This window comes from Cryptomeria japonica, chromosome 5 (assembly GCF_030272615.1).
Source record: "Cryptomeria japonica chromosome 5, Sugi_1.0, whole genome shotgun sequence".
Taxonomy (NCBI): Eukaryota; Viridiplantae; Streptophyta; class Pinopsida; order Cupressales; family Cupressaceae; genus Cryptomeria; species Cryptomeria japonica.
Window position 1 is genome coordinate 697,898,251 of NC_081409.1, and position 72,089 is coordinate 697,970,339.

The window sequence follows — 72,089 nt, forward strand, 5'->3', positions numbered from 1 at the left end:
TCCTTATGCATAAAAATAACATGCATAATTTATTTCATTTAGGTAAGAGCAAGTTGTAAAGCTAGAAGTTAGATGCAATCTAAAGGCTCTATGGCTAGGGGAACTTTTGAGAAAGCAACAATCTAAGCCTACTTTGATTGAAAATAAAATTAATTAAAATGTCAAAAATATTGATTTTTTAAACATATAATTGCTAAGTAGTTCTTTGCAAGAAATAAACAAATAATTTCTTAAACTTTGTTTAATCTACTTGTAACCTTCTCAACTTTTTGAAAAGTATAAAAAAAAACACTAATGATTGAATGACATGAATATAACTTGGCTGTAAGCATTTAGTACAAAGTATATAAATAAATTCAACAGAATGTTCCTTACAAAACTTACAAGAGGTAGTTTGTGTTCTTCTCTGACACCCTGTGCTCCAGCCTCCGACCCTCTTCGCCGGCCCCGGGACCCGCCGGCACCGACTCCCCGACCCTGCGTTCTCTAGCGGTCCCCAGCTCCCCGACCACCGCTCGGCCTCTCGCCGCTGCCTGCAGCCCCCAGCCTCCACCTCCTTGCGGCCCCAACCACTGCCTGCAACCCCCAGCCTCCGCCTTCCTGCGGCCCCCAGCTCCTTGGCCGCTGCCCGACACGGCCTCCCTGCCGCCGGCTTCCACCACCTGGCCTGACCCTCTTCGCTGCCCGACCACCTAGCTCCGCTCTGCCTAGCCCCCAGGGAGGCTCTGCCCTGCTACCGGGGCACCACTAGGCTACCACCAGAGCGCCACCGGAGTGCCGCTCCCTGGCCTCCTCTGCCCAAACAAGCCACCAGACCTCTCTTTTGGCATTTTTCAGGGGGGGTTTGGTTTTTTGGCTCTATCTTGGGCATACAGAGTCATTTTTTCAAAAATGAATAGGCGTCGAAAAGATGGTTCCAAGGCCGACCTCATGGTGTTGGTAATTTTTTCCAATTTTGCTATTTGACTGTGTTTTTTTCCAGTCAAAGTGAGGTCTAATTTTTGCACTCCGGGAGCCATAGAATGAGCATCCGACCTCCGTTTTTCAAAAATTTTATATTTTTGGAAAGCGTGTGCTATGTAATTTCTAGCCATCTAAGTTTTATTTCTAGATTCTTCTCCATACATATTTTATTCAGTTTTTTGCTTTTCAGCACTCTGGTGGATATCATGGTTGTTTCAGGACCTGGGATCTCTTCTCTGAGTAGGGTGTCTCTATTTTGGTTCACATTTCTTTTTCTAGTCTTCTTATCATTGTAGCTTGTATTTATGCAAACACACTAAGATAAAGTGCCATCATGCATTGTTTACTTGGAATCTTGCATATCTTGTGTCTTGTTGTACATGCACTATTGATCAAGTGCCATGAGGGGGTTGATGTTTGCCTGTTGTTTGCCATCTTACTTTGTCCAGTGAGTGTTCCTTTGATGACATTCACCTCATGATGATGTGTCTCAGCACCTTTGATGTTCTTGGTTCTTCGTCATGTAGTTTTTTTGGCCATCTTTTTCAGTGTTCCTGTCCCTCTCCCACTTCTGCATTATGGGGAGGTTTATCCTATTGGTTCTACTGCTTCCGTGGTTCGATTGATCAGCTCTTCAAGCTTTGGTTTCTCATGCCATCTATATCTTTGATTTTAGTTGTTTTTTGCCTTGTTTGCCTCCTGATTCAAGTAGTGTCATTTGAGGGCACTCATGCAGATTACAGTCTTCTCTACCTGGTCATGTTCTATTTCAGTGGAGGTTCTTCATGCTTCAGTGGTGTTCTTTTTATCTCTTTTTGGAGTAGAGTTTTGTTCCCACGTGATTTTCTCTATTTCTCCAGTTCATAGAGATTTCATTGTATTTAGGTACTTGATCAGGCCTTGTTGCCGGAACCCATCTTTATTGCTTTTAGTAGTTGTTCTAGGTTTTACCTTCTCCCTAAGTCTATCTTAAGGGGGGTGTTAGAGTATTCGGGTATTTACTTGATTAATTAAATAATATTTGTTTAATTATTTAAGTTCCCTTTATCTCTTTTACACTTAAGCTAACTTTAGGTGCATATAATTAATTATTTTAATTAATTATTATGTGCAAACCTAGGTTTTCCCTTTTAGGGTTTCTTGACCTATTAAAGGTTGAGTTCTTTCTTTTCATTGTATGAAGAAGGATTATTATTGACAATATGTTTTGGAGATTATTGAGCTCTCATCTTTTGGAGCATATTTTTCCTATGTATTCTTTCCTTTTGTGATTTGCTTCATTGCTTCTCCTTGTAACAGGTTTTTCAGCTTGCAGAGATTATTTGGGCTCCTGTGGTGTTGTATTTTCTCAACTCCTATAGTTTGGAATGATAGTGCAAGTTAGTTGTTGCTTAAAACAACACCCAAATCATTTTTGTTTAACAAATAATGAAATACAATGCTATTTAGTGATTTTGATGCTTGATAGGGAGTGTGAGGGAAAAAGGCCATGAAAGAGTTTCCTTTGAACCTCCAATCAATGTTTTCAAACTTACAAATAAATGAAACTAGAAAGTAATAGCATTGTCATTTTTTAATTTAAAAGAGTGAGGTATGTGAGATTGAATGATCCCTACCTAGACCTTTGATATCCACGATTAACAAGAAAGAAAGAGAAGTTACTATAAATAAGGTGAGAAGTGTTCAATACCAACGAAAAGGAAATCAAATCTATAATCTAACTAAAACTAATCAAAATAATCTATTTAGGCATTAATATAATAAATTAAATTAAAATTTTGAAAAACAATAAAAATCTTATCTTGAAACTAATTATTGAATCTTAGAAAAGATGTGAAGTTGTCATTAGCTATAATTGCCATTTTCCCTAATTTATGCATGCACAACTATTTAGAGCATTGAAGTGAATAGAAGGTAAAGGAACATTAACAAGTGTTAGTGATATCATCTTCTTGCATGAAAATATCTTCATAAGTAGGAAAAAAATTAGGAGAGGTACAAACATGATTTATAGATGCTTAATCTCTATAAGGGAGAACATTGAGAAAAGTGTTAATGATATTAGTATCTTGCACCAAAATGTCCTCATGGGTAGGATGAATTTTAGGAGATGGATAAAGTGATATAACAATAACTAAGCCACCATCACATGCATAAAGTGTCTTCATTGTAGAACTAATTAAACATGCAATGGGATATTCAGTAAAACAATTTTTCTTTCTAAATTATACCATATGCCACATATGCAATATAAATGCTTAATCAATGAATCAATACAACTATCTAATGAACAAATCAGATTGGATCTAAGAAAAAACAAACTTAAATGTAATGCAAATGACTCATAATAATTGCAAGCGTGAGATATGTCATGTTCACCAAAATATGGTATTGGAAAAGTGATCCTAGACTAACATGTGCATTAACCTAGGATTGATTCTTTTTTTCCATACAAAATTGTGTGTGTGTGTGCTTGGCTTGATGTCCACAAGGAAGAGGCACACTATCCGAGATTAACACTTCTACTAATTGCATGTGACTTGAATTGGTTGAGTTAAAATGACTAAATCTAACATAATACAACAATTACAACATGAAAAAAAAATAGTAAGATAGATTTGGAAAGAGGACATGGAGATAACTGTGCTTGATAGAAGCATTGGGCACCCTAGTTTGAAGGAGACAAAGGTTTTAGGAGACTACTAGAAATGGAATTAGGAAGCTTTGCACATTTGGACTAAAATATGGGTTAAAATAGTAGGACAAGGACATTGGGCACCCTCGTCTGAGGTTTTTTGTCTTTTCAAAATTTGGCATTGTTTGTCATTGTTTGCTCTACTAATCTGTAATTTTCTTGTTGTTAGATCTAGACCTACATACATAGAAAATAGAGATTTTTTTTTTGTTGTATAGGGGTTCGCCTAAGTTAAATCCCATGTTAGTGTTCCCATCTCCAAAACAATAATGATGATTGATAGAGTGCGTGCCTTAACAAGGACAAAGGATAAATCAACGATGAATTTTGAAATTATGACAAGATTACCTAAGGTATGAAACCTTCTCAAGGAGCTCCACATAAAGATGGCGATGCAATACTTTGTTGGAAGTCCTACAAGTGTTAGTGCAATAGCATAATGACAATAAATGATAAACATAAATACATACTTGAGTTTAGAATGCTTGTAGTCTGTTGCTCCTTGTATGATTGATTTATATTCAATTGTCTTGTAGTGCTTATTTGATCTTATGAATGATAAAATATGTTCTTTATATAGGGATCACAAGTTTATTTTGAGTATTGGCAATCAAATAACGATCAAATACGAAGTTTGAGATTGGATGATGAAAGGTTAAGGTAGACACTTGCAATACCCAAAATTTGAACCCCCTTTTGGTAGGACTAGGGTGTTGGACACTTGGGTCCACCCAAAAAGGGGGCTTTGAAAGGGAGAGTGAAATATTGAGGCACTTAATATATGAGCTAGTCTTGGTTTTTACATTTGATGATGATTTAGGTGTAGGCTTGCTGGAAAAGTTTTAGGGTATCATAGAACATAAATGGGCTTAAAATGAACTAGGAGAAACCACAGTAAAGTAGGTGCAAAATAAAGCATGAAATTGTTAGGGTAAACAATTTATGATACTACAAGCAAAGACTAATGTGAGCACATCAAGGTCAATTAAACAAGGAAAATTGCCTTAATGATTAGGAAACATCTATAAATTCACAAAGTCTTGTGTTTTCTTCTTGTCTTGTTGTTGAAGTCATAGTAAAACCTTAGAAATGACAATTCACATGGTATGCGCAAATAAATGTTTATTGATAGAGACATTAAAGAAGAGATACAAATTTCTATTTTTCCAAATTGAGAATACAAACTTTCCACTAAAAAAGTGTGTCAAATTTAGATGAACTTAAAAAGGAATAGGAGCCAATCCCTTAAGAAACACCATATAATGCTAGAAAAAAGGCTTAAGCCGAAAGGGTTTAAAAAATGCATGAATTTAACTTGACAAATTGGGTTGTTAAACAAAACCAAAATTAAAATGTCTAAGGGTCTCCAAATACCCATGTACTAAATACTTGAAAATTAAAAGCCCTAAATTGAACAATTGAGATCCCAAAGACAAACTTCAATAAAGAACACTCGAAGCAAAATAAGCCAACTTAATAGTAATATTAAATTTTACGAAGTGATTAAAATGTTCATAAGACTCAACTTTAACAACCAATTTTACTTATCAAACTAATTTTTGGTAATGACTATTTATTCAAAATTATCCCTTATGCTTTATTTTAAATAAATGATATATAAACTATATATATCAAATTAATTATTTTATTTATATTTTATAAAAAATAAAGCATAGGTTATCATAGAACATAAATGAGCTTAAAATGAACTAGGGAAAACTACAGTAAAGTAGGTGCAAAATAGAGCATGAAATTGTTAGGGTAAACAATTTATGATGCTACATGAAGAGACTACATGTGATCACATAAAGGTAAATTAGACAAGGAGAATTCCTTTAATGATTACGAAACACCTATAAATGAACAAAGTCTCATGTTTTCTTCTTGTCTTGTTGTTGAACTCATAGTAAAACTTTAGAAATGACAATTCACATGGTATGCACCAAGTTGATAGAATCATTAAAGAAGAGAGTATCTTTCCTAACTGAGAATACAAACTTTCCACTAAAAAATGTATCAAATTTAGGTGAACTTAGCAAGGAATAGGAGCCGATCCCTTAAGAATCACCATATTTTAATAAGAAAAAACTTCAGCCAAAAGGGTTTAAAAAATATACGAATTTAACTTGATAGATTGGGTTCTCAAACAAAACCAAAATAAATATGTCTAAGGTTCTCTAAATACCCACATACTAAATACTTGAAATTTAAAGGCTCTAAATAGAACAATTGAAATCCCAAAGACAAACTTTAATAAAGAATACTCGAAACAAAATAAGCCAACTTAATAGTAATGTTAAACTTTATAGAGTGATTGTAATATTTTTGATAAATAAAGCAGCGTTAACTAGGGCGTTGACCCTTTACAAAGCCAACAGGCTATCAGAATTAAACAGACCAAGCAGGGGTGAAAACCCCAAACAAACAAAGTTAGATAGGCCAAACAAACCCACCTGTCAAACCAACAACAACCCAACCCAACTCAAGAGTGGGGAGAATCCACAACTTGACGAAAGAGTGATTGTAATGTTATTAACACTCAACTTTAACAATTGACTTTACTTATCAAATAATTTCTTGATGAAAATTATTCATTCAAAATTATCCCTTATATTTTATTTTAAAAAATTATATATTACTATATATCAAATTAATTTTAAAAATTAATATTTTTATTTATATTTTATAAAAATAAAATAAAATTGAAACCATGTCAACGTTAATAAGGATTAGGAGCCACTCTGCCAGACCCTTCTCAGATTTATAGTCTTCACAAACATTAGCTAATGTGTATTTTAAATCTGATTGAAAATATTTTAATAAGGAAGACTATGCCAATCCTAATAATTGTTAATCCTTACAAACATTAGCTAATGTATATTTTGAATCTGATTTAAAATATTTTAATAAGGAAGACTATGCTAATCCTAATAATTGTTAATCCTTACAAACATTAGCTAATGTATATTTTAAATCCGATTTAAAATATTTTAATAAAGGACTATTCTAATTCTTACAATTGTTAGGATTAGCATAATCTTCCTTATTAAAATATTATTAGGATTGGCATAGTCGGTTCTAATTCTTACAATTGTTAGGATTAGCATAATCTTCCTTATTAAAATATTATTAGGATTGGCATAGTCTTCCTTATTAAAATATTTTAATCGGATTTAAAATATACATTAGCTAATGTTTGTGAAGACTATAAATCCGAGAAGGGTCGTGGGCGAAGCCGAATCAGGTTCTCAAGTAAGCTCTCATGGCTATGAGTAAAAATGTTGTCGGGAGGGTCATAATGTGCCAGGGAATTGAGGCAACACTCATGGTTGCCATGCTCTCGGGAGGGCTGAATGAAGATGCCCTTATCTGCCATTATTGCTGGGCTGTTTTTTCAATTTCGGCCATTGTTGCAGTCGTAGCATTCTTACTTATTGCACGAGAGATCGTTAGTCAGCTCAAGGGGGCAAGGAACCAACAGCAAAATTCACAGCCTCAGTCTTTGCGTGAGAATCTGGCGTTATATATATCGCGTTTGAGGGGGCATTGGAATTGCAGCGACACTATCATCATCCTTCTCTGCACCGGCTTCTGTGGACTGGTTTTAAGCATGAGCTATGCGCTTCCTGGAGTGTGTAAGCCAAAGCGAAATATATGAACTTCTCTCCTTCATGTTGTCATCTGCAGTTCATAATTTGAATTTCTAAGGTGTTTTGTCTCGCTTACGTTGTTTCTGTTAGTGATCTGAAAGTCCATAGTGAAATATGTGTTCTGCTTTCCCTTACGTTGTTTCTGTTAGTGATCTAAGAATGAGCTATAAGCTTCCTGTAGTGTGTAAGCCATGGTGAAATATATGAAGTTCTTCCCTCCATTTTGTCATCTGCAGTGCATAATTTGAATCTCGAAGGCTGTAGACTCTTGTCTACCCTGTACGTTGTTTCTGTTAGTAATATGAAAGCTCATGGTTGTAGAGTTTATTATGACTGTATGGAATTGAACGAGATATCAAATATTATTCCATTCTATTATTTGTTCTGACTGCCATAAGTATTCGGTGGTATTGTGCATCTTTCAGATAAACAGTCAAACGAGCAACTAATGTTTTGAACCATTTTTAGGTTTCTAGGGGCTAAGTCTCCCGATCGATCTTGTATGTCAAAAGCAATTCTTTTTATGGATATGGATTCAAAATAATCTTTCATCAATGGGTTCTTGGTCTATTGGTGAAGTTGAATGGTTCTAAATGAGCCCACCAAGGTTCAAGTATTGTGTTGAGTGCTGCCTTTTCTTAGTTATAGAGCAAATATGTTAGAAATTTCTTTTTTCTTGCCATTAATCTTAAAATTGCATATTTAATATTTATAAATAAGAGGCTCTATAGACTTTATAATAATAAATATATTTAAAAATTTAAAATTCAAAATTTTAAGAAATTAATAATCTTATAATTATCTTTAATAATAAAAAATAATTAAAATTAAAATAATAATTAAATTTAATAACATTGATAAAATTTTAATAAATATGAAATGCATTAAGGCCGATTGTTTCTAAAGCTCAATTACCTACCTAATGAAATTGTCATGGGGTTATCGCACGACAAGCAATCCTTCATAGCAAGTAATGTCCAACAAAATGTCTCACATGTCAGAGGCAACTCAGAAATTTTAACCCCGTATAGAATGATTGCTCTCGATATTCTTTGTCCTCTTGTTTGGGGATGAATTGACAATCATTTAATGGGTGGAAGGGATTTTTGTAGAATTTTGAACCTGACCTATCCTCTCTGAACCAACTGATTAGCAAACAATAACAGCAAAAAGAAAAAAACACCAATATCTTTATTGAAGCTTAATTAAAAATTACATAGAGGTTGTATATATAAAGAATTTACAGTCTAGAAGCATTAATAATAACCGCAGTTCTAAATATATTCTTAGCATTGCATGGAAAGCTACTAAGGCTCTCAAACTAAAAAAAGCAAACTACTCCCTAAATTAAGAATACAATAAGTGCATGCATAGCATGCTTTATTTACTAAAAACAAATTCATGCAAAAAACAAAACTAAAAATAGTCATAAGGATTAATGCATGTTGGAGTACATGCTTTATTTGCATGAATAAACAAAAAATTATTAACTAAACTACTCTAGCTGCATGCTAGAGAAGCATCAGTTATCAACATACTCCTCCTTGATGCTGAGAGGGCCGACAATCTTATCTCGTGGTGCTATAAACTGAGCTTTCGCAACCGCTTTGGTGAATATATCTGCTAGCTGATCCTGGGTGTTGATGTGCTTCAATTCGACATCCTTCTTCTGCACCAAATCTCGTATGAAGTGATATTTCAAATCAAAATGCTTTGTTCTGCTATGATGAACCGGGTTCTTTGCTAGCTTGATGGCACTCACATTGTCACAATAAATTACTATAGGCTGAATTTGTTTTTCTCCAATTTCTTCCAAAACTTTTCTGAGCCAAAGAGCTTGTGTACTTGCTGAGGTAATTGCAACATACTCTGCTTTTGTAGATGAGAGGGCAACAATACTTTCCTTTTTTGAGCTCCAGGTAATTAAACCAGAACCAAAAGAAAAACAATTTCCAAATGTAGATTTACGGTCATCCATACTACCTCCCCAATCTAAATCACTAAAGCCTACAAGATTGAACTTTTTAGAAAAGTAGTAATGAATACCAAAACTTAAATTCCCTTTCACATACCTCAAAATCCTCTTGGTTGCCTTCATATGTATTTTAGATGGATTTGTCATATACCTTGAAACAAGTGAAACTGAATAGACAATATCAGGCCTCGTGTGGATTAGAAACATCAAGCTCCCCACAATACTTCTGTAAGCTATCTCATCAACTAAATCAACATCATCATCTCTACATAACAAATCTCCATGAGCACTTGGAGTGGAGGCAAGGTTACAATCAGTCATATTAAATTTCTTCAGCATATCCTATGCATACTTTGTTTGACAAATGAAAATCTTATCCTTACTTTGATATTTACCTCCATTCCTAGAAAATATTTCATTAGACCAAGATCTTTCATCTCAAATTCTTTCATCATAGCAGCTTTGAATTCATCTTTCATCTTAGAACTACTACCCATATACAAAAGATCATCAACATACAAACTTATGATGAGAATATCGGTACCTTCTTGTTTGTAGTATAGGGTAGGATCACTCTTACTTCTCTGGAAGCCATTCTCCTAAAAGTATCCATCAATCCTGGCATACCACGCTCTTGGTGCTTGTTTGAGGCCATACAAAACCTTATTCAACTTGTAGACATAATTATCTTTTCCTTCCACTTCAAAACCTTGTGGCTGCTCCACATATACTTCCTCTTCTAAGTACTCATTCAAGAAGACACTTTTCACGTCCATATGATGTATGCTCCACTTCTTCCGAGCTGCTAATGAAATCAACATTCTTATGGTCTCTTGTCTTGCTACTGGTGCAAATGTCTCTTCATAGTCAATTCCATACTTCTGTGTGAAGCCTTTAGCAACTAATCTTGCCTTGTGTCTTTCAACACTCCCATCACTGTTAAATTTGGTCTTGTAGACCCATTTGGTGCCAATCTTTTTTTTTGTCATGTGGAAGTTCTGTTAACTCCCAAATGTCATTCCTGTGAATGGAATCCATCTCTTCTTCCATGGCTTTCACCCAAACCTCATTAGTATATGCATCTTCGAAACATGATGGTTCAAAATCAGTCTTGGCTAATAAAGAAAAATTCACTATCTCACCTATTGGGTTTTCTTCATGTACTTGATTTCCACTCTTCTGGTAGATATCACTCAATCTCCTTACCTTCCTTGTAGAACTTGGAGAAGAAGCTGGACTTGAACTTGGTACTAAAGAACTTGATGAATGATTGCTTGGTGGAGTTAAACCACTGGATATAGAAACACTGGTTGGCTTCTCATGATCAATATCAACAATTATATCATCATTCAAAACAGATTTTGGCTTCTCAACATGGACTTTTTTATGACTATAAACTCCCCCTTCATCAAAAATCACATCTCTTGAGACAATAAGCTTGTTAGTGAGGGGATTATACAATCTATAAGCCTTGCTTTTCTCACTATACCCAATAAAAATACATGACTCACTCTTTGCATCTAACTTTTATCTATTCTAATCAGGTACATGCACATAAGCCAAACAACCAAAAACTTTGAAATGATTAACACTAGGCCTTTTACCATACCAAGCTTCATAAGGAGTCATCGTTTCTAGTGCATTGGTGGGGCTACGGTTGAGGATGTACACCGCTGTAGCAACTCCATCTCCCCAATAAGAATTGCTCAATCCCTTGGTTTGTAACATGCACCTTGCCATTTCAACCACAGTACGATTCTTCCTTTCGGCTACTCCATTCTATTGAGGTGTGTATGCAGTAGTAAGTTGCCTCTTGATGCCATTAAAATCACAATAACTTTGAAAAGCCTTTGAGCAAAACTCTCCTCCATGATCAGTCCTTAAATATTTGATCTTACACCCTTTCTCATTTTCCACAAGGGCTTTAAACTTCTTGAATGTATCCAAGGCTTCATCTTTGGCCTTCAAAAAATATACCCAACAATTTCACGAGTAATCATCAATAAAAGTGATGAAATATGATGACTTACCCAGACTCTTAGTTTGCATAGGACCACATATATCTGAATGAACAAGCTGAATTGGGTGATGAGCCCTCCATGCATTGCCCTTTGTAAACTTTACTCTTGCATGCTTTCCTTTAGCACAACCTTCACAAACCTCCTTGTGTTCCTCAACCTTAGGCAAACCAGAAACTAATGCATGTGAGGTTAGAAACTTCAAACTATGAAAATTTAAATGCCCATACTTGAGATGCCATAATCAACTTGAATCCTCATAAGCCATATTTGCCAAACTGTTGTTATGTTCACCAAACCTCAAAGGGAACATCCTATTTCCTGTCATAGGAACAACAGTGATCACCCTATTTGTAATGCCCATACCCTAGTTGGACTTTTAAAACCCGTTTAACCTTGATTGACTTCCTATGTGGCATTCTTGAATGGTAGATTAACCGATATGCAATGTGTAGTTTAGATAATATAAATAAATTGTGCATACTTATTATTGTGCTTTTGCATCGATTCTCGTGTAAATGTAATTGTTTCCTAACCCTTGAGATAAATCTTGAGCTAATGCCTTCATTGAATATGTATATGTATATGCATGCTTGTATGAATTCATGGGTGCAGGAGATTGCAGGTACAACACCGCTTAGGGCAAGGCTCATCTCCTTTGGGATTTGCAAGGTGAGCATCGTGTGTGGATTCATGGGGCTTGCTTTTCATTGGGATGCATGTCGAGAGATTTGGAGGACTTCCTCAATTTGCATGCCTTGCGCGAGGTAAGTGAGGTTTGTTATCCTAAGTATTAAATTCAAAATTTATGAGTAGACGAGCACATTAGCAATTTAGAAATTTAAAGGGGTAGCTTCCTTTATATGATTGATCATTAATTTAAGAGATCGCTTTAAATTATTATCCTGGCAAGCTTAAGGTATTTAACTGGGGTTAGCGTGCTCATTTACACATTTGTAACATTTACGCATATGTAGTTGGGAAATTAGAATAAATAAGACTCTTGTACTAGATTAGTCATGTATTTTAAAATGTCGCTTTATCTTGTTGTAGCGAGTTAATTTAATAGTTAATTTTAATAACGACGATTTTAATAAATTATGCGTTTTGGAAAGGAAAAATTTAAAAGTCAATTGAGAAATAGAAATAAATTAATCATTTTCGCTTGTTGGGGGAAAAAGGGGTAAAATTTACTATTTAAAAGAAATTAGTTCCATTTTACTTGTAAAGTGGATAAAGTATAAAAGTTTGATTTTTTAGAAAATTAAATTAATCAAAGTATAAAGTGTTGGCTAAAGTGATATGAAGAAAATTTAAAAAAATTAGAGTTGAATAAGGAAAGGAAGCTTTTAAATTTTAAAAGAAAAATGAATAAAGAGGAAATGAATGACTCCCATTTTGATTTTCATCTATTTTATTTTTAAAATAAAATGCCTAAATTCGAAATTAAAAATTAGGGTAAAATTAGGGTTTCACTTTTTAACCTAGTTTGGTAGACATTTTGGGGGTTCTCTTTGGGGAAAAAGGTGGGAAAAAAAAAATGGAGGGGATTTGCATGGAAGCAGCAGATTGGGGAAAGCTCTTCATCAAGATTCATGCCCGGAAATTTCATTATGAGGTAGGATTCGGATCTCTTTTTTTTAGTTATTGTTGAATACAATAAAAAGTATTATCCATGAATGTGTTTGAGGTTTAGTTTTCAGTCTCCTCCCAAACTTGGTTGTTATTAAATCAAATCCTTGTTCTTAATGAATTTTGTGATTTTAAAACTTGATTGGAAACATTTTCTTTCCATGATGGAGATTTTGATATAATCTGGGAATGAATGGCTCTGTAAAAAAAGAATAAAAAAATAAAAAAAGATGGGAGCTGTGTATGCATTTATCCCTGTATTTGAGATTTATTTTTGATGAAATCCAACTGTAAGTCAGATTCATATGTTATCAAAAAAAAATATATATATAAAAAATTTGATATTGGGCTGTGCGTTATTTTTGTGTTCGAAACGGGACTGGTGCGTGTGTCTTTTAACCCTCGGTTTGGGGTTGGAGGGCGGGGAGCGGAGCTCCACCCGCTCCTCCTCCCCTCCCCTCCACCGCTCGCTTCACCGTCTGTTTCCCGCTCGCTTTCTGTTTGCTTTCTCCACCGCTCGCTTCCCCGTGAAACCCCCCGCTCACATGCGTATGAAGTCGGCGGCCGCGGCACTGCGGTGGCCGCGGGCCTGCGGGCACCGCAGTGGCACCGCCACTCACAGGAATGCCTGCGGATTGCGGCTAGGGTTTGGGCCGCAAGCGATTTTTAAAAAAAAAAAATTGTTTTTTTTTTAATTTGTTTTGTTGTTGTTAGTTACTAAATTAGTTTGTTTTGTAAGTTAAAAAAAAAAGGGGGGTTTTAGTTTGTTTCTTTTTGTTTTACAATCACAAAAAAAAGATTCTTAGTAATATCCATATGTTATCAGCAATGTTTTATAATGAAGTTTGAATGGGGATGTACATTCAAATTATTTATGATTTCTATTTTAAATGTCCAAAGAAAAAAAAAAGATAAATAGATATGTTAAAATATAAGTTAACATAGGTAGCATCTAATTAGTATATATATATACTTGATGACCTATATGGACCTTTTTTTTTTAAATAGATTATGGAAACGATTTTCATTACCTTTACCAATGTTGAGATGTGCATTTAAGCTTTAATTCTTTTAAGTGGGGGAATGTTGGGACTCTCGGTAAGGTGCTAAATGAGTAAATCGGATGGTGGTGTTAGTCCTTAATTTGGTTTTATGTATGCAATAAAAGCTTAATTTAGCTCGGGAACGGTTTTTCCCATCTCTTTATTTACTCTTAATTTAATCTGTTCTTATATAGTAGAAAAGTAATCTTTGTGTAGTTAGAAGAGGGGTTAGATTATTTTTGTAAGACCAACTTGTCATTAGTGGGCATCTAAGGGTTAATTAATTTGGTTAGACGTCTATGTCAACTTGAGAAAGTAATGAATTTACTCGTTAACGCTTGAGCATGACTTATTATTTTGGGAAATTTGTTGGGTCCCCATCATCTGATTGCCTTGGGACTGCCCAACGTCGGTCTAGTCTCCATTTAAGGTACCACCTGTTAAGAAATCCTTGTCCTTTTTACTTGATGTATTTAGTAGGATCCGTTACAAAAGGGATCATTATGTAATTAACGTCCGAGGTGTCTGTTGTATATTGATTGTATTCGCCTAAGTGGCAAGATGTAAAAGACTTATATATTTTGTATTCCTAACGATATAATACCAAAGGAGTCTTGCAGTTGAGCAGACCCGGAGATGTAGCCCATCCGGGGTGAACTCCGAGATCATATCTGTGTTATGTGATGTTTATAGCGTGCATTGTTTTATGTTTTAAATCATCATGAATGGTTGTATTCTTGCCTAAGTGTATGGTGGAAATGTAATGAATTCAAATTTGAGTGCATAACATTATTCATATGGATAAATGTAGTTATTTAAGTTCATAAAACGTTGTGAATTATGAATATGGCAAGGTATTTAAATATTGAAATTAAAGTTGTGGAAAAAGTAATTTGATATTGTTAATTTAAATTGTAATAGTGGAAAGAATCTTGCTAGAATACTTTATTGGATTAACTTGTTATTAAGTATATAAATGGAATGAATGTAAAAAGGAAACAAAGTTAAAATTTATGCCACAAATCTTAGATTGAAATCTAGAAGATGAACATCATATAAATAACTATCCTTTTACCTTAGAAAATGAATCACGCCATGTCAATTATGTTTCATTACATTGAATGAATTTGATAAGTTATTTCACGTTTTAATCTTAACAATAATCCTCACCAGATTAATTTGATAATCGTGTGGACTCAATTAGGTAAACATGTTGTATATTGAATGAATATACTTAGTAATTTATGTTGTAATTATAATCAATAACCCTCACCAGATATATTTTATAATTGGGTGAACTCCATTAGATATCCTTATTCTAATCTTTATAAAAAAAAAGAATTCCCCCATGATTGCTAAAGTTGATCTAAAATGGGAAATAATTGATTTGTAGTTTCTACATTAAAACTTAGTAAGAGTATCTCTCTCATTTTAAGTTCATTTAACGAAAAAAAAAGGGATATGCAAAAGATAATTGTATTTTAATCCGAATAGAAGAACGTCATTATGATCTTATTACTCTAATCTTGAAATGACGAATGTCATCTAGTTAACGATACTTTAATTTAAAGGATGTTTCCGTTGTCCTAATGCATATCCATCTTAATGAAGTTAGTCCATTTATCTGTATTATTAAAACTTCAAATGAATTCTATGACTACTCACATCATACCATTCATAAAGAACTTCAACTCATTAGTTGGCTACGCATGAAAATCAATGAAGGGACCTCACCCTATTAGTTGCAGTTAATCCTTAAGGAACGAACTTTTCTTATTAACTATACTTTTTAATATTTAAGAAAGATATCAAATGTGGGTGAATGTTTTAAAACCAAATGAAGGAATCCTCATTTTATTAATTGTAGTTTAACCTTAAATGAATGAATCTCATTAGGCATATTTTTAAACATTAAAGGATGAAATCAACTGTGAATGGATACCACAAAACCAAGGAATGAACTTAATCATATTAAACACATGAACCCTTTTGGGGACCTCTTAATGTAATTATGAAATTAAGTGTATTGAATAAATAACTCCTCGATGACCTCCTAACCACTAAAGTAAATGAACGCCTCCTAAAATCTTAAGATGTCATATCCTTGAACACATATGTAATTAAGATCTATGCATTACCTCGTAATTAAGGTATCCAGTTTAATGGATCTAATGACGCAAGTTGAGTTAGGTGTAAGGTTATGTAATCGCGTTGGGAAACTCCTTAGGATCGTTGTAGCCTTCCGCTGTGTTATCTAGTTAGAGATAACTTAGAGATACTTCGAACTATCTTAATGTTGTAACTTTTCATAAACACTCTTAATTATTATTTAAAAAAAAAAAAAAAATTTACACTCTAATTGAGTGTTTTTAACTTAAACCCTTAGGGGTTTCCTGGCGGGGCATTACACTATTATCCTTATTCTTATCATAGATAGTACAAGTCTTATTCTCAAATACTACTTTATAATTTTTCTCACATAGCTACCCAACACTGAACAAATTGTGCTTCAATTATGGAGTATAATAAATATCATGAATACTCTTTATACCTTCTTTTGTTTGAACCGCCATAGCTCCTTTGGCAGCAACCTCCAATGATTTATCATCACCAAGCTGGATCTTGGATTTGAAACTTCCATCCTTTGTTGAGAACAACTTCTCATTCCCTGTCATATGGTTAGAGCATCCAGAATCTAGGTACCAAACATCTTTACTAGTATTTTCACCCTTGGCATAAGATAAAAATAAGTGATCAAAAGGATTGTCACTACTTTCTTGAGCATAGTTAGCACTTTTACCTTCTTTCAATCTGCATTCTCTTTCAAAGTGGCCATACCTATTACAATGGTAACATTGAACATTTCTCTTATCAAATCTGCCCCTACCTCTTCCTCTGAAACCACCACTTCCTCTTGAGCCACCTCTTCCTCTACCTTTTGAAGAATTTTGGCTTTGCCCTTTACCTTGGCCTTGATTGATTTTGGCACTACTACTGCTTGCATCTTCATTTTTTGTGATTAGCAATTTAGAGGAAAACACTTTCTTTACACCTTCAAAAGAATCTTTCAATCTTTCTTCATGAGACATCAGGGATCCAACTAGTTGATCAAATTGTAGTTTTGTCAAATCTTTGCTTTCTTCTATGATTATTGCTACATGATTCCATCTGGGTGTTAAAGATCTCAACACCTTTTTTATCAAAACTTCATTGCTTACAATTTCTCCAAGTGTAGCCATTTTATTGACCACATCTTTGACTCTGACACAATAATCACTTATACTTTTAGCTTCTTGCATCTTCAAATTCTCGAACTCTCGCTTCAATGTTTGAAGCTTGACCACTTCAACTTGATCACTACCCTGGTAAGCTTCTTGTAGAGTCTTCCAAGCATCTTTGGCAGTTGTTGGTCCTGATATTCTTGGAAATAAGCTCTTATCAAGAGCTATCTGAATGTGAAACAAAGCTTGAGCATTCTTTTTCCTTGCTTCCTTTCTAGCTATTTTGTCATTGGCTGTAAGGGCATTCCAATCAGCTGGCTCTTCATAACCTAATTCAATAATCTCCCACAAATCTTTTCCAATCAAAAAGGTCAGCATCTTAATGCACCAATAATCATAGTCATTCCCATCAAATTCTGGAACAGGCATATGGTTAAAATTCGACATGATTAACTTTGGCGAAATTCCAACAATAAAACTTTAAACCAAAACAATTTTACCTGCTCTGATACCACGTGTAGAATTTTGACCCTGACCTATCCTCTCTGAACCAACTGATTAGCAAACAATAACAGCAAAAAAGAAGAAATTGCAAAAAGAAATCACAATTCAGGATAAAAAAAAATAAAGTGCCTTGTTTTTTTGGAATTGCATACACCAATATCTTTATTGAAACTTAATTAAAAATTACATAGAGGTTGTATATATAAAGAATTTGCAATCTAGAAGCATTAATAATAACTACAGTTCTAAATATATTCCTAGCATTGCATGGAAAGCTACTAAGGCTCTCAAACTAAAAAAAACAAACTATTCCCTAAATTAAGAATACAATAAGTGCATGCATAGCATGCTTTATTTACTAAAAACAAATTCATGCAAAAAACAAAACTAAAAATAGTCTTAAGAATTAATGCACGTTGGAGTACATGCTTTATTTGCATGAATAAACAAAAAACTATTAACTAAACTACTCTAGCTGCATGCTAGAACAGCATCAATTATCAACAATTTCGGTGCTAGTTTTGGAGATTGCGAAAACATTTCTAGAGTTTTCTTCGACATTTTAACTCTCCACTGGTCAAAGGCAAGTCCTTTCCCTACCCCTTTATCCCATGTTATTGTTTTCTCGTTTAGTGTTATTCTACCATTATCCCTAAAAGTGGAGGTTATTAATAAATGTGCTCTTTTTATCCATTGGCCGGTGCAAATCGACATGAAAAATGTTTTAGAACACGTTTTTCCGCAATGGAGGCTGTCGTAATAGCTCTAGAGGTCTGGAAAAACGACAAGGATCGAACTTCTATGTTGGAGGCCTTCAATTCCTTTTAATTAATTATCTTTGGATGTACAGTCGAATGATCGATATAGTTGCACTTGTTTACGTGTGGAACTTATTTGAGCATTAATGTGGGTATTGTTACCAAATTTATGTTTTCTGCACATTTGAATAGACTTCAACCTTTAGGATGCAAGCATTTGTCTTTGGGCATGAATTTAGGTTAGATTTTAAATGGATTGCTTCAAATATCCTTTACATTTGGCACAGATTTTTGTAAAGTTACAGAGAATTGGTAGCTAATTGCCACTGGCTATTCAGCATTAGGGAAAAATAAGCATTAATTAAAATCTAGCACTACATAAAACTGTTGAATTATAATTAATTTAGTGTTATGAGTTCCCATGCCCGGTTCTTGCTAATTCCAGTAGTTCAAAGATTATGTGTCATTGTTCCAGACACCTCCCCTGCCCCTAGAATCCCCATGTTTTTGGGACAGGAACTTAGAAGGGGAGGAGTTCTCCCCTGTCTCGCCACTGCCACTCAACACTCATGGATGTTCTCGGGATGCCCTCTGGTTTGGAGATGGCTTGGGAGCTCCAGGACATGTCAACATGTCCAAGGGACTCCAAGGAGTCTCCCATCTATCTTAGGGACTTCCAGGTGACCCTCATGGCAGTAAAATTAAAAAAATATAAAAAAATTTAATATCAAAAAGTGTTCTCAATTTGCATCACAAACCCTAACCCTAATGGTATATGAGCTCCACCAAACCCTAAGCACTTGCATCTAACTTCTAAGCCTCATTTCAAATCACTGATAAGTATCAAAATAGTAAAATATCACCAGCTGATAAGACAACAGTTATAGAAAATTTTCTTCAATTCGTAGCTTGTGTTCCTCCTTTGCTGACGTATATAGTCTGTACATGTTTTATAAGTCAATAAATTTTAGCTATGGATTATCAGAATTCTTGTAATAACTGATTTATCTTTCTTCCACTTGTTTATCTTGATTTAATTTTCCCCACAAACATGTTTATGAATTTGGTTTGTGTAGAATTTGGCAATCTAATCGGTGCACATCCATGTTCTTATCTATATGATATATCCGTGTTCTTATCTATATTTAACTAAGAGAAATTATTTTTCCTAATTGTTCAGTATATTGAATATTCTCATGCAGATTATGGCTGCCATATCCCATTTGGGCAGACTCTAGTTTTCTATGCATCAAGGTACATAATTTGCAATGTTTTATTTGATGATTCAAAATCACGACTTCAATCAATGCACACATGCCTATTTTGTAAACATGTTATATCATTTCATGCAAGGTTCACTGCCTATTGGTTCGAGTATTCCAAAGTTGTGTTTTTTTTCTAATCTGGCTTGAAATTATTTGTACAATTTCTTGTTTTTCCAACCTTATATGCTTTAGATATTCTCTTGGTTTGACTTACACCTACTTTGTAAACATATCACTTCATTTTGTACGTGTATTACATTTGTTTGAGCCTAGTGATGCCAAACTCGTTGGTTTTTTTTAAAATTGTTTTAAAAACATTTGTGCTATTTTTGAATTTTTTGATCCGATTTGCTTACCGTTGCAAACTTGCAGGCATGCCTATTTTGTAAACATATACTTTGATTTGTGCATGTTTTACTGCTTTTTTCTTTGAGTGATGCCAAAATCACAGTATTTGGTTTTTTAATCTGTATCAAAATTGCTTATGCAGTTTTTGGATTTTCTGGTAATTTCGTTTTGGTGTTCTATTTATTTGTCAATTTTTTCATCAAAATTAAAAGTTGTAGATGCAATTACCTTATTGTTATTTTTAAGGGCTGTGATACAATTGATTTGCATATCCTGTCTATTATAAATGCAGATTATCCAGAGCAATGGCCTAGCCTTCTTCCTTGGGTCAAACAAATCTGCAAGATGAGCAAGTATATGCTGCTTTTTATTTTCCTAAGAATTCTTTCAAGTAAGTATTTGTTTTGGGGTTTCCGACTTCTTTAGGCTAATCTTTGACTCAAGAATTTCCTTGATGTTTGAATTGTTAGTCTCTATGTGACTTGAGTAAGTTATTTGATTTGTGTATGTCAAGGTCAAAGTCTGAAGACAAACGGACTTATCATTGATGAGACATTTCCCCCTTTACTTAATGTTTTCAACTGCCTTGTTCAAGTTGTAAATCTGAAATTGGAGATAGCAGAGCTTATCAAGTTTATTTGTAAAATATTTTGGTCATCTATATCTGTATTATGCATTTGCATTCAGAATGTACACTTAATTACTTTGTTATTTTTTACTGCACACTTTCTCACTTGCTGCAATTTTAGATGTTGAATTTATGTAGTGATGTGGCCATGCAGTTAGAGGTGCCCAAGCAACTCTTCAATCCCCAACAATTTTAATGCTTGGATGGTAATGTTTTTAGCTATGCTGGAAAGACCAGTTGCTACGGAAGGGCAACTAATCCAGAACAATGCAAATCTAGTGAATGGTGAAAAGTAAAGAAGTGTATAGTTCATATTATGAATTGATTATACACATGGTAAGCTTAAGCAAGTTATTTAACATTCGTGGACTGTGCAAAAATTTCCCTTATTAAAATGTTTTCTAAGATGTATAATCATTATAATCAGGGGAACTGAGAGATTGAAAATCAGCAACACTAGAATCTACTGTCTAGCCTTTGATTTATAATAGTAATTGTTTTCCAGAGAATGTTGTCATAAGAGGAAAGTCTAAAAATGTATAATCTGAAACTGTTACAAGATATTGTTCATTTCTTTTGGTCTCTTATAAGAGTCTATTAATTTATTTGCACATACAAGTTTAGATATATCTTGACAGTCATCCTGCAATGTGATTAGATAGTAATGGGTTTTTTATGCTTTGCAGATTTGGAGATCCAAAGCTCCTTAAGCTAGAGAACAAGTCTTCTGCTCAAATGTTTCGGAAGCATTTTGCAGGGAAAATTTTAGAGTGCCATCTTAACTTGTTGAATGTTATTTGTCAGGGTGGTTACCTTCCAGATATGGTAACCAATCTTGTCCTCCTGTATTTGAGCAGCAGGCAGGTTTTGCTAAGTTTCTGCATAAACAGTGCATGTTCTGTGAAGTTGCTATGTATTATACTTGTATGTATCTTTATTGCCTGTAAACATACAACTAGTTGATGACTTCATATTTTATCTTTTTGATTAATGGCATTTAGTTCTAGAAGTTATATTTCACGAGTTGAGTTTTCATCTAAAGATGATATATATGCTTATAAAAAACCTCTGAAAAGTGGATGTGTTGGTCTATATAATCACCGAATTAAAAAGGGTCTCGGGTGGTTTGAGCGAGTTTTTGAGAGTTATATTTGCAAAGTAAATTGCACATGATTTCTTTTTTCCAATTAGAACATGTCAGTAGAAAGGTTGGGTGTAAGTTTCTGCATAAACAGTGCATGTAATGTAAATTTGCTATGCATTATACTTGTATATGATCTTTTGTTGCTTGTAAACATACAACTAGTTAATGACTTCATACTTTATATATTTTTATTTATGCCATTGAGTTCTGGAAGTTATATTTCATGAGTTGAGTTTTCATCGAAAGGTCATATATATGCTTATAAAAAACCTCTGAAAACTGGATCTGTGTAACACTTGGTCTATAGTCACCAACTTCAACTTCAAAAGGGTCTCTGGTGGTTTGAGCAAGTTTTTAAGAGTTATATTTGCTGAGTAAATTGCATATAGTTTTTTTTTCCAACGAGAACATGTCAGTAGAAAGGTTGGGTGATTGGTATCTTTCTGTCATTCCTCATTTTTCTGTGTGGTGCTATTTACCATAGAAGAAAATGGAAGGCTTTCTTATACCAGGACAGACTTGAAACCATGGCACACAGCTCAACATAGTAACAGATATACAAAAAGAGAGTCTGGGATCAGTGTTAGGAATATTTCACCCATTTCCAAATTTAATTGACTAACATTTGGTACCATTCTAAGTCTAATCTATGGTGAATTACATAACTAATTCTGATCTGGGTTGCAAAACTATTATTGTTTCAATAAAATTTGGAAACTGATGATATCTTTTGTGTGATAACTGAAAATATGGTGCTGATTCCCAATGCAATTAACAAAGTTGATTTTTTGCATGTATGTTTTTAAATATTCTATTAATAGTTTTCAGCAGTTCTTCCCTAGGTTTTTGAATGGATTCAAGATTTTAGAGGTTCTCTTGTGCATAGCTGGGGTTATCATTGACCATGATGGCACATACACAATAGATGATAAGGAATTGCACTGTGATTGATAAAAGTTAAAAACTGTTGAGAGAAAGATCCCTGGGATAGTGATTTTATCAATCAGGACTAATTGTACTGACAATGGCACAACAATTGAAAGATTAATCGCTATGACAAGTGTGGAATTATGACTTTGCACCAAATTGGAACATGCACAGTGAAAGTATAAACAAAAGTGTGTTTCTCTAACTAGGAAAATAATGAACAGAAATCTTCTATTTGTTTCACTTAATTTCTTACCTACTAATTGATTGCAGGGTCATAAAATATTCTTATATGTTACAAATTTCTTTTCTGAGCTTGTTTTGGATATCCTGTGACCATTTTCTCAGTTTGTCATGCTAGAGATCTGGATTTCTGGTCTGTGCAACCAAACTTGAAGCAATTAAAATGTGCATTTAGAAAATATAGTAATTGAAGCGATTTAAATGTGCATTTAGAAAATATAGTAATCTTAAAGTGAACTCAAATAGATGCTGTTTTTAAATCATTTGTGTTTCATGAAAACAGTTGATCAAAAAACAGTATTGCCTATTTTATAGCATTTACAGCAAATGTTGCCTTGGAAATGTTTTGTTAACAAAGTGTTACCAATTGATTATATTTTCCCTGCTTTAGTAATGTTTAATTCAAAAGTGGCTTATCTAGCTTGAGAAACTGCTAGTCTTCTACCTATTTATAACACGAGTTAATGTTATTGAAGCAATATTATTATACGTTTAAAGAGTTTGAACAGTTGATAATTAGATGTGTTAAGAACTTAAAAATTATTGCTTATGGACTTTGCGAATGTGTACCTAATTTATCACTTGTTTCTTTGCAGGATTTTCAAGTCCAATACATATCAACTTTTAAAGCCACAACTTGATATAGCGCTTTTTGAAATTATCTTCCCTCTTATTTGCTTCAATGATAATGATGAGATCTCTGGTGTGAAAACCCTCATGAATATGTCAGGAAAGGTTATGGTGGGTTTCTACCCCTTTTTTGGCAACGCAGATATCATTTTTTAACTGTCCAGAAAATGTAACTGTTATTGTAAAAGTTTTTGGAAAATGTCTATGAGCGTAGAAAAACTATAACTAAGCATTTTGTTAAATTCATTTCTTCTATGTTATTGGTATGGCAAAGCTTTCGTTCCTTTCAATGTATGGGTTGTTGCAGATATTATAATTTATTGAAGATGTCCCCACTCCATCCATTGATCAAAGAGCTAGTCGGAAACGTGGAAAAGAAAACCTCCAGAGATTCCTCTCCTTTGTTAGAAAAAAAATTGCCAGGTGAGGAATCTGTGCTTAGAATTGGACATATTGAAAATGCAACTTACTAGCAATTGCAGGAAATCATTAGAACAGATTATATGGTTCCTAAAAGTGTATTGTTTCAATCCCTCTTTGCAGCTATGATGGGGCAGCTCAATGCTACAAACTGAGTACAAAAAACGATAGAGTGTCATATCCCCCATATTATAATGTAGAGATTCCACATATTAGTGTTAATAATATTCATCTTAACTAATGGTCATTTATATCTGACATTAGTTGATTGGTTAAAGTTTAATATAAATTAACTGAATAATTGATATGCTTATTTTTGACAGGACTGTAGAAGAATGTTTGAACGCTGGAATTAATTAATACTAATTTGATCGATTATTATTATTATTTACATTAAATATTAATCGATTGATTAGATGAATATTAATCAATTATTAAAAAAGCATGGTTATTATTATCAACCGATGGTGTATGGTAGCGATTAAGGGGGACAGCGACCTTTCAAAGGGGTCTCTGCCACCAACAGACGTGGCTGATGAATATGTGACTTTTCATCCACGGAGGGAAGGATAAACACCTTCCAGTAGATATGGGAAGGATTACGTGAAAGAAAAGATAAGAAACAAGAAGTAAGAAATAAGGAAAAGCCTACGTCCTGCTACAAATATACTCAACCCGATATTCAAATTGGTAAGAATTCTGTGAAATACATATGGTAGATTAGAGATGCGTTGTATGTTAGTCTGTGGCTTGATAATAACTGTATATTTACAATGTTGATATGTTGCATATCTATGATCGATACTGATAACTTCCTGCCCATATGATTAATTCATGTTTATGTATCTGATCTTTGACACTGCTGAGCATTGGCCGTAGAGGGAGAACTGCTATAAGGCACCCTCTCGGATAGAGGGAGAACCGTTATAAGGCACCCTCTCAGGCAGAGGGAGAACCATTATTAAGGCACCCTCACCAAATGGCTTGATTAGGGAGAACCGTTCCTAAGGCACCCTATCCAGACAATTAGGTTTCTTGTAGTTATGATCCAGGACTTTCTGATTCCTACATTACAGTGTTGTTTGCATAATTGTTTAAGTTTCATTATAGTAGTTCTTTAAATTACAGTTCTTCTGATTCATAAATCATAGTTAGTTTCTTTCTATATCCTATTTTCCTTTATTTATTTTCATAACTGATTTATAAATGATAACCATTCATATGTTGTAGTTAGAAGATTATCCCCTAACTTGTGTCGCAGGTTATTTCTACCAAGAAGATAAGGAGATTCCCTTCCTAAAACCCTCTTGACATTACATACAGGCAGAAAGATGGTGCTCTTTTAGCCATTGGGGCCTTATGTGATGAGATGAAGTGGACTGAGCCATACAAACCTCAACTAGAACAAATGCTAGTGGAGCATGTATTTCCTGTGTTTAAAAGCCAAGTTGGTCATTTGAGAGCAAAGGTTTGTGTATTTATTTTACTCTCCTTATTGGCTCTGCAAAATTTATATGCAGAAAAATCTTTGGGCTTCTCTTTAATCTTTCTGCATTGTGGAACTTGAGCCTTTTCACTTTTCTGTTAACTCAGTTTCGTTCTTGAATAATCCGAATACATCTTTTGGTTTGCTAATTCCTCAGGATTTCAAAATTGATTTATTATCATTACAGTTCTAGATGAGGCACTATATAGCATTTTCCATTACATGGTTTTTGGAAGTTTGTGGAAAATTTGAAAATATGTTACCTATTCCCTGGAAGTGGGATTTCATTTCCAAGTAAAATTTCATCTTCAGGTCAGTCCAAGTATGATGCTAATATAGTTGCAGTATCAGTCCATTGCATAGTTGGTGGTAAAGCATACATTAGTGCTGAATATGATGTCAGCATTTACAAATAAAATTGGGCTGTTTGAGGGATTTTGCATCTTGGATTTTGAAAGCTTGGCCGCACACTTGAAATGTAACTTAGAGGATTGCTTCTCTAAGAGTGATGAACTGCTTTTTGCTTGTTTTAGTGCTTGCATTTACACTTGCTGTTCAGGCATAATGCTTTGCTATTTGTATCATTCCTACCTTGAGACAAGTTATGATGTGATGTACAAAGGCCCCATTGGCGTCTTTTTTATGACAACGTCGAACACAAAATAAAGTTATCAATGGTCACTTCACCATCTCTTGATCAAAGTTTAACCGTATGCTAAGATTGCGGAAAGTTTAAATGGCTAACTCCAAGGTTCCTTCATGCAATGGACATGACTCAGTTGGCGGATGTGATTGTTGGTAATCCAAGGGGACTTATGTTTGAATCATTATTTCACTTCTTTGATGTGGCATGGAACTTCATCATCAGATATAGCAATTTGGTGATGTTTTTGCTTTGAACAAACTGAAATGAACTGAAAATAAAGGGGAAAGGAATAGAAAGGCCTAAATCTACTCCTAAGGGCAGTGATATCAACAATTAATGCATTGGTGGATAAATTCCAAATAAACCAGGCTTTGCTTCGCCAAGATAAACTACAACTCCGCAAGGACCAGTGTAATCTTCTGAGGATGTTGAGGAATTTTCATATTGAGAAAGTGCATTTGAATACCCAACATGAAGCAATCCAAATGACTATCAACAATTGAACTTAGCACAAATCTAGGGGTTCAAGCTAACTTTACACTGCAACTTACAATCAACAAGATGCAAAAAGTATGAACCATGGAAATTCATCAAACATAATTACATTCTCCATTGAAATCAAAGTACTATACTCTAAGTGAGAAAGGTGAAACCATGCAAGTTTTGAAAAATAACTTAAGTGGACACCATCAAAGAACAATGTTTCATTGTTATTATAAAAAAATTATCGCAACAATTTCATGCAACTCTCCCTCATACAAATGAGGGGGTCACCCCTTTATATAGGTCTCAAACCATGATAATATGCAAACCCTAATTAGGGTTTCTCCCTAAAAGATTCCCCACACATGATGCAACAAGGTGGGAATCAACAATAAATTCCCATTATGCCCATATACAATTAATTCAAAAGTACCCAAAATAGCATCCATTGTGCATTAAATGCACCACCTCTTTCAAATTCGCCCAACATGTGTTGAATATTCATCCATGCAAAAATCACCCCATTATGTCATAAATGCTCCATCATTTCCACACGTAGCGGTTGCATGCAAAAAGAATCTACCATAAATTCAACATGCAATGACCAGGTCTCCATTTGGTCAAATATTCCGGTAATGAATGTGCCACCCTACTGCCATGCGTTCAATAGATCCTCGCCATGCAAGTGGACCCTATTGTCGTATATATGCTCCTGCACATCTGGAATTGGAGAGAGAATTTGATTTAGGAAGAATTTTCTTGAAGTCTCGTCAATTTTCTTTTCTTGAAGAAGGTTTTCCATAAATTTTCACCATCTCCTATTTTTTAGGGATTTTCCACAAATTAGGGTTTTAGGTCAAGGAGGGAGAGAATTCTCTCACGAGTCTAAATCTGAAAGAATTTTGAAATTTGGATGTGATTTGATGCCCAAAAATGGATTTTTCAAAATTTTTCTTGAGGGGGAATTTCTTGTCCAGTTCATCCTTGATTCCTTCCTTGCCTTATAAATTTTATCTTCAATTCATCTTTGGGTGTGATTTCTTCCTTGCTTGGAATTTCGTTTCGAAGGAAGGAATTTCCCACACTTAGTCAATTTTTCACCTTTCCTGGAATTCTATCGTGAAGGAAGGAATTTCCATTACTTAGCCAAATTTTCATCTTTCTTGGAATTTTGTTCCGAAGGAAAGAATTTCCAACACACAGCCAAATTTTCACCTTTTCCAAAAATTCTTCTTCACGGGCGCAATTCTTCCATGAGGAAGGAATTTTTTGAATTTTGAACTTTTCTTCCTGAACCTTGATTTTTTTATGTCTTGCTTCCTGTAAAGCGGAAAATCGCGAGCGAACCCTAAGTGTTCCCCCCCCACTCCAAGGGGAAAAGGGGGTCACTAGGGTTGATGGTTTTCACTTAGGAGAGACTTTACATTCAAAAGAGGGGTTGAAACCCACAAGATCCAATCCCACACAATGCAAGATTGGATTCTAAATGAGTTTCAAGGGTTAAGACAACAAGGCTACCCTCTTTTGTAAAGAATGTAGATAGAAGGATTAAGCTAGGAATGCATGAAAAGTGAGAAAGATTCACTTATAAACAGAGATAGGAATATGGGATGAAGCTACGGACCTGGAATTAGCAGTAAAATGTCGAGACGACGCTGTCCTGCAAATTTGAGTGAAAGTTGACGGGACGATGGTGCCCGGCGTGCACACGGTCCTCCGAAAAATCCGCGAAACGAAGGGGGATCTGTTCGTCTCTGCACAAGGATTCCAGATCTTCAATTACAGCCGCGCACCTGCAACCTACACACAAAAAAGCGAGGACGATTGGGGGGTTAGGGATTAGGGGTTTGCCCTTAGGTCAAACCCCGGTTTTGGAATTAACCAAGAAATGAGAAATGTTGTAAATGTAAATGATTGTAATGTAATAAAGTACCAATACCTTGTTGTAAGAATGTTTGTATTCTTACATGCGAAGGTGTAATTGTTGTTGTATGTTGTATGTGATCTCCTCTTCAATGGTTGAATCCTTGTCTTGAATGCAACACTTAGCCTTGAATGGAGATTTAGAATGCTCAATTGCTTGAAGGAATGCTTGAATGCTTGAATGTTTGAATGTTTGAATATCATTTCCGCGTCTTGCACACATATGTCCTCTCTCCTCAAAATGGGAGAGGAAATGTAGTTTATATACTTGTCAATTAGGGTTAAAAGACTGATTTTTCCGACCTTAGGCCGACCTGGGAGGATTATTTTCCAATTTGCAAACATAAAGACCCGAGACCCAAAAGAGACCGGGCCCAAAAATAGGGCCAGGGACCAGGGCACTGGGCGCCATGGTCCTGGGGTACCAGGGCGCTGGGCGCCATGGTCCCACCTCCAGGGACAACAGGGTGCAAGGAGGATCAGGCCAGGGTGCTGAAAAATGCAGTTTTTGATGTCATGAACAAGATTCGGGGTCTCCATTCAGGTTCAGTGTTGTGTCGCCATCGTGAAGACCCAAATGCGGTTGAAATTGCAAGTGTCGCAATTTTAGGACGCTACATTTAGCCCCCACTTTAGCGGGAGTATAAGCGTACGCTCATACTTCCAGTAAAGTACAAGGAAACAACATTGAAAGATTTTCACCACGTCAAGGAGGCAAGACACACCAAGCCCCCAGTGGACTAAGGATCTTACGACTTCGATTGACAAAGTAAAAAGGAAGATCATGAGGGAGAACCATGACTGTCAGTAGTAAGGTTCCCTCACTATGAGTCATGCAAGAGAAATACCAAAATTTTTTCAAGGCAAAGCTAAGTTCACCAAGAGATTTTCAAGTATCCTGAAGGGATAGACGGGGTGTATGCCCCCCTACGTTAAAGCGATCACACATGCCTCAACGGGGGTGATTGCTTTAAGGTAGTGATACACATAAGAAATGAGAAGGGAAAGGAGCACGTTATCACAAAGATTTAGCCCCCCAAGTGTGAGATAAGCCCAAGGATAATAGACACAAAACACAAATCTCGAGGTGACTTCGCTTTCCTTGGGGTCAGTATGCTGTATGATAATTCATGTATATCATATGTATGTATGCATAATTGTTCTTCATTCCCCAATCAAGGAAGGTCACCTAGAAGAAGGGAACACATGTGTCTTTTGAGTCAACATGAGAGAGACCAAAAGAGATCTCAATGCTTTGCATCATCCTCAAGTAGACAACACTAAGGACAACAAATAGAAGAATGAGAATAACACATAGAAGAAGTAACACAAGAGAGGAGGAGAGAGTCTGCTATGCTAATGAAACTAGTCTAGCACGTCATCTACCCCCCGATCTTGCTGATCAATATTTCGGGAAGGCAGGAAACATGCTAGAGGAGGAACATTCAACACAGCAGATGGAGCTATCACAAGATCCAAACAAGGGCTATGTTCATGTTCCAAGCCACGTTGTTCTTGTCTAGGAGCTAGGATAAGTGCTTTAGAAAATTCATTAGATAAATGGTTATCAACATCAACATATTCATATTCACTATCAGAAGCAAGAGAAGTAACATTTTCATCATGAATAACATTTTCATCTATATCATCATCAAGATTTATAAAAATAGGATCTTTAACTCGCACAAGATCAAAACCATCATGCATCTTATGTTTTGGAGATTTTGGAGAAAATGGAATAATGCCTGTTGAAGGTGTTTTTGGGGATTGCAAAGTTTGAGAAGCAGCTGCCTGAGCTCTAAGACGACGCTTTCGTCGGCGTTCACGCGCAGAACGATTTCGTCTAGTCTTAGTAGGAAGTGGAGAAGATTGAGGAGGAGGAATGTTCTCATCCTTATCACTTGGGTGTTTAGGTTGTGGTCTCTTAGGCTGGGTAATAGGAGAAGAGGAAGGTCTCTTCTCTCCATAAGAGGAAGGAGGAGGAACTGCTCCATATAAAGGAGGAATATTTGGTTTAGGAAGGAGATCAAGTCCATCATGACGAGGAGGTATAGGTCTACTTTTAGAAAGTTTATTAGACATAGACATAGTCACATCCATAGGAATGGGTTGGGAATCTTCTTGAGGAAAGACATTAGTTTTATCTTTCAAAGGAAGAACTTCCTTCTCAAGAATGATAGGAATATCAAGTTTGGGTGTTCTAGGCTCACTTAGAGATAGGATCATATCTGTTTTCCACTTTTGATAAGATTTGAAAAGATGATCACTTCGTGGAGGAAGAGATTGGAATTGTTTAGGCCAAAAATAATCAATAGGAACGCTAGAAGTTCTTTCAGCTAGTTTAAAGAGACTATGATTGACAGTAACAACTTCACCATTATGGGGAAATTTCAAACACTTGTGAATAGGAGAAGCAATAGCTTTCATGGAAGATAGCCAAGGATAGCCAAGCTTCACACAAAATTGTTCGGATGAAAGAATAATAGCAAAGTTCACATCAAGGGATTTGTTATGGACCTCAATAGGTAATGTAATAGAACCAATTGCAGGAGAAGAAAATGCATCAAATGATTTCACAATCACATCTGTTTTGTCATAGATCACTTGATTCAATTGCAAAGTAAAAAGAAATTCTTCAGTAATAACATTAACCATGCAAGAAGGATCAATAAGCACTCCACGACAAGTTGTATTCTTGACTTTTGCAACTATGTATAAAGGACCATCAAGTGGCCTAATAGTTTCACTAGAATCAAATGTTATGGAAGGTTCTTTAGGGTATTCTTGCTGCTCTACAAAGTTAATCACATTCGGAGTCATAGACACAAGAGCATCAGATGAGAAAGAGGAATCATTAGTCTCAATCACATTAGAGGTATGAGAAGGTAATGGATCAGTAAAAATCTTAAGATTTTGGTTAGGAGGAGCTACAGATGTGTTGCCTTTATCATTCACTCCAGAAACAGAGATAGTATTAGTATCAATCAAATCTTGAATTTTACCCTTTAAAGCAAAACATTTTTCAGTATCATGCCCAGGTTGACGATGAAATTGACAAAAGGATTTGTTATCAAAATAGGGTGAATTAATCTTTGTAGGATCGATTTTCTTTACAGGAGGGAGAGTAAGCACATTTTGTTCCAATAACTTATTCATAATACTATGCAATGATTCATTCAAAGGAGTAAACTTTCTTTCTTTCTTGAAAAACTTAGAAATAGGAGGCACACCTGATGCTGCATTCACATTGTTGTTGATGATGTTTTCATTGAACTTAACAGACTCTCTGTTCAGTTTAAACTTCCCAAATGGTTGTTGACTACTATCACCCTTATCACTCGGAGCCATAGGATTTGCTTGTTCCATTTGACTCACAGTCAGTTGATAATTGTGAAGAGTTACACACAACTGTTGGAAAGAAGTAAACTCAGAAACCAGAAGTTTTTCTCTAATATCTTTTTGTAAATTAGAAATAAAGATTCTTTGAATATCATTGTCAGGCACTGGAAAAGAGATTTGAGCATACAAATGCTTATATCTACCAATGAAATCAGTCACTTTTTCTTTAACACCTTGTTTACAATGCATTAAATCAATCAAAGTAACTTTAGGACTTATATTGTTTTGAAATTGTTGAATAAAAGCATTTGCAAGTTGTTCGAAAGAAGTAATAGAATAAGAGGGCAACGAGCAATACCATTGTAGGGCTTTATCTCTTAATGTTCTAGTAAACAGTTTTGCAAGCAACCTTTGGTCATAAGCAAAATCGGTACATATTGTTTGAAAAGTCTTAACATGTGTTAGAGGATCACCTTTACCATTATAAAGCTCCAAATGCGGGATTTCAACATGTTTAGGAGGGATAGCTCGAACAATGTCAAGAGAAAGTGGGCTCGCAACATCAAATGTGGGCACACTAAACATAGATTGATTCATAGAGGCAATTTGTTGCTGTAAAGAAGAGACAGTTTGTGCAAGATTATTAATGGTCACTTCAGTCGAAGAATTCATATTAGACGTGTTAGATTGTGATGGAGGTATTATGTTATTGAAAGAAGGTATTGATTGAGAGTAAGGTGGTGGGACACTATGATAGTTAGTCATAGGAGAGGATTGGAAAAGGGAGCACTACAAGGAGGAATGGAATGGTTGAATGAATTGCCCCCTTGCGTCATGTTCATTTGTGGAGATGTAATAGGGACACTCATTGAAGGAATGAATGAAGAAGTTGGATTGAATGAAAGAAGAGGGTTAATTGAAGAAGAAGGATTGCCCCCATGACTGGTGATCATAGGTGGAATGTCTTGTATAGAAGTAGTCATTATGTTTGATGTAAAAGTAGGTATACTAGCAATAGAAGTTGTCAACGGAATAGAATGATTGACTTGAGTGGGAGGTTGTGTATAACCTAAAGTTTCAGCACAACTCTTCATAGGCATCACATTCGAATCCACAATGTGTGCAATACCACACAAAATATCAATTCCATTCTTATCACTTTGAATCATACGTTTTAGACCCTCAATTAATGAAAGAGCTTGACTATCAGGATACTCTTGAGACATCCATTGCTGAAAATCATCAAATTGGTTATCCAATTTCGAAAGTTGTTCTACAGAAACCTCATGGAGAGCTTCTTCATCATTAGGAGGATTAGAGGAATTACCCGTGTCCTCGTTAAAAAGGCTATTCAAATTAGGTTCCATCTCCTCAGTAATTAAACCTTGGAAAGACTTAATTCTAAGGCTTAGTCTAACGGGAATAGTGTAAGTAGGGCTTATTGTTGTAAAACTCATGCACTAGAGAGGGAGAGAAGATTTTGAATTTAGAGGTAGCAAATTTCCATAAAATCAACCAGTCTCTTAGATTTAGGCTGTTAAATGCAATCACGACAATCTCTCGAAATTTCAGAAAAAATGTCAGGGACCGTGGCGCTCGGGGTGCACACGGTCCTCACAACTTTTTTCGAAATTTTCAGGGATGAAAGTTATGATGATTTTAAAGCTAATCTGAAAAAATTGAGTGATTTTACGATCTGTAAATAGGCCAAATTAAAGTTGCAGTCTCAAAATTGAGTCCTACCAAGATTGTTGAAAAATGCAAAATTTGAATTTTGAAAAAGAGGGGAAACTGAAATTTTGAATTTTATGATTTTAGAGGGAATACCAAAAGCAATGCAGGTTTTGAATTTTAAAAGTTGATTCAATTTCACGCAAAATTCAATTTTGAAAGTGGAAATCAAAGTTGGTGTAATTAAACACTTAATTTCAAAAGTCACAAATTGCAAGAATTTGAATAAAGCACTGAGATTTCGAATGAATGCCGAAACACTTTTCAGATTTAGGACAGTAAGAACACAATTTTGACACAAAATTTCAATTTCAACAATTTTTGAATGATTAGAAGCCTTAATCCAAGCAATCACTAGGCCAACTTTGACTTTAATTTTAAAAGTGTTAGAATTGATGAAATCAGCCAAAATTCTGGATTTTAGCAGAAAAATACAGTAAGATCTAGCTCCCGAAATTTCGGAAAAAATGTCGGGGACGATGGCGCTCGGGGTGCACACGGTCCTCGCAACTTTTTTCCAAATTTTCAGGGATGAAAGATATTATGATTTTGTTGCGGAATCCAAAGTTATAGCTGATTTGGAGATGTTTTGATCAGTGAAATTGTCGGTCAAAGGTTGAATCAAGAGGGTTTTAAAAATTAGGGTTTTGACACTTAACCACTTAATTTTCAGAATTAAAGCACAAATATGAATTGACAATTTGCAATAGAAGGGTAGATCTAAAACAAGCATTAACAATTAGACATTTCACAAGCTCAATTACTAAAAAGAAAATTTAGGGTTTTTATGCAATTAACCTCTAAAATTTTGCAAAAGAACAAACATGGAAATGTAATTAAGGAATCCAATTTTCAGATCTAACCATGAATAATCTAAAAGGATGTTCACGTCGGGTTCACCAAAATGTAAAGCGAAAAATCGCGAGCGAACCCTAAGTGTTCCCTCCCCACTCCAAGGGGAAAAGAGGGTCACTAGGGTTGACGGTTTTCACTTAGGAGAGACTTTACATTCAAAAGAGGGGTCGAAACCCACAAGATCCAATCCCACATAATGCAAGATTCGATTCTAAATGAGTTTCAAGGGTTAAGACAGCAAGGCTACCCTCTTTTGTAAAGAATGTAGATAGAAGGATTAAGCTAGGAATGCATGAAAAGTGAGAAAGATTCACTTATAAATAAAGATAGGAATATGGGATGAAGCTGCGGACCTGGAATTAGCAGTAAAATGTCGAGACGACGCTGTCTTGCAAATTTGAGTGAAAGTTGACGGGACGATGGCGCCCGGTGTGCACACGGTCCTCCGAAAAATCCGCGAAACGAAGGGGGATTTGTTCGTCTCTGCACAAGGATTCCAGATCTTCAATTACAGCCGCGTACCTGCAACCTACACACAAAAAAGCGAGGACGATTGGGGGGGTTAGGGATTAGGGGTTTGCCCTTAGGTCAAACCCCGGTTTTGGAATTAACCAAGAAATGAGAAATGTTGTAAATGTAAATGATTGTAATGTAATAAAGTACCAATACCTTGTTGTAAGAATGTTTGTATTCTTACATGCGAAGGTGTAATTGTTGTTGTATGTTGTATGTGATCTCCTCTTCAATGGTTGAATCCTTGTCTTGAATGCAACACTTAGCCTTGAATGGAGATTTAGAATGCTCAATTGCTTGAAGGAATGCTTGAATGCTTGAATGTTTGAATGTTTGAATATCATTTCCGCGTCTTGCACACATATGTCCTCTCTCCTCAAAATGGGAGAGGAAATGTAGTTTATATACTTGTCAATTAGGGTTAAAAGACTGATTTTTCCGACCTTAGGCCGACCTGGGAAGATTATTTTCCAATTTGCAAACATAAAGACCCGAGACCCAAAAGAGACCAGGCCCAAAAATAGGGCCAGGGACCAGGGCGCTGGGCGCCTTGGTCCCACCTCCAGGGACAGCAGAGTGCAAGGAGGATCAGGCCAGGGTGCTGAAAAATGCAGTTTTTGATGTCATGAACAAGTTTCAGGGTCTCCATTCAGGTTCAGTGTTGCATCGCCATCGTGAAGACCCAAATGCGGTCGAAATTGCAAGTGTCGCAATTTTAGGACGCTACACTTCCAACCTTGGGCACATTTTGGAATTGGAGAAGAAATTTTGGAAATTTATTTCTTAAGGAAGGAATTTTTTGTGCTCTTTGAATTCATCATGTTCACAGGGAGGTTTTGACCAATTTTTTCACACCACCTATTTTTTAGGGATTATTAGGACCAGGGTGCAATAAAGAGAGAAATCTCTCACGATTTCAAATCTGCAAAAAATTTTGGATTTCAATAAGATTTGGTTTTTAATAATAGATTTTTCAATTTTTTTCCGGAGGGGATTTCTATTTTTCATTCCTCCTTGACCCTTGGATTTTCATGCCTTAGACAATTTTTTTAATTTTCCAACTTAGGCGTGGAATTCATCATTTCATCCTTGGTCATTTGACTCTTGGAATCCTACTTCTAGCATGGATGGAATTTTGACTCAGGAGGAATTCATCAAATTTCTTCACCTTCCCTGACTCCGTCTATTTGGCACCCTCCATTACTCATAGGTGCAATTCTTCATTGAAGGAGGAATTTTGAACCTTCTCCATTCTTCCCCGACTCCCTCTATTTGGTGCCCACCTGAGGAGCAGGGCGAAATTTTATGCTTGCCAAGGATTCAAAGCATTTCAATGAATTCCAAGGTCATCTCATTCTGGTGCCCTATGACCTTCTTGGGCGGATTTTTGACCTTGTCATGAAATTCACATTATTTTCCATTTTCCACGTTGACCTTACTTTGGTGCCATGCAAATGTCTTGGGCGGATTTTTGCTATGAGGAAGGAATTTTGACCAAGGAGGATTCTTCCTTCATCAGAATATATATATGAAATATAACATTTAAGTATAAGTTATATTTCATATATATTCACAGGATGTTTGAGAGTGGTTTCAGATCTCTAGGAATTGTAATGCAAATTCTAGGTTTTAGAAGATCTTTTAAATTTTTCAGATTTGATCAAATTTCAGGCATTTCTGGATTAGGATGACATTTGTGGATTGATGTGAATTTCCAGACTTTACGATTTTGCATGCTTTTCACTTCTAGAATAGGAGTTCTATACTTAACCATTTTTTTGATCCAATTTGTCTGCCTTCTAACTCTTCCGGATTTATAAATGATCTTCACGAGCGTTCAGTCTTCAACGTCTTCAGGGATGAACCTACCAAAATAGATTTTCCCAAATAGTAAGTGTTTCAAAATGTTAGGGTTTGGACAAAACAAGTCAGGAATGTACTTACTAAAAATAGAAACTTAATAAAAATAGAAATTACTAAAAATAATAAGTTTGATTTTTGGCAAAATGACAACATTCCAGGGCTCAGTAAAATCCCTTAAAAATAGGAACTTTCTAAAAATAGAAAATTGCTCCATTTTGGCTCAAATTTTATTAGGAGGTTCCTTGAAGGGCCCTGACTCCAGTTATATGTTCAGTTTTTCCAAAACCCTAACAAAAACCCCTAAAATCTAGGACTAAAGGCAGAAACCCTAAAATTGACAAAACAAGCCCTAGACTTTATCAAATTCACCCAAACGAAAAGCAGACTTAATCGATTTGACCCTGAACACTTGCAAAGCAGGAGACTACCGAGAGTGCCACCAAAAGACCCCAAAAAATAACACCGAATGACTAGGAGGGCCTAAAAAGTAGCGGGGTCCCCATTTGCAATGGGGCGATGTGTAAAAAGGTCACAACAAAACCCTTCTTGAATTTAGAATGCCCCAAAAGTAACATCTTGATACAGGGGACATTACTGGTGATATCAGTTGCAGATAAGGGCATTGTTATTCAAGTCTCCAGACAACATGGTTACCATGAGTTTTAACTGAATTTCCAGGCATAGACAACGCTGTGGGAGCTTAATGGAGTATGGAGCCACTTGATTTTGCTTCTCGAAGGACCCCTCTTGAATTTATGATGTCCCATATGTAACCATGATGTCCTTCGTGACGTGAAATCAAGTGGATCCTTACTCCAGTAAGCTCCCATGGCCTCGTCTTTGGTTAAATATGTTAAAGTGTGTTTGCAAATTCAGTTAAAACTGATGACAACCATACTATTTGGAGGGTTGAATAACAATACCCTTATCTGCCAGTGTTGGTTGGCAGTTTTATTATTTACACCATTGTTGTTGGTGGGATACTTGTATTGTTGCTGCTAGAATGCTCGTATTTTTCACATTTGAGGGAGCATTGGAGAGATATCATCATCATCCTGCACTGCACTATTGTCTATGGAGTGGTTTTAAGTATGAGCTATGCACTTGTGGGAGTGTGTCAGCCATAGCCAAATATATAAACTTCTGTCCTTCATGTTGTAATCTGTTGTTTGCAGAGTCTTATTTTAGTACAATATATGTAATAGGTTTGTTGACTTTTGGCATTCCATTGTTTTTAAATGGTTGAAGAGGAGATCCCGTTATGTGTAAACCATAGTGAAATATATGTAGTTCTTGTCTCCCTTATGTTGTTTCTGTTAGTAATTTGCAGTTCATAATTTGAAAATTTACGGCTGTAGAGTCAATACATGTAAATATGTTTTCAAATTATAATATTCCATTATTATTATATGGTATTGAACAGCAGATTAAATATAATTCTACTCTATTATTTGTTCTGATTGCCATAATTCTTCGATAGCATTGGACATGTTTAAGGTAAAAAATCAAATGAACAGAACATATTTATTTTTCCTAATTAAAACTTAATTAACAACTATGAGGTCTAAGTTTCACGGTCAATTTTTTTTATATGTGTATCTATTAAAAATTGCCACATGTGTATCTATTCAATTGAAGTGTAAAAAAACATTTTATTTAATAAATTGTCATATTTTTTAGATTCCTCTGATAGAACGATCTATCTGAAGTCATTTTTTTTTTCATATGATTATTCTCTTTAAATATTTGATTGTATTTATAATCATCAAATTTACCCTCTTTGAAGCTTTCTCTCTCTCTCTCTCTCTCTCTCTCTCTCTCTCACACACACACACACACACACACACACATATGATTTAAATCAAATAATATGGTAATTGTCTCTCCTTACATAAGTACATATTATGTAATTTGACTCTCTTAGTTATATAGACTAGCACTTGCACCAAAAGGAGGTGCAATGGTTATGTTGATAGTAATATAGTTAATTAATATATTAGAGAGTACAAATTAAAGAATGGAATAAGAGTGTTATTATTTATTTAAATTTTATTATATAAGATAATCTCTAAAAATAAATACTTTAGATTATAATATTGATCTTGGTCATGTGTGTGGATAAAAGACAATAAATTCATAAGTTTTTCACACTAAAGCATTTTCCCCCTATAAAAGTTTAAAAGATGTTCTTCAAAGCCACATCAATTTATTAGTGATATCAACTTATAGCAATCCACAAGAAGCGACAATCAACAAATAAAGATTAGGTGTATTAGTCTCATACATTTCATAGTCAATATGATACAACGAAAAATGCCCTCCTAACTACCAATCCTTAATCCTTTAAATCATTTAAAGCATTTATTGAGACCATGTAAAAGGCAATTTGCTTTACAAATTATTAAGTAAAAACTTTATTGTAACTTCTTATCAATTTGAAAGCATATCCAAACCAAAAGAACCAATTTGTTAAAGACACAACTTCCTATCAATTTAATTCTAAGATTCTTTTGGTGGTGAGACAACTATAAATACTAATATTTATGGGTTCATGTGATAATTGGTTTAAATTGGAGTGATTTTTTAACTCTTATGCTTCATGTTAGGCCTTCAAAATTTTGGGTAGCAAGGTTCTAGTGTGATATTAAAGTTCCAAGGTTTGATGTTTTGGATATGGAGTTTATTATTTGGTGATTCAAGTTTTTTTAGGGTGTTTGAAATACACAATCTCACAAGCAAAGAAAGTGTGGACAAGTGACAAATAAAATGTATGTGTGCAAATAAATGATAGAGATTCGAGACCACAAGGGTTCACTGGAACAAACCAGATAAGTTACAATTTTAATGCAATAAATTCATCTCCATCTATGTAGTGTGGAACAAGATGAGGCCCCATTCATAATATTTCCTAGTTATTGTACGTCTCATACTGTTTTCAAGAATACTTCCTAAACACCTATCTACTAGCATTACGCTGTTTATGAGAAACTACCAGACATCCATACAAGATCCAAATCTATATTGTACATGGAGGAATATCAATAATAAGATTGCAAGCATGGACTTAAAAACTACATGATATAAGAATGAAATTACGACATGCACAACTAACAAGTTTGGCAAGGAATATATGCCTCTTCTTGATTGATGAAACATTCCAAGCAATATTTAACATCGAGATCATGTTAAATATTTGGGCAAATATCTACAACTATATGCCATCAATATTTCAAGTTCACTTTAAATCTACAATTGTATGCAAAGACTTGCTCTTTTTGTCCCTCCAAAATAATAAGAAAATAATTCCAAAGTGCTTATGTATTTTTAAAATATACACTGTTTAATTTTTACAATAATTTGGTTAACCATAGCAACGATAATCTCACTTAACATGCAATCTTAAATATTGAGATTCTATCAAATGTTTGGAAATATATTTTTCATGTCCGTGGTGATTCTACAACTATATGTAAATAATTTTTTTACATAATCTTTTTTGCCTCTCCTGCTTTTCAAATGTGTCAGTAGCAACCTGAAATTCATCAATACCTCCAAGTGCACACGTTATGTAAATATACACACCTACAACAAAGCCTATTAACCTCCTCACAAAATGTAACGAACAAAACTAAGCAACAGATCAGATGACATAAAGAATATGTTATAAAGTAGACAATTACACACTAAATAATCGTAATCACAATGAGTGACGCATCCTTGTTGACTTGCATGAAACTTGTTTGAACAAGATATAATCATGACAACAATAAAATTGATAAATTTGATTTCTTCAATGGAATAATTAAAAATCCCGTGGGTGAAAATAAAAACTCATGGTTACTTGCCCATACACCTTTTCCAGCCTTAACATGGATAAAAGTGATGGCAAAAGACAATGAATAAAGAAAATATACAAGATATAATGCAATCAAGTCAGCATTCCATCAAATACTACAACAATACAAAAAGATTTGACACAATGTAGCTTGAAGAACCTTAAAAAAAAACCAACACTAATGAAAACAAACAAAGCTAATCAAGATAAGACTATACAAAACATGAGAAACATTGCTACCTTAAAAGCTAATTGATATTATGATATGATAACACAATCAAAAATACAATTGAAAGGCAACATGATGAACCAAATATAAATGTCAATAACAACCCACAATTCATCATTGCCTCCAACTTTTACTGATGGCTCTATAACTACTTAAGAGGCTTGTAACCTTTCCTAAAAACCCTACTTTACCCTCTAATGGAGCACAAATTGGTTGATGACTCTGTCAGGGAAGTGGCTTGTATAGATATAAGACACCTTTTGAATAAATAGAGAGATACAAGAATAGAGAATTGATTGAAAATGGAAATGATGCTTATCAAAATGCATTTTGCTAAATCACATCAAACAAACCCGTTCATTGTAATGAACCAAACTAGCACTTAAAGAGACACATAGGAAGTTTTTTGCACTTCATTTTCTAAGAGTACAATGGTATCTCTCGAGCAATCACCATCCCTCGTGAGTCCGTTGTGGAATGATCATGCCTACAACAAAGCTTTGGGTAAGAAATTCATGCCTCTATTAAGGGCACGAAAGGCTTCCCCCACTTCAGTTGTACAGACAACTACAAAATCAAAGTTGTCAACAACAGAATTGTTTTAGAATGAAATAAAACACACAAAAAAATTGAGTCGGCCATAAACAACCCTCTAAAAAAACTCATTGAAACCATGGAAAGGAAACTACCTCAAGATTCTTCTTTCATCGATGCTGATGAGAAAATATGACTAGATTTTCTAGGACAGTTATTACAAAACCCTACAAAAGTAATTTTTTTTACACCTAAATACATCAGCGAAAAGGCATTCTCAGAATGTTCCCTCCTATAAGCAATGAACATCAGCAATCCACTCAAGGACCAAATTAACAGTACTCCATTCGAGGACTAAAACCAAACCATAAAATATATGCCAAAGAATTAAAATTAGATAAAATCCCACATCCAAACACGTTGGGTATGGCATATCACGAATTAGACCAAACTCCTCAACTGAGACAACGGAACAGACGATTATCTATTAAGGGAGAATTTCCCAGAAGAATATAAGGAAATGACAATATGTTAACATAAAAAATAATTATTTTTGTGTATTACAGTATACATACAACTCTAGTGCCATTACAAAGCTTTTAGCAGACAGTTCTTGGTCGTGCCAGTGCTTCGGCATTCAACAGCCAAACAAAAATCCAATTTCCCCATCGCTAATATCATTCATTGCACAAATAAAACCCTTCAATCTCCAACTATGTGCAAAAGTAACAATTCTTTTGACATGATTTTGGATTCCATAAGAATCCCGTCAAACGAATTGTTACCAAAAAGACGAGTTAGAATAAATAAAGGAGAAGATAAACAAAGCTTGCCCAAATTGAGGAGTAAAGTAGGACCATCATGGTGGATCTGAAATCTAATTTGATGCAAGATTTTGCAGCCTTTTAAACAAAAATATTAAATGTGAACCAAATTTTGTTTTCAGGCATCATGCTAGTATCGGCTAATAACATTGGGACTGGCAAGTTGTTTCTCAGCATGGAGAAGACAACCAAAACCAGTCCATTACAACTGTTGCTACAATCTATAGATTAGAAGTAAATCTAAAAATATCGAGGTTCTATAGTTGATAGATTTTTGGGCTCAACACAAAAAAAAAATTTCATATCATGCAGATTTGATTTGACTTTTTACAGCTATAAGATCTGATATGAAACAGTAAATGAGCGGTGTCCATGGTTTGGCGACATTTTAACTGACTGTATTCGCATTTACTGCTGCCTAGCTAAAAGTTTCCCGTGAAGATTTTGTCGATCCTTACTCGAGGACAATGGTTTTGCGGCATGACAAAACTTGTTTCAGGCGTGAGACAGGAGCTGAAACACGTTGTCATAATAAAAAAACTGACAAACCATGCCTGTGCTACATTTGAGCAAGATTTTCAAACCAACTCACTTCTCACTCTACTGTTTCACTGATAAACTAGGTCCTATCCACCTTCGTTTGCAATGAGGTGAAGCTCTAGTTTCAAGTTGTATGTTTTCATATTGCTCACTTCGCTGTTTCAGACAAACAAAAATGTGATGGTTAAATTGTTTATTGAGGCCCCTGCTTTCACAGCTATGAAAGACAATGTAGTTGAATGCATGTTCAATGATGCGTTAATCTCTTTGATCTCTATCTTGAACTTGGTTGCTTAGAAAGTGGGTGAATATTGATTATTTCCATGTTGAAATGTGCAATTGCTGATTGTTTTGAAGTTACTGAAGTTTATCAAGGTTTTAGCCCCTTTCATCTAAATATTTTGTAGGAGGAATGATCTTTCTGGTTTGGCTAGTAATGAAAAGCCAAAGATATCAGGACCCAAAAAGGGTTTAAAAGATTAGAGATTTTACGGGTGTGATTCGATTTCGTTAAAATAATTATACATTTGATCATGCCTACCTTATCCAAGCTTATGTTGTACTTATCTTAAGCGAACTCCTTTTCCAAATTAAACCATCGCTTGTCATATTTAAAGACAAGTCTTAGATCATGCCATCACATCTTAGAACAACATATCATTTATAGCATTTATTGCTCTAGGTATATTACATCTTTTGTGGCTAGTACTTTCTGTAGCATCCTAAAATTGCACCCCTTGCAATTTTTTACCGCATTTGGGTCTTCGCTTTACTGTTTGTGCCCCTTGGCCTAATTGAAAATTTGATTATGCTCACACATGTCAAAAACTTCATTCAACTCAATGATGCACCCAAATGTCACCTTGATCCTACCCCAAATTAGGGTAGGACCAAGGCGTGGCGCCCTAGTCCCCTTGTTCCTCCTTAATGGGGACCTATCCTTGGGTCTCTCCCTTGACCTATCTCACATTTGAAGCAAGAAAAACCTCTCTATGTTGGCTCAAGTCGGAAAATTAATCAATTCATTCTACGAGCAAGTATATAAGAGGGATTTCCCCTCTTATTTGACAATCTATGACAATAATCCAAGTTCACACACACACAAGAGATCGAGCATTCAAGGATTCAAGGGTAATTGAGTATTTTCAGTCTTCTTTCAAGATTTGAAGCAACAATAGAGTCAAGATTTCAAGCATTGAAGAGGAAATCATCATTCCACTTTATGAAATCATAATTCCATGTGGAGGTAAGCAAAACTTCACAAGGTGGTATAAGCATTTCATTTTTAGTCAATTCAACATCCCCTCAAAGAGGAGGATTTCTACTTTTAGTCATTTCAATTACATTATTTCAACCACTTGGTTAATTCCAAAACCGAGGTTTGACCTAAAGGCAAACCCCTATTCTCAACACATTTTCTTTTCTTTCTGTGTGCAGGAAGCAAGTGCACAGTTGTACTTCTCGAATTAAGTTTTATTTGTAGAGACAGAAATACCCTTTTGATGTGTAGAAATTTTGGAGGACCAAGATGGTGGGTGACCTGGCCCGGACACACGGTCCCTACTACTTTTGACAGATTTCATAGAGCAACTCTAAATCATCCCAAACTTCTCAGATCTAGGTGCACGCTAAAATCCCAAATTTGGAGCTCATTGTTTTTTCATACTTGTCTTCATTTTCTACACTTAGTCTTAATTCAACTAGTCAACTTACAAAAGAGGGTTAAACACATTCCATTTCATTCAATCTACTCAATATTCAGTCCTAATCTAATTAGTGACCGGATCTAGTGGATTTACCCCCTCTTTTGAATGTAAAGGCATCTCTCCCCAAAGCCAAAATAGGCGATTTCTCCTTCTACCTTGCAAATTGCCAAGTCACCTAAATTTTCCTCTTTACACTTTCAAACTCCTACATGTAAGTTCAGAATTGTTTGACCAAGGCTAAATGAAGTTCAAAACTTGATTCCTAGCATAATTGACTAACATAAAAGTAGCATACATATCTTAGTTTGAATTTAAGATGGAACAATTGTAAAGATAGAAGTTTGTTTCTGTATAAAGGCTCTATGACTATTAGAATGTTTAAGAAAACAACAATTTGAGCCTACGTTTATTGAAAATGAAATCAATTAAAGTGCTAAATTTTTTAATCTCTTAAACATATAATTACCAAGTAGTTCTTTGTAAGCAACAAACAAAGAAATAAATAGCTAAATTTTGTTTAATATAAGTGTAACTTTCTCAACTGTTTGGAAACCATAGAATTATGATTAGAATGCCGTAAAATAAAACACTAATAATCAAATGATATGAACCTAAATTGGTTGTGGCCATCTAATAGGAAATATAAAAATATTGTCAAAAGTTTGTCCTTTTCCAAACCTTCAATAAGTATTTTGGAATGATAGTGCAAGCTAGTTATTACTTAAAACAATGCCCAAATCGTATTTGTTTAAGAAAAATGAAATACAATGCTATCTAGTGATTTTGATGCTTGATGGAGTACGAGGGAAAAGGCCATAAAAGAGTCTCCCTTGAATTTCTAATGAATGTTTTCACACTTTGAAATTAATGTAATTACAAAGTAATAGCAATATCTTTTTTGATTGAAAAGATTCTGAGGTATCCGATATTGAATGAAACCAACATTAACCTTTGGTATGCAAGATTAACAAGAAATAATTTAATTAGAATTAATTAAACTAAAATTGGGGGAAAAAAATTAAAAATTTAATCTTGAACTAATTATTGAATCTTAGAGATGTGTTGAAGTTATCCTTAGCTATGATTATCATTTTTCACAATTAATACATATAAAGTTATCTAGAAAAATCTTCAAGACATGAGATCCAATTAGGATTTGGTAAGGGAATAATGAAAAATGTAATGACACATTTATTTGTCTATTTAAAATAAAAAATAAAAAAACAACCATAAAGTACATGCTAAATTTCTTCAAGTGTAAAACAAGTCATACGACATTTCACATGAACATGTATAATAAGTGCATTCTCAAATTATAATAAAGCATTCCTTATGTTCAAATGGAACTATAACAACATATAGATAAATAGATAAATAAGTCAAATAAAGAGAAAAATAAGCTAACATATTGATAGACAAATTTATACGCAAAGATAGACAAACATATAGATAGATAGATAGAGATAAATAGATAGACAAATAGACAATTTAAGATGGACACACACACATGCACGCATGTGCGTGCGCACACACAAAATCATCAATAAATAAAGTACAAGATGCAAGGCATATGTCTTCCATAACTTATTCATGCCCACTAGTTTCATTAATGTAAACGTTTTGTAACCTAACCTTACCATTCTCCACTGGATGTCCCTTTAATGTTTTCATAACTTTATTTTCACTTTCAAGATTTTTTTTCATAATAATGTTTAATTTTCTAAGCAACTCATATTGATTTATATTAGCACTATGTTCACATTGAAGGCTTGGTTCATCTAAATCAAAGTCACTATACTTTGTTTCTCCTTCCATGAAATCATATTTAAATGCGTCATAATGATCATCCCCATCTTTACAGTGCTCAATAGAAACTTCATCATGAGGAAACTTTATTCATCTTTACTCCCTATGACCCGACATTTGTACTTTTAAGTGCTACATGTTGGGCTTCCTATAATTCAAGCTTTGCAAGAAATTGTTGCTTTTCCTTTTTAATGTGACATAACATCTCTTCTTATTTAAATTATTCTCTACATAATATACTAAGAGGAGTAGAATGTTGGCTAACAACACGTGCTTCTATATTTTGATATCTTTGTCGATGCCTTGAAAATTTCTTGTATTTTCATGTCAATTAGGCTAAAATCCTTGCTAGTCCTTAAACCCCATAGCCCACAGAGTCCTGCGACCAAAGGAAAAGATGTAATTGTTAGGCTAATTGTTAAATGTTCCTTGTGTCTCCTTGGCCTAAAGCAAGTGACCAGGATAAGTTGTCGCGACACTGTAGGAGAAGAGTTAGGCTGGGGTCCCATGGGAGGGGCTTGGGCTCTATTTTTGTGGAAGAGGCGGTCCCATGAAGAATTTTTTTTTGTGCTACAAGATTATTTGGAATCTTTTCCAAAAAGATAGCAGTGCCTACTTTTTAGGCATGCAAATTTGAGTGAGTGCAAAAGGGGTGGGGCTAGGACTTGCCCCACTAGCTTAGGGATGTTATCTGTCACTTGTCAAAAATCTAAATTTAATTTCTATTAAAAAATAGTTTTGGAAGGAAATGAATTATTTTTATTTGTTTTTATTATGCACATCCTATAAAAGATATTCACGAGACCACCAACCTCCTTAAATTTAGGAGCTTAAATTTTTAAGCTGGACTACACTACAAAATTCATGGGATCACCAGCTTAAAAATTTTCCTAAAAAATCTCAGCAACACTTGCTCTATTGTTTAGGAAGCCCCCCTCCATGGGACCCCATCCTTAGTGTCTAACTGCCAATTAAATGTTATAAATGTTATTGATGTGTTTTCTCACGTGGAAAGGTGAAAGATTATGTGGCACTTTTGGACTTGCTTAACTAAGTTCAAATTCAATCAATGATGGTCAATTAAGTCTCGATCATCTGATGAAGATGATCAAAAATGCAAATTCAAAGTTGTAAAATGGCTATTCATTGAGTTGAAGCTCACACAAGTGAATTAATGGCAAAAATGAATGATGTATCTACCCAAGTTGCAACTAAATGCTAATTCCTAAAGGTTGGTTGTCACTTGTGCATTTTATAAAAGAGAAACCACATCCTAGAGAGACAAGGTGATTTATCTACATGTGTTAGGATCTCCAGAAAGAGATACCAAGTAAGTTTATACCAGTTTTCACTTTCAATGTGAATACATTCTTGAAGTTCTGCAAGTTTATTTGAGTGATTAGGGAGTCGTAGTATTTAAATTGCACAAAACCATAGAATTTCTAGTTTTCCAAACCTTAAATTCACAAAATGTGTCAATTAATCCAAATTGGATCCCCTGTCGATTAAATTTGGTGTTCTCCTGTGTTGATGCATGTTTATGGTTTGATGAGTTGGTTTATCATTGAGGAAAAAATAGTGAATGTAGATATGATACTTTGGATGCATACTTGGGAAGATTTAATGACAATTAATGCTTAATGAAGTTGAAATTACATATACTTATTCACCTCCCCCCTTGCCCCTCTCTTAGTATATATGTTTACTTAACATCAACAAGGAATAATCATTAAGCATTAACATTATCTTTCTCGCCCTTAATGCTTAGTGTAGTAACACAAATTAATAAATATCCCTTTCTTAATTCATAAGGGTGAAATTTAAACTTGAGTCATTAGTTTATTTTTAATTTAAAAAGGAAAAATGTCCAAAACATTAGCTATTTGTTTAAGTTTTTAGGTGAGAAGATTTACAATGGATAATATAATGGAATAATATTTAATCTCCTATTCAATACCATATAATAACAAGGGTTGTAGGACAATGAAGTTCGTACCAAAGACAAAGAATAGTCATGATTATTTGAATAACAAACATGATAATCTTTAATGGTACATTGCCACTGGTTATCATGGCACTAAAGCTCATTCTTTAAAAAGAAAATAAAAATAACTCATTTAAGGCATTTGATATATATTGCAATTTGGTGTGTATTGGATAAGAATTATTCAAATATCCATATAAAGTTGAAGAATTAACAACGTTCATAGACCTCAATGGTAATGGAACTATTTTATATTGGATCAATTAACAAAAATACAACCTAATGAAATTACACATTCGATATTTGTAAGTATAAACAAGCATGAATAAGATGTTCCCTCACCTTAAAAGTCATAATAGCCATAAATCTAGTGTATCCAATTTTAAGGTACCAAGAAATAGGTAAATGTCCCAAAGAATATGTACTAAGTTTTTAATCTAGTGTATCCAATTTTAAGGTACCAAGAAATAGGTAAATGTCCCAAAGAATATGTACTAAGTTTTTAACATATACTATATATATTGATTAAACCAAAATAAACTTAAATAATCACTTAGTTTTGTAGACCCTAAGCTCTAGTCAACACTCTCAACTAGATGAGACTATTTAAATGTTTAGAAAACATTCCACAATGTGAAACATGAAGTTGGTTGTTTATTGATTGATTTTGCTTGATCTTTAAAAAATATTACTATTATGTCACTCTTCCTAACTAGAAAATGAAAACTTGAAACAAGAATAAGACAATATTGAATAAGTCTATTAGATATTAGTTCTATATGGTGTTACATGAACACACATGATTTACAAATGTGTAGTCAAAATCAAGCAAGGCACCACAAATCTCCTTTCGCACCAACATTTGTCAAATTGCAGGAGATGGATTGCATGCACTTAAGTTCTATGAAATGTGTTATGATATGAACACCACTTATGTTAGGATCTTATTTCAAAGGATTATTAAAGAAAAGAAGAGACAAGTTGTTCTAATAAATTAATTAAAAAAATATTTTGTTTGGCATTTTAACAATTTGAGGATTCATATAATATCTTTTTCTTTAATTTTTGTAGCGGTATTTAGTGGCAAGTGTGCTTTAAATAATTATCTTGATGTACTCTTATTTATTAAAAATGCCAAAAAAAAATACAAAGAAGACAGTCAGGGACTGTAAAAAATGATGCATCAGCAAACCATAACTAGAATATGACAACTGATTGGAAATATAAAACTTTAACATGCAACCATAAACATAATCATACAATCCCATATAAATAGTCATGGTTTACAACCACAAAAAGTAGCATGATACAAAAGAACATGGATGTAACAACATCCCATAACTGTAGCAATATAACAACCATAAACAACAACATAGTATCGAGATGAATGAACAATTGAAATAACTAGTTTAGCAGGATAAGCCTTAGTCCTTGAGGAATACCTATCTTCTTATCTCCGAGCAGCTGAACCACTTGGCATTTGATGCATTGAATCTGAAGCTTCATCTTTAAGTTCCATCTAGAATCCACCTACAATTGAGAGAAGAAAGAAGCAAGACAAAAAAATTATGTTAGAGTAAAGCTTTAAAATACAACTTCCTGACAACCGTTATGATGACTAAATATATCTTTGCATTTGTGTTTCCATATATGCAATAGGATTACATGTCAAATTCCATCAACAATAATGTTATTTTAAAGCCCAATGCCAAGCAAGGCCTCTTTCCAATTAAGTTTTATGTTAAAAAATGATAAAGAAGTCCTGAAACATAGCATTCCATTGTTTCTTAACAATCAGCCATCCCTAGAAGATGTGTTTCATATCGTCATGTTTCTGGCAGTAAGGGTAATTAAGGGGTTGAACCATAATATACTTCAACCTATCCCCAACGTACAACTTGGAGTGCAAGATCTTCCAAACCATTAATTGAACCTCAAAAATGACAAAACTCTACAAACCTAAAACTAGCAATTGCACTTTGGTGTGCAAAGGGTACGTCAAATAGGTGTGGAAGGTCAATTAGAGAAATTAATGGTATGTTCATTACATACATTACAAGTGCAATACATGAGGTCAATAGGTAGGAGGGAGGATATGGAGATAGAACTAGGAGATAAAGATAGAGAGGAGGATAGAAATAGAGATGGAGATGAACATGGAGAAGGAGAGGAGGATAGAAATAGAGATGGAGATGAAGATGGAGAAGGAGAGGGATGTGGAAATAAGGGTAGAGACATAGGAGAGAGGGATATATAGAGATGAAAGAGATAAATATATAGAGAGGGAGATATAGAAACATAAAGATTCAAATATACATATAGGGAGATAGAGAGAGGGGTAGAGAGACAAAGATGGAGAGATAGATAAATAGAGAAACAAATAGAGAATAGAGATGGAGAAATATAGATGCGGGAGAGAGAGAGAGTTCACTATAGGAGAGATGGGTGAGATATAGTGATATATAAAGGAAGATATATAGAGATAGAGAGGAATATGGAGAGATAGAGAGAGGGAGATATAGGAGAGTGATATTGATAGAAAGAGATAGACGAGTGAGAAGGGGTAGAGAGAGATGGATTAAGAGAGATGGAGTAAATAAAAAAGAGAGTTAGAGATAATGAATATAAATAGTGAGGGGGATGAAGATATATGGGGATAAAGTTAGAGGGGACAAGAGTAAAGTGAAAGAAGATGACAAAGAAAAGTAACAAGCAAAGAGAAGTAGAGAGAGAGGGGGGAATAGAGAGATAAAAATAGAGATGGGAGGGAGAAATAGGGAGTGTGGATAATGAGTGAGAGGAAGAGATATGGAGAGAGACAAAGAGGGTATATAGAGAGAGAAAGAGAGCGAGAGAGAAAAGTACAAATCAATTTTTAGAAAAAAATAGTATATATTTAAATATCAAAAACTCACTTTCTTGTTATACAAATCTCTTAATTAATTTAGTATCTTTTAAACTTATTTATAAATAAATTTAAACATCTTTTGAGTGACTTATATTCCATACAAGAACTAGATCTAAAGATCCCACCAAAATTTGGTTCTTCTACCAATCAAATAAACAAATGTTATTACCATTAGGTGAGTTACACAATGATCATCCATAAATGAAACATAAGATGTTGCTCAGTATGGGAAGCAACAATTAATCCAAATAATGAAGTCCATTTATTGAATTAATTGTGTAATAAAATATGCACTTGGACTTCACTTTTGATTACACTTTTGTTGAATGATAATGTAAGGTGGAGATGCATTCCATTTTTAGTTTCCAAAGATAGAAATACCTTTTTTTCCATATCTTTCAATGTTTACCATACTCACTTTTGAAAATTCCTTACTAATTTATGTCAACAACAAGTCGCTGCATGGTGAGGGAGGTGGCATTATTAAAATAATTCATGTGCCTTGTCTATGCTTCCTCGTTTTGCATACAAGAGCACATAATTCCTTCCTAAGGTCATGAAGAAATTGTTGAAGCTATGCTACTGTTGCTAGCTTAGATGTTGTTGGTTGATGTTTGGTCAAAGGCTAATTTGGGGAAATTAATTGTGGAAACTCCAAGATACAAGACAGTAATCACAGTTAATGATGGTTGTACTATTTTTAAAAACCTTTAATGCTAGACTCTATGGATTGTTGTTGCTATGCCACAAGTATGCTCTCTCATTGCATGGGGAACCTTATGTTGCCTTGTAGAACACAAAGAATAGGATTTGATAAGGGATATCAATATCCCATTATCGCAGAGAAAGGCTTTTAAAATTATTGAAGATCGTTATTGATTTCTTTGATGGAATGTTTTTTAGACTTAGCCTCATTTCTAGCGAATAAGAAAATCTGCATTGATGGATTGCTTGGCATATGTTAGCATTTATTAGAAGCCCAGTAGCAAACCCTTATGAAAGTGCCTCTGAGTCATTCTTTTCACAATGTGTTGTTGTGGGAGACTTAGCCTGGTATTTGGGATGCCAATATAGTCCAGTCCATAAAAAGAGGTTACCCATGCCCACGAAGAAGCATGGGTCGCTAGGGTAGTGGAAGTTAGTCAGTGATAGACCACTTAATGTTGTCCCTTTTCATACAAGTTGTGTCTCCCATAAAAATTTTAGTGGCAAACTTTGCAGATTGTGATTTGTTATAAAAATGAAAGTTTCTTTGTGTTTTTCTCTCCCTTCCTCTTTTTTTTTTTTTCCTCTATGAAGCAACAAATTACCAGGATTGAATTTATATTTTTTTTATATCATGTTTTAGCAATGACATCAAATATTTAGCAACATTATCATTATATATTTTTTATTCCTTAATTTATATACCTATTCATAAGGCCCTAACTCAGTAGTTAATGACTTTGAAATTCAACATAGTTTCCTTTTCCTTGCCCGCCATGCCATTGATATGATTAATGCCAACACAATGTAACTAGTGGCACACCTATTGTTGTGACTCTCTTACCTTCACTTAGTTATGACTATCTGGTTTACAACTTTGACAACAGTCCAGATCTCCAAAAGTATTTTTGGTTGATCTGCATTATAGAATTGAAGGTACCATTTTTTTTCTAATTCAATAGTATATGTGATTTATCTTATGAAGGTTCTATGGTTCTATGGCTGAGAATGACTTGTATGTGATGAATCTTTTGGAGATACAAGATTGTACATTTTTTTTTTTGCAAGAGAATACTTTCTCGCTCCAATTCTGGGAACTATGAAGAACTCAAACTTTTAATAGTATGTTATATGAGGCAACTGAAAAAATGAATATGATTTGATATATGTCAATCAAATAGTCCTTCAATACAGAAAAAGATAAAAAAATCTACAGAAACATCCAATAAATGTGCATCCATTGATTTTGAAAGTTAACGGGTGCACTTCATATAAAGAGGTGCACTTCATATAAAGAGACACCTTCAATGTAATAAGACTATAAAAAAATTATTATAAAAAACTAAAAATTACATATATTCTGCTAAAATGAGACTCTACAAATACAAACTGCAGATTGCAACATGAAGGAGAAGAGCTTCATATATTTGGCTATGGCTGACAGACTAGAGGAAGTGCATAGCTCATACTTAAAACCACTCCACAGACGACGGTGCAGCGGAAGATGATGATAATATCTCTTCAATTCTCCCTCGAACGCGAAAAATACGAGCATTCCAGCAGCAACAATGGCGGAAACAATAAAAAATTCCCATCTATAAGGGCAGATAAGGGCGTTGTTATTCATCCCCCAGACAGCACAGCTCTAGCATCAGTTTTGATGAATTTCCTGCAAACTTGAATGGGAGCTTCCACGAGTAAGGAGACATTCGATTTCAATTCGCTCAGAACCCTTTACTTCACTCACCGATCTTTCATCTCTATCCGAACGTCAGTTTACTGGGCCACTCTTAATAAGACGGAGCACCATTTGGGGAAATTGACGGAGGATCTGCCGCGGAATCAATTTCCAGGGTTTCCTTTAGTATTTTCGCCGTCAATTGGTGAAAGGCAAGTCCTTTTCTCTATCCCTTTTACCATGTTTTGTTTTCGTTCAGTCTTATTCCACCGTTACCCCTAAAATTGGAGGATATTAATAAATGTACTTTGTTTATCCATCGGCTGGGGCAAATCGACATTAAAAATCTTTTAGTACTCCTTTTTCCGCAATGGAGGTTGTCGTAACAGCTTTGGACCTCTGCTAAAACAACAAAAATCGAACTTCTTTGTCGTAGGCCTTCAATTCCTTCAAGAACAATTATCTTGGGCCGTCAGTCGCATGATGGATAAGTTCTCACTTGTTTACGGTTGGAGCTTATTTGAGTGTTAATGAGGGTATTGTTACAAACACTCTGAATTTTGCATATTTAAATAGACTTTACCTTTAAGGATGCAATCATTTTTTTTTGGCATGGATTTGGGTTAGATTTTAAATGGATTGCTTTGAAAATCATTTACATTTGGCACAGGTTTCTTTACAGTTTCAGAGAATGCGTAGCTAATTGCCGCTGGCTATTCAGCATTAGGGATTCACTTCGAAAATAAATAATCATTAATAAAAATTTAAGGATACCTAATTCTGTTGAATTTTAATTAATTAGTGTTATAATTTCCATGTCTGATTCTTAAATATATCAGTAATTTAAGGGTTATATGACATTGTTCCAGAGGGATGCATCTCCCTTCCACCCCTCACCCAAAATCTCCACATTTCTGGGGCAGGTATTTGGATGGGACGTCTACCTGCTACCCAGTCACTGCCGCTCAAGACCTGGGAACGTTTCAGGGATGCCCCTGGTTTGGGGATGCCATGGGGACTCTGGGACATCGTCAAGATATCCAGGGGACTCCAAGGATTTTACCATCCATCCCTGGGACATAGACGTCCCCCATGGCAATAAAAAATTCAATATTTAAAAAAAAAAAAAAAATGTTCTCGATTTGCATGCCACAAACCTTAACCCTAAGCATTCACAAAAACCTTATAAATAGGCATATAAGCCTTATTTCAAATCACTTATTAAGATTTAGGATAGATATCACAGGCCGATAAGGCAACAGTTAGAGAAAATTTACCAGTTTTCCTCCTTTGCTGAGGTACATAGTTGCTACATGTTTTATAAGTCCAGAAAATTCGGCTATGGATTATTTTGCAATAACTGATTTATCTTTCGTCCACTTGTTTATCTTGATTTAATTTTTCCTACAATTATGTTTATGACTTTTCTTTGTGTAGAATTCCGCTATCTAATTGGCACAAATCCATGTTCTTATCTATATTTAACTAAGACAAACTCCACTCTTAATTGTTCTGCATATTTCATATGCAGATTATGCCTGCTGTATCCCATTTGGGTAAACTATAGTTTTCTACGCATCAGGGCACATAATTTGCAATGTTTTATTTGATAACTCAAAATCACGACATCAATTAATGCACAAATGCCTAATTTTAAACATATTATGTCATATTGTGCATGATTTACTGCCCGTTGCTCTGAGTGATACCAAACTTGTGATTGTTTTTCTAATTTGGCTTGAAAGTTTTTGTAGAATTTTTGGTATTTCCAAATGATTCGCTTTATATATTTTATTTGGAGATCCAAAGCTTTTTAAGCCAGAGAACAAGCCATTTGCTCAAATGTTTCAGAAGCATTTTGCAGAGATAATTTTAGAATTACATTAAACTTGTTGAATGTTATTTTCTGCATAAACAGTGCATAATTTTCTGCAGTTAGGTTTTGCTAATTTTCTGCAGGCAGGATAATTTGAGCATCAGGTAGGTTTTGCTAGTTTTCTGCATAAACAGTGCATGTTCTGTGAGTTGCTATGTATTATACATATTTGATCTTTGTTGCCTGTAAACATGCAACTAGTTAATGACTTCATATTTTATATTTATGATTTATGCCATCGAGTTCAAGAAGTTATATTTCACGAGTTGAGAAAAATAATGAACAGAAATCTGCCATTGTTTGACTGAATTGCTTACCTGCTAATTGATTGCAGGGTCACTGAATATTTTAACATGTTCCAAATGCCTTCTTTGAGCTTGTCTTGAATATCCCTGTGACCATTTCCTCAATATGTCATGCCAGAGATCTGGATATCTGGGCTATGCAACTAACCTGAAAGTGGTTAAAATGTGCATTTAGAAAATATAGTAATCCTCAAGTAAAATGAAATAGATCCATTTTCAAATTAATTGGATTTTATGAGAGCAGTCAATCAAAGAACAATTTTGCTTATTTAATAGCATTTACAGCAAATGTTGCCATGGAAATGTTTTCTTTACAAAGGAATTACCAATTGATTATATTTTTCCTGCCGCAGTAATGTTTAATTCAAAAGTGGTCTTTCTAGCTTGAGAAACTGCTAGTCTTGTACCTGTTATTATAAGTACGTAATATGAATTACTGTCATTAAAGCAATATTATTATACGTTCAAAGAGTTTGAAATGTTGATAATTAGTTGTTAAGAACTTAAAACTGATTGCTTAAGGACAATGCACATATGTACCTAATTTATCCCTTGTTTGTTTGCAGCATTTCAAGTCCAATATATATCAACTTTTTAAACCACAACTTGATATATTGCTTTTTGAAATAATCTTCCTTTTACGTGCTTCAATAATAACGATGAGACTCTGGCTTGAAGACCCTCATGAATATGTCAGGAAAGATTTTTGGTGGGTTGCTGACTTTTTTTTTTGGCAAGGCAGATATCGTTTTTTAGTTGTCCAGAAAATGCAACTGTTATTGTAAAAGTTTTTTGAAGATCTCTGTTAGGTTAGAAAAACTTAATAACTAAACATTTTGTCAAATTCATTTTTTCTGTATCGTTTGTTTGGCAAAGCTTTCCTTCCTTACAACGTATGGGTTTTTAAAGATATTATTGAAGATCTGTACAGTCCACACACTGCATCCATAGATTTCATTACAAAGCTAGTGCAGAAACATGGAAAAGAAAATCTCCAGGGATTCCTTTCCTTTGTTAGGAATTTTTTTTTTCAGGTGAGAAATCTGTGCTTAGCATTGGACATATATCGAAAATGTAACTTTCCAGCTATTGCACAAAATGATTAAAGCAGATTTTATAGTTCCTAAAATTGTACTGTTTCAATCCCTTTTTGCAGCTATGATGAGGCAGCTCCAGGCTACAAACCATATAGACAGAAAGATGGTGCTCTTTTAGCTATTGAGGTCTTATTTGATAAGCTGAAGCAGACTGAGCCATATAAATGTCAGCCGGAACAAATGCTAGTGCAGCATGCATTTCCTGAGTTTGGAAGCCAAGTTGATCATTCGAGCGCAAAGGTTTGTGTGTTTATTTTACTCTCCTTATTCACCGTGCAAAATTAATATACAGCAAAATCTTTGGGCTGGTCTTTAATTTTTATGAACTGTAGAACTTAAGCCTTTTCACTCTTGTATTAACTCATTTTCATTCTTGGATAATCTGAATACATCTTTTGGTTTGCTAATTCTTCAGGATCTCAAAATTGATTTATTATTCATTACAGTTCTAGATGAAGCACTGTATAGCATTTTCCATTACACGGGTATTGGAAGTTGGCAGAAAATTTGAAAGCTGTCGCCTATTTCCTGGAAATGAAATTTTGTTTCCAAGAAAAATTTCAGCTTCAGATCAGTCCGAGTATTATGCTAATAAGCTTGCAGTAAACTCCATTGCATAGTTGGTGGTAATGCATCTATCAGTGCTGAATATGCTGTCAGCAAAACTAGTGCCGTTTGAGGGGTTTTGCATCTTGGTTTTTGAAAGCTTGGCTGCACACTTGAAATGTGAATTAGAGGGTGGCTTCTCTAAGAGCAATGAACTATATTTTTCTTGTTTTAGTGCTTACGTTTACCCTTACTGTTCAGGCATAATGCTAAGCTGTTTGTATCATTCCTACCTTGAGACAATTTATGATGTGATGTACAAAGGATCCTTCTTGAATTAATAATGTCCCATACATAAGCGGGAATAACATCCTGATATAGGGGACATAACTGGTGATATAGTGGCAGATAGGGTGTTGTTATTCAACCCTCCAGAGAGCATGGTTAACATCAGTTTTAATTGAATTTTCAGGTACACTTAACATATTTCCACAGAGACAAGGCCATGGAAGCTTACTGGAGTAAGGTGCCACTTGATTTCGTTTTGCGAAAGACCCTTCTTGAATTTGTAATGTCCCATACACAACCAGCATGTCCTTAGTGAAGTGAAATCAAGTGGCTCCTTATTCCAGTAAGCCCCCATGGCCTTGTCTGTGCAGAAATGTGTTCAAGTATGCTTGGAAGATTAGTTAAAACTGATGGTAACCCTGTCTGGAGGATTGAATAACAATGTCCTTATCTGCCGCTATTGGTGGGCAGTTTTTATTATTTGAGCCATTGTTGCTGTTGGAATGCTCATAGTTTTCACGTTTGAGGGAGCATTGGAGAGATATAATCATCATCTTGTGCGGCACCGTCGTTTGTGGAGTGGTTTTAAGTATGAGGTATGCACTTCCTATAGTGTGTCAGCCATAGTGAAATATATGAAGTTCTCTCCATCATGTTCTAATCAGCTGCTTGTAGAGTCTAATTTTAGTATAATATATGTAATAGGTTTGTAGAGTTTTGGCATTCCATTGTTTTTATAAGGTTGAAGAGCAGATCTTGGACTGTGTAAGCCATTGATAAATATATGTAGTTCTTGTCTCCATTACGTTGCTTCTATTGGTAATCTGCAGTTCATAATTTGAAAATCCATGGTTATAGAGTCAATATATGTAATGTATTTGTAGAGTTTTGGTATTCCATTATTATTGTATGGTATTGAACAGCAGATTAAATATTATTCCATTCTATTATTTGCCCTGACTACCGTAATCATTTGATGGCATTGTAAATCCTTCAGGTAAAAAATTCAAACGAACAGCTAAAGAAGAGTTAACTAATGATTGAAGGTTACCCATTTTTTTAATGGGTATCTATTCAAAACTACCATTCAACTGTAAGAAAACTAGCATTACCTATATTTAAAAAAATCTCTATAAAAGATGTTGAGAGATATCAAATTTCAAAATAATTTGAATGTGAAAGATATGGGTAATAAGAAGATTATATAAAATTTAACTAACATTTGTATTATTGATTGAAATTTTTGATCAATTGATTGTTTATCTGTCATTTAGCAGCTTTTGAGCATGCCCATACACAAGTAATCCCAAATGTATCATTATAACTTGTATTGAATAAACATAAACTGTTCCTAGTCAAATGTTAAAGTCTGAGAAGCTATTCTACTCTTAGGGTACAAAGAAAGTGCATTTCCAACAACTATCAAGGAAGAAAAAAAACAAAAAACATTTGAACAAAGATCTTGACTAAAATAATGTTGTTTTCAAAGTGCAGAAGAATTGTTAAGAGCCATCGGGAAAATGTGTAAAGAACAATAAGGAGCTGAACACATAAGAGAATCGATGCGTGACAGACAACTTGTGGTTTGAAACATAACGGGACATATCTCAAAACATGTTGAGCCTTTATGAGCTTGGGTGTTTGACTTATGCTACCATATTGACTTGAGACATTATGAAATCACAGTGGATGAATATTTAACTAAAGAAAACTTGCCAAGAAAGATTTGGATTACATACACAAAATGTTTGGGATAACTGCCTAAGATACCAAGGATGAAATATAATTGATAGCTTCTAGAAGATATAAAGAATCAGTATAATATTGTGCAAGTTTTACTCGTTTTCAATGCTTATAATGTTATGTCATTTTAGCGAGTGCGATCTGTTGGGGTTGTTCAAATTCTTGTTTGATTCAGTGAAAATAATTAGGGTTTATTGTGAACTTCAGTCATTGGGGTTGTTCAAAGTCTTGTTTAATTCAGTGAAAATAATTAGGGTTTATTGTGAATTACTGTTTGTAGGGTTGCTCAATACCCAGGGATTAAGATTTCGGCATCCAATCTAATACCTCTATTTAATGAACTTGGGAATCGACATTACCATTTCATGGCAGCCATGGATGTCAAAGGTTAAGTTTTAATTATATGCAAGCAATTGGGGTTTGAGGTATACGTTGGGTAGTTGATGACAATGTCGAAACACAGTAAGGTTTTTGTCTCATGCCTGCTTGCTTTCAAAGCAACCATAGGCGTTGCATAGGGTTCATTTTTTATCTATTACTTTCTGAAATTTTTGTTTTAACATATTTTTCATTAGCAAAGGATTCGGCCTTAAAAGGAAAATGGCTTCTTACTCTAGTCAACGGGCGGTGTAATCTGTGCTCGCTAGACTCAGTCCCTTGAAGCTAAATCGATCTCTTTCAACCTAAACTTGTTCTTCTGTCTCACTTTCTGTGACAGTGGGAAGTTTGGTTGATACACACTTCATTGCTTGCAAATATCTGAAGCAAAGGGCTTTTAGGATTTGATTAAACACAGTTGTGATGAGCATATAATATTATGATTAACTACGAACATGATATGGCTAAAAAGAAGAATAAAGTGGCTGAGATGTTTATGGTATGGCAGGTCCGTATTTGTGTGTGTGTGTCTATTTATTGTGTTTTTCTTTTTTGGGGTTTGAATGTTCTATATATTGCTTATGATTTTTCTCTTTGCAATTTTAGGTTTTAAGTGGATTAAGTTATTCATTGACCTGGTTTGTTAAATGAATGGCATTGAATAATTTTTTAATTTGGACAAAGAGTATGTTTCTGAATCCTTTCCGTAAAAAACTAGAGCGAGACAGAAACACAATCAATAATTTATCCACATCTTTGAAATGCTGGCGGGTATTCCTTTCTGTAGATTATGGAAAGAAATTGAATCTCGAACCAACAACAAAGGTGATGAAACTGTCTAATGGCGGATGAATACTTAATAAACTTGAACATTTTCCTTGCTTTTCTCATATCAGAATTTACAAGCTGCAAAAGGTAAAATGAAATAGTGAGTATAAGCAAAATAAGGATGGTACAGCGAATAGTTGTGTTACTAGAATTGGAGATAAAGTATACAAAATGTGTCTTCTTGTCAAAATTGCATAATCCGCAAGGCACTTCATTCTCATTAAGTGCAGAATAAAGGAAATGTTCCATCACTTGAAACAACAATTTTTATATGCATCCCTTAAAACTTATTCCTATTTTGCATTAAAGAATAACTCACATCGGATTGAAATTTATCCAAGAAAAACTCTTCCATTCCAAATACCACATGGATGGGTGCACTGTAGTTGATGGCAGAGTAGGTATCCATGCCCTTCACATCCAAAGACCATTACACATTGCTGTGCTTTTATGTTTCAGATACAAATGTTTGACGCTCTGGTTGTGAATGGAGTTGACAGTTGTAAATGCATACAATAACGATCAGGTAGGATGTCAAATTAAATCACTCTTAATTTTTGTTTGCACAGGCTTTTCCCATCACTGATGCAACTGCAATACGCCTCTCAACATAAATATTTTATATATAAAATGATCATATAAATTAGAGATACATAGCTATCACAGAATGATCTATCCAGAGTCTTATTTTTGGTATGATCATTCTTCCTATATAGTTTTGCACGGTCAACAAATTTACCCATTTTAAGCTTTGTGTTTTGAGTGGTGCGGATCAAAACAAAATATCAGAATGTGAAAATTCTGATTTTACCTTTCTAACGTTTTTGTCAAATAATATGGTGTTAGACTAGACACATTCTCTCTGGTTAAACATCAGGCATATGTTACGTAATCTGCCTCTTAGTTATAGAGAAAAATATGTGAGACATTCTTTTCTTCCCATTAATAATAAGATAGCAGTTATTATTTCTATAATAATAAATCTAAGAATTAGCCAATAGGCTATTCCCCTTGGGGGTACCCCATGCCGGGAAAGTGTCTCATGCCGTGAATTCTCGATTTCCCGTTGCCGTCGATTTTTCCGGCAGTTTTTCGTGTCATATTGTTTTGCGAGCAAAAAAGAATCTAACGCGTGGGTAGGGTTTATCCTGTAACCGTGTGAGGGGCTTCTGATTCCAACTGTGCTGGACATTGTTGTGCCTGCCTGCATGCGTCCTGCACTCCACGCGTTTCTACCATGGCTTCCAAACTTGCTGGCAACCACCACTGCCTCTGCAAATCGTTCAGACCTGCCACAGATTTGGCTTTTATATTGGAAAACAGTAACGCGAACAAGACAAAGGACAGCAAAAAAACAATTCCCAGCTACAGGTCTGCTTTTAATTTGTCTGGCTCGCTTTTAATTTGTTTCCCTACAGTTTGTGCAGCTTCCTCTTTGATTGGAATTTTTAGGGCATTATTCTGATGCATCGGGCTCCAATGTGTGAATGATAGGGTTTTTCACCTCCATATGTTTCTGTTCAGAGCTTCCGAAATCCTGTAGAGTTTGGAGGCATTTTCAAAACACCTAATATTTTCACATTCATCCCTTACTCCATCTATAAGGTTAGTGTTAGTATTGAAGGAAAAATGTGCGTGCAAATTGTTGCAAGTGAGTGCGACAGTAAACCTATTATCCATGTTTATCATTTTCTTTTTGATTGAGTTGGATTTTAACTAAGAAATTTGAGGTATAGTTTCTAGAATGAATTTAGAGATGATCTTATCAATTCATGCATTGGGTTCAGCTTTACTGGTTTTGTAACAACTTGTTCATGGGGTTTGATAAGTGCGTATACTATCCAGTATAAAAATAGAGATGGGTTTATTGATTTGTGTAGCATTATCACAATTTGTAATTAGTTCATTGAAATTTAGATTGTAAATCTTTTAATTGTCCTTACGCTTTTAGTCAGTTTTGATATCCCCTGTTTGTTGGTGTAATTTAGATGATAGCCTGCAGTTGGCATGGTGAATAGGCATATGGTTACAAGTTGATTATTTTTCTTCATTACGGCATGCTGTAATTATAATCTCACTGACATGAGCATTATTTCGTGCAATGAACGATTTGAAACTTCATATGGGTTGTAGCATAACTTACCTTTTTTATTATTGGGTCTTAATGATTTGTGGATTTTTTTGCTCATAGATAGAGGGGATTAGAGGGTAGTGGAAAATCATAGAGGCCTATCAAGCCCTCCTCTTCGCAAACTATATACAATAGACAAAACTGTGCCACCTGTAAGGAAGTTAAGTAGCGGAAACAACTTCCTACACTAACCTTGAGAGGAGGGTAATGCAAAACTTTTTTTTTTTAGATCATTACAACAGTTACAGAAAATAGAAATAGATACAATAGCAATCATACCACAACAAAATGATTTACGTGGGGAAAACCTTTTCGGGAGAAAAACCCCACCTTCCAAAAGCAGCTCAATATTTTATTCAGCAATCAAAAACAGATTACAACATACTTGCAGAGCAAGCTCTTCGCAGGAGTACCACTAATCAGAGATTCAGAGGCAACTCAATAGCCATAAGACTCTTACACACAACCTCTATCTCACACACCTCATAAATAGGAGATACAATACAAGAAACTGTCAAATGGTATTACAAAACCATGGGCTAAAACCACCCAATAAGGTGTAGCCGACCTTATCTCCCTTCTAGACACCCTATGACATGTTAAAGCACACATCAACATGTGTCGCTCCCTTTTACAACTCATTTATGTATTCGATACAAATTATTTTTCCTATTTCAGGAGTACAAACTTTTGGAGGCCATAACTTGAGAACCGGGTGTCCGATTGACGAACCGTTTGAAGCGCCGGAAAACTCGCGAAGTGCTCTATCACTTTGTAACCCGCTTCGCCGGTTACGGCCACTTTTTAGGGCGTTTCGGAGCCTCTAAAGTCCCCAAAATTAAGTTTAAACATTTTATTGCACCCCTCCAAGACGAAAACATTAATATCTTCAAAACCAGCTGTGACTTTGCGACGCAACTTTACCGGAATGCTTATCTAGCCAACCAGAAGCTTCAGGGAGAGTTTCGCACCATTTCGTGCTCAAATGAAAACTTACTATAAATAGTAACCTCGCATAAATGCAAGGTTGAGACACCATTTTTTCCAACACCACCTTCTTCACTTCCAAAATGGAGAAAATTCAGCAATTAAATAGTCAAAACAACTATAAACTTCCTTCCCAAAAACCAATCAAACCAGCACAAGCAGTTAGATTTCTATATGCCAAATGCAGTTCGAGCCTCTTAAAATAGAAAATCACACCCTTCCATAGAGGATTTATATTGCTCGAAGATCAACGTTTTTATTGCTCTGAATCTACAAGAGTTAGAGAGTTCATTTTTTCAATGCTCTACAGTTGCATATATCACCAGCCATTTTATAATTTTGCAAATGCTAATGTCGTTTGCATTAAAAGTTTGTATTTTACATGTAATTTGGTGAGAACGAATTGCTAGCCATCTTAACTACTCGAAAGCCATGCCCCTGTGTGAAGGACAAATATTTACACTGCATGTCCTGGCCTACTGGGTTTTCACAGGGCATGGAATTTGACAATCACCCCTGAATGGTTTGGCTTTTTAGTTGTGATGATACATTAGTCAAAAATTGCCTTCAATAATTGTACTCTTTTCCTGATTGGGTTGTGTCATAGTAGCATGACTAATCCATGAAACCCACAGACTTCTTATTCTTACTCATTGAATAACGAAAAAGCCAAAGATCATCTTCCCCATAATCTTGAATATCATAAATGCGAAATACTAGAACTGCTGTATTAGATTCAACATCTTGCCATATTTTTCCCCAATTCAAGTTGTTTCCTACTATTTGAATTGCTGTATTATTCATGGATTCAAGTTGTCTTCTACTCTGTTCAGGATTGGAATTTGAGAATTGGGCAAGATATCTGCCCACAAACAAACAAGTAACAGTGATAGCAACACCATTAGTGAAATAGTCTATATGTGATATCCTTCTATGTAGGTCTTTTCTGTAAGCCTCAGAAGCTCTGTTTCTAAGCACATTTGCAGGCACATTTTGTTGGAGAAGCTCTGATGGGTTCGGAACTCCTGTTCCAATGCACAGTTTCATGACTTCTTTGAGTTCATCTTTGTATACTCTGAAATAGCCACTGAATTCAATTGATAGAGCTTCCATACATTCACATTCACCAGACGGTTAGACAATTAATAAATAATGTTAGGATAAAAGAGAAACTACGCAAATTTTCAATACCCAGTTGTCTTACAATTAAAATGACTGCATATATATTTATATCTGATTTAGATGGTTCAAATATTTGTGTGGACACACCCTTTGGTATAAGTCATGTCCTTAATTTGGGGTTCATACTTTTTCATATGAATATTGTTTATACGCAAATTACGGTATAGTATCTCAACCATACAACCAATTGAGGTCAACCAAACCAAAAATGTTCATTACTGAGCTTCACTACTGGAAGTCCTTTAACTACAACATGTCTGGCTTGGATTTCTACGTCCGTCTTTGTATAAATAACTATGAAATACAAAAGAGAAAACCAATGACCATGAACTTGTCAAACTACATGACCATCAAATAGAGTAATGTAGGACATAAATTACAAAATAGAATCAGAATACACTGATTCGTTTCCCCAAAGAGCACCATTCATTAACTTGGTGAGTGGTGCTTCTGAATTTTCTGATATTGATGTCATTCAAATAGAGTAATATAGGACATAAATTACAAAATAGAATCAGAATACACTGATTCGTTTCCCCAAAGAGCACCATTCATTGACCTGGTGAGTGGTGCTTCTGAATTTTCTGATATTGATGTCATTCAAATAGAGTAATATAGGACATAAATTACAAAATAGAATCAGAATACACTGATTCGTTTCCCCAAAGAGCACCATTCATTGACCTGGTGAGTGGTGCTTCTGAATTTTCTGATATTGATGTCATGCATTACCTTTTTTCCGAATTTCAAATGCAATGGTGAAAATAACTGTTTCCACCCTTAGATTATTTCCTGTTTTTTATATTATAATCACTAATGCAACTGCTATTATTTACAGAAGTTTGAGACTATTTAATGAAGATCAGTGTAACAAGTTCCACAATTAGAACAGGACTATGCTTGGTTTTTATAATATTACTTTCAAATTATCTTCTTCCATGGGCCACCTGTTATATTCGGCTTTCAAACTGTATTGGCACTGATTATGCTGTGCAAGAATATTTTCACGAGTACTGACACCAAAGTGATTAGGTATCCGGGCAAGTTTAAGTAAACCAATAAACCAACCAGAATTAGTCAGTCATAGTGTCATATGGACATGGATAAGTAATTTGTAAAAAGATGTCCCTTCATTACATGGGCTTTATTTATTTTAGGATTCGAGAAGAGTAATAGCAGAAAACTTCATGAAATAAGTGTTCCTGAAGAGGATGACTATCTTGTAGAATCGGTATTCTAATAGGGATTATAACACGTACATTTGAATCCCGCATAGACTCCAAAATGATCATGATCATCAAGTTTGGGAGCATTCAAATTAGGATAAAAGACTTAGTAGCTATGCATTGCAATTAGGTTAGAACACTTACTAGCTATGCCTAAATTTAATCGGAATTTGATTAAAGAAACGTGAATTTAGAATTTTATGTCTTGAAACTCTCAAGTGGCTTGTTGAATAACATGGAGTAAGAATAAAATTCAGTAAATAAAACACAGATTATTAACTACTAATAAAACGCAGAGATTATGATGCTTGCAATAGCTCGCTGTGCATAGTTTTGCGATTTGAGTTTGTGTCAAATAATGTCCACTGATTCTGCGGAATAGACATGTTCTATTAGTGAAGTATTTATTATACTTTTAAGAGTGGTCCGTGTATTATTCCAACTTACCAGTGCATCATCATCTCTATCAAATTGCTGGGTATGCAGATCTGAGATATAAAAATAGTCCATTAAACTTTAATAAATTAATAGTGATCCATGTATGGTTTTAAGGGGGCTGTACGTTAGAAAGAATTTAGGCAGAATTTGTGAAATGGTATTCTATGTAATGACAGCAATGATTTTGCCAATCCCCATTGTCATTTTGCTGATATCAATGTAAACTTGCAAAAGTAGCCTAAACATAGGCAGCTTGAGCTCACACTGACTTGAATAAAACTACTTGTTTCTATTCAAGGTATATTGGTCACTAACACTGTCAGGGACCCTTACCAGTTAGCACCATTGTTTCCAGACATGAGCTTGCAGCTCAATCATTAGAGGAGCTTGCAACCATCTACCAGCAACTGGCCCTGTCCCATAATAGCATTGTCAAAAGTTGACTATCATAGACAAAAAAATGGTAATAGTGTATTTCTACACTCATCAAGATGATAACCAAGACTTTTGTTCGTAATGGAACAAAGAGGGCAAGATAACTTTTGAAGACTTGTTGGACCAGTAGCAATTATTGGGATACACATTTTTGGAGTTAGATGCAACATACCATATTGTTACAAACTAAGGAAATATCTGTGAACAAATTATTCAAGAAAGTTGAGGATCACATTTTGATGTGCATTTACAGCTTGTTCTAAATAGTGGATCTTGTCTTTATCGTTGCAAAATATTTGCTCGATAGCCTTCAATGTTTTGTACAGATCTATTTTGTGCATACCCTTTTAACAGTGGATTAGATGAAATGATGCATCTTTTCGAGATATTTTGTCAAACAGTTCATATGCTCTATCACGTCTTTGTTTCTGCACACCATCATTTTGAAGCTCCTACTGTGTTCAACAAATTCATTGCGTCGATGCTAGTAGTAACTAAAAAGAAGTCTCCCCATAATTGAATTGTGATAAAAAAACACACAAAAAATGGGACTTAATGATGTACAAGAAGATTGGATTTTAAAACTGAAAGCACTGGAGAATAAACAATTCAGAACATGTTGACCTACTTTGTGATTACCTCATGCCAATAGGCTATAGACAGTTGCGATAGACCTGAAGATATTGTTGGCATACCTGCCAGTGTGTCAGACAAGCATCTATCGCCAAACCCAGTGCCTACACCAATAAACAATGAAGCAGTATCTGAAACGGATTCCATCTCCATCAATTGGCTTGGATTTCGCCAAACTGAAATTGAAGTGCTCTCAATGAATGCGTTAGAGCATTGCCACAAGCTTGTGGAAGACTTGAAGCAAGCATGTGCAAATGCACATGACGTGCAGAACCACAAGATTGAGCTATTCCAAGAAACCATGCACACGTATGAGGCTACATGCGGTGTCTTACAACAATATTACACCATACTCCGAGAATTGCAATATCGAGAGCTTCATGGCGTGCGCCGTTTCATGGACGTGAAACTATCGTTTTTTAGTTTCCTCGACATTGTTTGGTATCTCCAGATAAAGTAATCTTATACAAGATATGCACTTTTAAAGCCATTGAACAACCTCTTATGAGGGTTGCCTTACAGGCTTGGTTTTTGGAATGTCACGAACATGTTGAAGCTGATCATTTTGCTCAATTCTATTGGTATTGGATATATTGTATCCATTCCATGGACGTGAAACTATCATTTTTTAGTTTCCTCGACATTGTTTGGTATCTCCAGATAAAGTAATCTTATACAAGATATGCACTTTTAAAGCCATTGAACAACCTCTTATGAGGGTTGCCTTTCAGGCTTGGTTTTTGGAATGTCACGAACATGTTGAAGCTGATCATTTTGCTCAATTCTATTGATATTGGATATATTGTATGCCCAATGTACATATTGTGTAGTTAATTGACATATTGTACACTTAACGTACATATTAGACCCTCTTTGAACATATTATACCTTTGATGTACTCAATGAGTCATGTACTATATATTTTGCAAGTATTACTCATTGCTGGATGTGTTACAACTTTGTTGTTTGTTGCTACTTTCTTACACGATCCAAGATATATAGACACTTTCAATTGCATTTTTTGGGTTATGCTTGGTTACTCCATGTCTCTCCATGATTAATGCTTTATTCACAATACCCTTGAGTGTTATTTCGGATTGCAACTTCTTGTTTAGATTTGTCTTGTGCATTTCAAAGCTACTGCTCATCTTCTACTGCTTAGGTAATGTGCAGTAACATGGATCTCTTTAGAATCTCATTACATGTTACTATCACTCTTGCTGCTTCTACTAAGTGATGTATAATGCTTGTGTTAGATTTATGCTAAATTGATGTGCGCTCTACCATATATATAGAGAAAGAGAGGGCGAGGTAGTTATTTCTTGCTTTATCGATAATGCTATTATCAAAGAGTTGATACATACACATTGTCTATTATGTGCGTCGTCATTAATGTATCCAACTTGTGTTGAAGAGCCGTATAGTGCAATGAAGTAGTTTGCTCGTGGTTTTGCAGACAACATCCTAATCCGCTATCTAATGCACGTACTAATTGAAAATGCAATCCAACTTATGTACGACGGGTTTGTGCTTGTGGCTCCATGTCTCCAAATATCTTCTATATCTAACTTTGGGGATGAACCCGAGCATTGCAATCGTTATAGAGTTGATCTTTCCGATGCCGTATACAAACAAAAGGCATCCTTGCCAAAAAAATATAACAATGACATAGATTCTGAATGGTTCATAGTTGGCTCCATAATATAGCTAACAAAATAGATCTTCCCGAATTCGCATGGCTCCTGGTGAGTCAATAAGCCTACTATTATTCCAACAAAGTTCATAGAAACTTTACATTTTACACAATGTAGTACTTATAATATTTCTTTTTTATTGTAGGTGGATCGTTATTGTGAACCTAGAAATTGTATGCACAACACATGCTATAGTTGGAGAACCTTTCTTCCTTTGTGTAAAACAGGAAGACCAAGTAGAACAAACTACACCTTCTCTATGCGATGCAAGTATAGAGCCAAGCACATCCACAAAATGTAAGAACTTCGGGCGACAAAAAGCATTGTTTGGGGTCAAGCCACTTGAAAACATGGGCAACACACCTATGACAATAACTCATATTAAAAATTTGAATCCCTTCCAACCAAGGTGGATCATCAAGGGCCGTGTCCTAGTGAAGGAGGACATCTTCCACTATGATACAACAAAAGCAAGTGGCCAAATTTTTAGCTTTGACATTGTAGACAACGATGGTACTGAAACACATGTTACGTGTTTCAATGAACTAGCAAAAACCTATTATGATAACATCCAAGTTGGCATGACATACACATTATTTGGGGGGGCAAAAAAGCTGATCAATAAAATTTACAACAAACTCAACAGTGGACTAGAAATAACCTTGGTAGATGATTCAAAGGTCACTGCCTGCAATGATGACTCTTCCATACCCAAGCACAAATTCATTTTCACAACTCTTGATCAAGTAGCTAGCAAAAATAACAACTCAACCATTGATGTCATTAGAATTGTCATTAGTGTCGATCCGAGCTCAACAATAAGGAGAAGAGATGGTACAAAGGTTCCTAGGCTCAAACAACCATCGATATTACACTATGGGGTGGAATGGCAGAAAAAGAAGGTACTGAACTCCAAAGAAGACATTATTTACAAGAAACAACTACTCTTGCTATCAAGAGTGGCCATGTATGTGAATTCGATGGAAAGGTAATAGGTACAACATTTAATACAAGCCTCTTCATAGACCCTCCTATAGAGGAATTGACCCAGCTGAAAGATTGGTTCAACCAGAATGTTGACATTGAACAAGAAATTGCGCATCAACTTGCTGCACCCGCTCCCACCCCTCAAAAAATGACGATCAGTGAAATCCAGGCACATGCATCAAATTTAGTGCAACCCTTCCATTGCATCGTAAAGGCAACAACACAATAGATAAAATCTAAGTCATTTTGCTATCCAACATGTCCCACCCAAGTAAATGGAAAACCATGTAAGAAACGATTGGACGAGATTGAAGAAGGAACTTGGTATTGTTCGAAGTGTAACATGATCCTATCCAAGTGTAACTACAGATATATCCTCCAGACAAATCTGCAGGACCACATAGATACATATGGGCAATTGCATTTGATGAAGGGGCAACCGAACTTATGGGCATGCCTACAGAAACATTATACATGCTTCAATTCAATGAGAATGCTGAGCAAAGCACCCCAGAGGTAATAAAAAATGTGATGCATAATCAATTCCTCTTGAGCCTAACATGCAGAAATGAAACATACAATAATGAAGAATGACTGAAGGTTACCATCACCAAGGCAAAGCAACTAGATTTTGCCTTAGAGAGCACTATACTTGTTGAGAAAATCAAAGAAATGTGTACTGATACGAGCCCCCAGCCTTAAAGCCAACACACAGTTGTAAATACAGTCAAAGATTTAATTTACCCCTATGTAATATAGCATACAATAAATCTCCTTGATGCAAGTCCTCAGGGTTAAAGGCAACATACAGTTGTAAATAGAATCAATATATAGTTATAAATAGAATAAAAATGTAATTTACCCCTACATAATACAACAGAAAGTAAATCTTCCTTATACCAATATATATATATAATTGTACCCTTACAACATCCAATGTTCGACATGTGTTAAATAAGGCAGTAAATAGTTCTTACCAGATGCAAAATACGTAATTTGTGCATTTCAATATGCAATGTTCCATGTATATTATATTGTGTTGTTAATGTTTGGTTTAAGGTTTTCTTGTTAAGACGTTTATGCTTTACTTGATGAATACTTCAAACAGATGGTTGACTCCTGCATTCAAGGAATCGACAATCACCCTAAACAAATGCAAGATTAAAGAGAACTGAGCCGAAAAAGAAGCCAAACGTATTATGCCAACCATAGGGAGAAAATAGCTATATGTAGGCACTTGAAAATAATAGAACAAAACAAAACTAATCTTGTGGAAGGAAAATTTGCAAATGTGAAAAATTCTTAAGCTCACCAAAAGCTACATGTACAAGAACAATATCAAACAAAGCAAACAACCGGGTTGAATGCTAATGCTAGGTTCATGACAACAATGAAAAGCTTTTGTAGGAAAATAGACATGCTTTCTAACTTGGAAATATGTAATATATGCAAAGAGTCGTACCCAGGTATGCTTTCACACTCATCATGCCAAATTCCTACCTATAGAAGGTGCATTAATGAAAAGGGCGTACATCGGTTCTTACCACTTAATAACATGGACCTAGGGGAGCAACCTATTATGTTGAAGATATTGACCCAAGTAGAAGAAATGCTCATTGCTAGAGTGAACCCTATATAACAGGTTACCCATACTATTGGAGGC

At 34.9% G+C, this 72,089-nt stretch overlaps 1 protein-coding gene and 2 long non-coding RNA genes across 12 annotated transcripts in view; all 3 read left to right on the forward strand.

Annotated features, from left to right (window-relative positions):
• The first annotated feature begins 18,388 nt into the window (after positions 1-18,388).
• Positions 18,389-25,710, forward strand: LOC131064368 (uncharacterized). 4 transcript variants are annotated; one of them, XR_009111251.2, is made up of 8 exons: positions 18,389-18,607; positions 19,662-19,713; positions 20,365-20,463; positions 20,855-21,036; positions 21,387-21,525; positions 23,611-24,067; positions 24,188-24,754; positions 25,326-25,710. It is a non-coding gene; the product is annotated as an uncharacterized LOC131064368 (long non-coding RNA). The 4 variants fall into 4 exon arrangements; XR_009111250.2 differs by having other exon boundaries at positions 18,396-18,607; positions 23,611-23,755; positions 23,952-24,067; positions 24,188-25,709; XR_009111248.2 differs by having other exon boundaries at positions 18,391-18,607; positions 24,188-25,710.
• Positions 25,711-53,309: 27,599 nt separating this feature from the next.
• Positions 53,310-58,714, forward strand: LOC131027180 (importin beta-like SAD2). 6 transcript variants are annotated; one of them, XM_059221637.1, is made up of 5 exons: positions 53,310-53,864; positions 56,400-56,542; positions 56,743-56,867; positions 56,990-57,170; positions 57,346-58,714. In XM_059221637.1, the coding sequence occupies exons 3-5, from the start codon at positions 56,812-56,814 to the stop codon at positions 57,439-57,441; spliced, it is 333 nt and encodes a 110-aa protein (XP_059077620.1). In that variant the 5' UTR covers positions 53,310-53,864; positions 56,400-56,542; positions 56,743-56,811; the 3' UTR covers positions 57,442-58,714. The 6 variants fall into 6 exon arrangements, with proteins under 6 accessions (XP_059077620.1, XP_057813157.1, XP_057813154.1 ...); XM_057957172.2 differs by lacking the exon at positions 53,310-53,864 and adding an exon at positions 53,879-54,188 and having other exon boundaries at positions 56,710-56,867; XM_057957174.2 differs by lacking the exon at positions 56,743-56,867.
• A 3,026-nt stretch (positions 58,715-61,740) lies between these two features.
• The window catches only part of LOC131027193 (uncharacterized), a 15,019-nt gene continuing 4,670 nt past the window's right edge, over positions 61,741-72,089 (forward strand). Inside the window, exons 1-2 of one of the 2 annotated variants that reach the window (XR_009102471.1) lie at positions 61,741-62,084; positions 62,208-62,318. This is a non-coding gene — a long non-coding RNA (uncharacterized LOC131027193). Of the gene's footprint in view, positions 62,085-62,207; positions 62,571-72,089 lie in introns of those variants that run through there. The other variant, XR_009102470.1, reaches the window with a different exon arrangement.

Excerpts from the sequence above, each read along its gene's own strand:
- LOC131027180 (XM_057957169.1), top strand. The coding sequence starts at position 53,656 with ATGGGAGCTTCCACGAGTAAGGAGACATTCGATTTCAATTCGCTCAGA. Across the intron at positions 53,865-56,989 it reads TCGCCGTCAATTGGTGAAAG|CTATGATGAGGCAGCTCCAG; the intron begins GCAAGTCCTTTT and ends CCCTTTTTGCAG. Across the intron at positions 57,171-57,345 it reads TTGATCATTCGAGCGCAAAG|GATCTCAAAATTGATTTATT; the intron begins GTTTGTGTGTTT and ends CTAATTCTTCAG.